Source organism: Sceloporus occidentalis, unplaced genomic scaffold, assembly GCF_023333645.1.
Source record: "Sceloporus occidentalis isolate IW3139 unplaced genomic scaffold, rSceOcc1.0.p SCAF_1, whole genome shotgun sequence".
NCBI lineage: Eukaryota > Metazoa > Chordata > Lepidosauria > Squamata > Phrynosomatidae > Sceloporus > Sceloporus occidentalis.
This window is the reverse complement of record NW_028316981.1, coordinates 187,872,251-187,935,158: the sequence shown is the minus strand read 5'-3', so window position 1 is coordinate 187,935,158 and position 62,908 is coordinate 187,872,251. Positions and strand designations below refer to the sequence as shown.

Below are 62,908 nucleotides of genomic sequence, written 5' to 3'. Positions count from 1 at the left end.
GTGACCACAAGGAGACCCTATCATGAGCTTTTCTTGGCAGGTTTTGTTTAGATGGGGTTTTGTCCTTGTCTTTCCCCATGGCTGAGAAAGTGTGACTTGCCCAAGGGCTTCCATGCCTGAGCTGGGAATCGAACCATGGTCTCCAGAGTCATAGGCCAACACTCAAACCACTATGCTGTTCTGGCTCTTAGGACTGCTTCCCCGGAAGAACAACCCTCCCCAAATGTCTCTATAGTAAAACTGCCCCACCGCATCCGCCAAAATAAAGTGGGGTTTTTTTCTTTTTCTTCTAAAATGTTTTCTGCATGACTGTAGCAATAAATGCCTTCCTGCAAGTCAAATGCAGGGTCACACAGGGTCAAATGCAGGGTCATGCCTGTTTTTGGTCATGTAAAAGAAAAAAAAGCCTCTGGCTGAACAACCTCCTGCGATGCAAAGGTATCTTGTAGCACCTTTGAGAAAGAAGTTGGCAGCATAAGCTTTTGTAGACGTCACCCTACTTCGTCAGACGCATGTGAAACGCGTGCTTCCAACTTCTTTCTTTCAGTTAGTCTCAAAGGTGCTTACAAGACACCTCTGCATACTGATTTTCCAGACTAAGACAGCTACACATTTGAATTCAACCTCTGGGGTTTGTCTACTGCTACTGTTCTTACTTGAGGGTAAGAACATCCATGATAGAGTCACCATAAGTTGGAAACTACTTGAAGGCATACAAGAATCACTACAACGTTCCATTGGTTATATTGTGTCTTACTTCCCAGTAGTCACGTGTGGGATGGTATAATTAATATCTTAGTTTAATCTTTTTGTTATTATTGTGTGCCTTCAAGTCGTTTCTGACTTATGGCGACCCTAAGGCAGCCTATCATGGGGTTATCTTGGCAAGTTTCTTCAGAGGGAGTTTGCTATTGTCATCCTCTGAGGTTGAGAGAGTGTGACTTGCCCAAGGTCGCTCAGTGAGTTTCCATTGCCTAGATGGGATTCAAACCCTGGTCTCCAGAGTCACAGTCCAATGCTCAAACCACTACCTCACACTACCTCCTAGCATGGCTCCCCCTCTGAAAAAACTTGCAAAGATAACCCCATGATAGGGTTGCCTTAAGGTTACAATGACAGTATTACAGAAGACTTCAGCTCTGGAAATGGGATGCAGTTTTTAAAAAGAAAGGGGGGGGGGAGAAGGAAAATGAGGGTCCTATGACATCTGAAAGCCCATTATAGTGCACAACATGTCAGAAATATAGTGGCACAACCCCTATATTCTTATCAGATACATAATCAGTGAAACTGATAAAAATATTACTGTCTTTTTAAAATAGCTGTTCTCCACTAACACAACCTGATCACAGGGGTTTCTTCTCAAGATTTGTTCAGAGGAGGTTTGCCATTGCCTTCCCCGAGACTGAGAGAGTGTGGTTTGCCCTAGATCACTCACTGGGTTTTAAGGCCCAGCAGGGAATCAAACCAAATAGCCCTCATCAGAGCTTAAGTAGGTAGGTTTTTCCTGGTGTCAGTTTTGTGCATGTCTTGACACACAGCCTTTTTGTTCACTTTTTAAAAGTGTCATTCTGCTGGATAAAACTCTAATACATGAATGTCAAAATCTTGGCTTCTTCTTATTTTCCATGAATTTATGAAACTCATTCTAGGAGTTTGACAGGTTCCTTCACAACCAGTGGGAATTTTAATATCACTCCTGACAAATCCCATCCCATCCCCGCCATCCATGTTTTAATATCTGTGACCTGTTAAAAATTAGATAACCTATATGGGAATAGTTGTTCTTCAATACAGAAGAAACTATCCCTTAGTTTCCTCTGGGCCCTTGTTATCCTCTGGGGTTTGGGTCCAGGAGCCCCCGTGGATACCAAAATTTGGGGATACACAAGCCTCATTTAATACAGTGGTGTGGTAAAATGGTGTCCCATATTATTATTATTATTATTATTATTATTATTATTATTATTGCTGTGGGCCCTTGATATCTGCTGGGGTTTGGTCCCAGGGCCTCCTGTGGATACCAAAATCCATGGATGCTCAAGACCCATTTAATACAGTGGTGTAGTGAAATGGTGTCCCTTATATAAAACGGCAAAACTAAGCTTTGCTTTTTGGAATAGATAGAGAGATAGAGAGATAGAGAGATGGTTGAATCCATGGATAAGGAATCGGTAGTTATGGAGGGCTGACTGTACAACAACACCTACGTTAAATAAATAAACAAGCTGCCTTATTTATGGCCTTATAGCTACCTTGCATCCCATTTGTGGAGAAGGGCAGGGTATACATCCATTAAATAATAAATAAGCCAGAGCTTCTGCTTTCCTATTCCCTGACACACACACCCCTTTAGGCACCCTGCTGTGTTCTCAGTCATATACATCAGAGGGAGGTTTGTATATTTCACCACCTCACATCATTTAGGATGGACAAAGCTGATCCTAATCTTGAGAAATCCACTCTGAAAGAAGGATTGAGGGGGGAAGAATCTGGTCAAATCTGGTGTAGAAATCTGAGAAGCTACCCTAAATAGTAGCTGCCCGCCTTTTTGTTTAAGCAGAAGGTTTTCCTATTGTAAAACAGGGTTGGAAGCTAATGGGTCAAAATATACCAAAATAATGTTAAGTTTCTTGAAGGGTATCAGGGCATGTCTGAATGGTGCACTGATGGTTGACCCACTCTGCCTTAAGAAAACAACCAGACCTAATCTTGAAATGTATATTTTCATGTTTTTACTCTTGACAATTGCTGAGGCCAAGATTTGTTCAAAAAAGGATTGCTCCAGTTAGGAGGACCTTGGTGGCATGAGGTGGCACAGAAGTGGTGTACCCCATGTCCAGGTATACACAGAATGCCAGCTAAGTTATATGGACACCTTAGAGAGGAAAAGGTTACAAAGCACTCTCCTCCAAGCCTGCTGTTAAATAACCTATAGTGTAGTGCTCTTTCATGAGTCACAACACCCAAAATCTGCTGCATGAGGGGACTGGCTCACATTGTCTAATGCAGCCTTGGTTTTTTGTGCCCTTAAAACCTGCCAAGAGAAAAAAGGGCACCCAGCATGGTTTAGTGGTTTCAGCGTTGGACTATGACTATGGAGACTAGGGTTCAAATCCCAGCTCGGTCATGGAAACCCACTGGGTGACCTTGGACAAGTCACATTTCTCTCTTAATCAGATGATGGCAATGGCAAACTCCCTCTGAAGAAACTTGCCAAGAAGACCCCATGATAGGCTCCCCTTAGGGTCACCATAAGTTGGAAAAGATTTGAAGGCACACAACACACACAAACACACATATATATCCTGCTGTGTATGGTCATGAAACCCACTGGGCGACTTTTGGCACGTCACATTCTCTCAGCCTCACAGGAAGGCCATGGCAAACCTCCTCTGAAGAAACTTGCCAAGAAAACTTTGTGATAGGTTTAGGGTCACCAGAAGTTGGAAACAACTTGAAGGCACTCCACAACAACAAATAGCCACTTTTGCAACGCCTTGTCCTCTTTAGTTGTGAGGTGGACCTCTGGTCCCCCTGTATGAAGTGAATTCCTATTTCTAGAGTGTTTTGTAGCTTTTATTTGGGAATTCCCTCCATTTTGCAACACCTTGTTCTCTTTAGTTGTGAGGTGGACCTCTGGCACCCTGCATGGAGTGAATTCCTATTTCTAGAGTGTTTTGTAGCTTTTATTTGGGAATGCCCTCCATTTTGCACCACCTTGTCCTCCTTAGTGGTGAGGTGGACCTCTAGTCACCCTGCATGAAGTGAATTCCTATTTTGCAACTTTTCTTGGGACATGTCCTCCCCTTTCCCCTGAAGGTCCTCCATTTTGCACCACCCGCCTCCTCCTTGCTTTGGAGGAGGAGAAAGCAGGAGCTTTGGCCCTCCTTTTCCCCAAGGGGCAGCCACTCCGCCCCAAAGGGAAGTTAGGGTCCTTCCTCCTCACAGGAGGGCTTTGGCTTCCTTTTTGGCCAACCTACTCTATAAGGGGTCGCCCACCATTTCCCACCTCTGTGGACTCAGGCTGGCAAAGCAGGCACAAAGGGGAGGTGCAGGCTGGGAGCCGCATCCACACTGCAGAAATTATTCAGTTTGCCACCAATTTATTTGCCAGGGTTCCATGCTATGGAATCCTGGGATTTGTAGTTTGTGGTGACTACTTTGTAAAACCAAAACACCTTCCTTCAATAAATAAGCCAGCTTATTTATCAGTTTGTTGTTGTTGTTGTTGTTGTGTGCCTTCAAATCATTTCTGACTTATGGTGACCCTAAGGGGAACCTATCATGGGGTCTTCTTGGCAAGTTTTGTTCAGAGGTTTGCCATGGCCATCCTCTGAGGCTGAGAGAGTGTGACTTCTTGCCCAGGGTCACCCAACAGGCTTCCATGACACAGTCAGGATTCGAACCCTGGTCTCCCACTGTCCTAGTAACTAATTAAACCTAGTATATTAGGACCTAGCCTTATAAGCTAGCTACTTTGAATCCCATTTGGGAGGGATATACTAGATATACTGTAAACCCAATAATACATAAATAAGTGACCCAGAATGTATCCTTCTCTCTGTCAAAGTTGTGAGAGTTGTAGTTTGTTGTGGCACCAGAGCTCCTCTGACAGAGAAGGATGAATCATGTCGCAAAACTACACTTCCCAGAACTCCATAGCACTGCATTCCTGGCAGTTAAAAGTGGTGTCAAACCGGATTATTTCTGCAGTGAGGATGCAGCCCCAGACAAAAGGAGGAAAGGAGGGAGTCCATATCAGTACAAAACACACACTGCAGAAATAATCCAGTTTGAGACCGCTTTGACCGCCCTGGCTCAGTGCTAGGGGATCTTGGGAAGTGTAGTTTTTTGTGGCACCAGAGCTCTCTGACAGAGAGGGCTAAAGGTCTCACAAAACTACAGGTCCCAAAGTTCCTTAGCATTGAGCCAAAATACATCTCCTGGGAGTGGAATCCGAGTAAACACAGCAAAGGATCGGCTTTGTAGACCGGTTGATCCCTACCAACAACAACCCCATTGAAGTTAATGGGACTCAGGGTGTATCCACACTGCAGAGCTAAAGTGGTTTGACACCACTTTAAGTGCCATGACTCCAACCTACAGAAGAATGACTCTAATCTACAGTATAGTTTTTAAAACACTTTTTGCCTGACAAAGAAGCCAGTGGAGCTTCGAAAGCTTGCGTCATATATTTTGTGCATTTTGGTTGGTCCCATAAAGGTATCACAGTTTGGTGGATTTTGGATGTTATTATACTTTGCTATCAGAGCTACCCCTGAATATGTTCTACCGAGTCCTGGGACTTGTAGTTGGCAGACCAGAATTCCTCACCAAACTACAAATCCCAGCCTAAAGTCATGAGAGTTAAAGTGGTGCCTTAATTCTGCAGTGTGGCTACACCCTCAAGTTTCAGATTAAAGCAAAACTCGCCCCACAATTCATAATTACTCCAAAGTAAATCTCACAGGATTATTTTTGTTGGGAACGTTTTTAAATGTTTCCAGATGATTTTAATGGAATTAAATTTTTATTTTTATTTTTAATCTGTGAGTCGTCTTGGGTCCCTTCAGGGAGAAAGGCGGCAGACAGATGAAATGAAATAAATAAAGTAGATGTATATATTTTATTTGTTTTTCACTTTGGTATGGTTTTTTTTTTAGTTTAATCAGTTTCATCGTTTCATGTTTTAATGTGATGCTTCTTTTTTAAATAAAAAAAATGTCGCTGTAAACATTTTCATTGGGTTGTGCAGGCCGCCTTGGGTCCCATCCCTGGGAGAAAGGCGGCATATAAATAAAGTAAGAGATGAAGTGAATAAAATGCATCCTTCATCTTGCTTCCACAGGTGAGGAAAATGAAGTCGCATGCTCCTGCCCTGCGTCGTTAAGATAGATCTTACCTATCACCTATATATACATATATATATATATATATATATATGTAAGATATACATAGGTAAGATAAGACAATATATATATAGGTAAGATATATATAGGTAAGATAAGACAATATATATAGGTAAGATATATATAGGTAAGATAAGACAATATATATATAGGTAAGATATATATAGGTAAGATAAGACAATATATATAGGTAAGATATATATAGGTAAGATAAGACAATATATATATAGGTAAGATATATATAGGTAAGATAAGACAATATATATAGGTAAGATATATATAGGTAAGATAAGACAATATATATATAGGTAAGATATATATAGGTAAGATAAGACAATATATATAGGTAAGATATATATAGGTAAGATAAGACAATATATATATAGGTAAGATATATATAGGTAAGATAAGACAATATATATAGGTAAGATATATATAGGTAAAATGACAATATATATATATGATATATATAGGTAAGATCTATCTATCTCTCTGTGTGTATTTACTTGTGTGTTTATGTTCATGTTTATGCCGCCTTTCTCAGAACCCAAGGTGGCTTGCCTATATATATATATATATATCTTACACACACATATATAAATCTTGTGAGCCGTCTTGGGTTCCTTCCAGGGAGAAAGGCGGCATAAAAATAGAAAATAAACACACAACAAGGAAATACACATCATCAAGTGTGTGCTGCTCCGGATTAAATCGTAATGATTTTGGATCTAGGGTGTGTGTGTGCGTGTGTGTGTGTGTGTGTGAGAGAGAGAGAGATCCTGATCCGGATCCTGACCCACTAGAGCCCCCCAATGAGGATAGAGAAGCTAACCTGGATTCTCTGATGGAGGCTGTTTCTGGACCGACGACCCTCGGTTTGCAAAGTAAAGCATTGTTGCTGCTGCTGCTGCTGCTGCAAGGCTCAGATTCCAGGCAAGGAGGACACAGCAACTCCTGGAGGACGGAGAAATCCGGGGTTTGCCCCTCCACGAAAAGCTCCCCCTCCGCCATACTGAGAGATCCAGAGAAGGAAAGTGAGGATAAAGAGGGTTCAGGCTTGGGAAGATCTCCCTTTTCCAGATCCCCCTGGCCAGGAGCAAGGGAGGATCCAACCTACAGCTAGCTAGCTAGCTAGCCAGCCCCATGGGCCAGCCAAGGGCTCCTTAAGTGGCTGCACCTGGGAGCCCAGGCCTAGCAGCCGGGGAGGGCTCACAGCCCCCCAGGAACCAGGAGGAAGAAGATACAGCATCACTTGGGAAGCCCAGGCCTACAGCTGTTGGGTACCTCCAACCCTCAGGGGAAGGAAGGGCATCAGGGTGCATTTGCACCCAAACTTTTGGCCTCCAGATTTTGGGGACTTCAGCTCCCAGAATTCCTGACTGTTGGCCAAGCTGGCTAGGGCTTCTGGGAATTGAAGTCTTAAAATAAAACCTAGAGGACCAAAGTTTGAGAATCCCATCCTACACTTAAAGGTCATACGGTTTGATAGCACCTGAAAGTGGTGAAGCTCCATCCCTGTGCAATCCCAGGATTTGTAATTTTTGTGGCATAGGGGTTGGAAGTAATAGTGCCACTCTACTTTGGTCAGGCCTCACCTGGAATACTGTGTCTAGTTTTGGGCACCACAATTCAAAAATGATGTTGAGAAGCTGGAGAGCGATTAAAATGGTGAAGGGTCTGGAAACCATGATTTAGGGAGCTGGGAATGTTTAGCCTAGGGAAGTGAAGGTTAAGAGGTGATATGATGATAGCCCAGTATAAGTGTTTGAAGTACCATGTTGAGGGTGGAGCAAGCTTGTTTTCTGCTGCTCCAGAGAATAGGACCCAGAGCAATAGATTCAAACTACAGGAAAAGAGATTCCACCTCAACATTAGGAGGAACTGCTGCATCCAGATCCCAAAAATTAATCAGCATGACCCTATTTTAACAGCCATGGCTCAGTGCAATGGAATTCTGGGAATGGTAGTTTCTGGAGACATTTAACCTTCTCTGTCAAAGGGCTCTGGTGTCACAACAAACTACAATCCACAGGATTCCATAGCATTGAGCCATGACAGTTAACGTGTTGTCAACCTGGATTATTTCTGCAGTCTGGTTGCAGCCTAGAACTCTGGTGACCAGTTTGATTCCCCATTCCTCCATGAAACTCACTGGGTGACTTTGGGCAAGTCACATGCACTCAGCCTCAGGGGAAGGCAATGGCAAACATAACCTGAACCAATCTTGCCAAAAAAGCATCATGATAGGGTTGCCTTAGGGTCAGTTGTTTTCTGCTGCTCCAGAGACCAGGACACGAACCAATGGGTTCCAAATACAAGAGAACAGATTCTAGCTAAACGTTAGAAGTAACTTTTGTAAATGTTAGAGCTTTTTGACAGTGGAATAGACTGTCAGAAGGTGGTGGACTCTCTGCCTTTGAAGGTCTTTAGATAAGAGGTTGAAAGGGTAATTTTTCAGGAGTATTTTAATTCTGTATTCCTGAATGGTAGGGGGTTGGAGTGGATGCTCCTTGAGACCCCCTCCAACTCTTCAGATTCTATGAAAGTTGTGAGGTAGATTATTCTGATAGTGACTGGTCCTAGTGTTTCAGAATAGGGTCTAAATGAGCCTTCTCTGCACATTCGCCTCCTCCAAAGAAACTTCAACAGTCTTAATAAAACTCCTAAGGGCTGTTCAACAGTGGAACACACTTCCTCAGAGAGCGGTGAAGTCTTCCTCCTTAGAGGTCTTTAAACAGAGGATGGATGGTCATCTGTCAGGGATGCTTTGATTGAGAGTTCCTGCATGGCAGAATGGGGTTGGACTGGATGGCCCTAGTGGTCTCTTCCAACTCAACGATTCTATGATCCTGTTCTTTCTTCCTTTATTTTTCTTGTGTTTCACCTTTCTTCCAGGAGGAATCTTCAGATCCTGCTCAATAGATATAGTTTGTTGCTTCAGAGGAAAAATGGGTTGCAGTTTGCCAGAGAATCAATTTGTCTTACTGTGGAGAGCAAAAGTTTGGAAACCTTTGGTCTACAAGGGGAGTTCCTTCATCAGCTTCAGCTCTTAAACAAGCCCTCCAGTACTGGTGAGAAGCAGATTATACACACAACATACTAAAGGCTACCTTTCCTTGAACCCTGGGTAGGGATGTGGAGAGAAATGTTGCCAGTCTTTTAGGTAGAAAACATCTTTGGTGTGAAAATGCATGCAGTATCAACTAAAAATGGCAAAAAATAGGGAAGGCATTGGTCTTTTTGTTCTCACAGAAGGACAAAATATCTCAAGGTGGCTGACTCTATGCCCATTATCACTGAATATTCTCTATACCCCATGGTCAGTTACCTGCGTGGCTGTCAGTCACACAGCTACTAGGGAAAAAAAACACATTTAAAGGCTCTCTCAGGTCTAAAACACACTGCAGAAATAGTCCAGTTTGAGACTGCTTTAACTGCCCTGGCTCAGTGTTAGGGAACTGAGCCAGGGCAGTTAAAGTGGTTTCAAACTGGATTAAAGCAGTCTCAGACTGGAATCCTGGAAACTGTAGTTTATTGTGGCAGTTTGACAGAAAAGGCTATGTGTCTCACAAAACTTCCCTAGCACTGAGCAGTTAAAGTGTTGTCAAACTGGATTATTTCTGCAGTGTGGTTTGGAGATCAGAACCAGGGATGGTCTTGTCGTGCATCTGGATGAAGCAGCCTGCTGTAGTAGGCATCAGGAAAGTCAGGAGAAACAGATGAAGCCATCACTGTCTGGTGCAGCTAAAGAAGTACTGGCCTCAGGAGTCACAAGATGTACCATCGGGACTCCTCATAAATTAATAACATGTCCAACACTGCTTAGAAAGGGATTATAACACCTGATAAAACCTTAATGATAGTAGACTAGAACTCTGAGAGCCAATGTGATGTAGTGACTTGAGCGTTGGACTATGATTCTGGAAACCAGGGTTCGAATCCCCAGTCAGACATGGAAACCCACTGAGTGAACGTGGGCAAGTCACTGTCGCTCTGACTCAGAGGCAAATGCAAACCTACTCTAAACAAAGAAAATCCCATCATAGGTTCACCTTAGGGTCTGCTATAAGTCAGAGATGACTTGAAGGCACACAAACTAGACCTCTACTTGTGGATCTCTCCCTCTGCCTTGCTAGCTCCCCTTGATGACACCCTTTGTTAAATTCGAATTGCTGAGATGACAGAAAAGGCACAGAGGCTGAAAATCCAGGCAGCTACTGTATGGGAAATGGCCAAAGTTTAACCAACACTTCTTTAATGGCTACAGGTGAAAGGGCAACATGGGATGGAGGACCTGATGTGCAGTGATCAGGCATGATGGAAAATATAGCCCCACAAACTCTGGCGGGCCACAGGCTCCTCGTTTCTAGTCTAGAGAAATCTGCCAACTCCAGCAAGTGTCAAAATGTTAGGTAAATGGCTTCTGTAGCTTATTTCTCAACAACTACTATTGTATTAACTGAACAGTGTTCAATCCTTTTCCCACCTTATATTGGGAGATCTACCTTGGGCTTTGGGGTAGACTATGTAACTTTAAATAAAAGGGATTTAACCCATCACCCCTTTTCTTTATCATAAGCATACATATGCAAAGGGATCTTGTAGCACCCTTGACACTAACTGAGTGAAATAATTTGTAGCATAAGCTTTCGTAGACTTGGTTTGCATCCTCAGATGCAAGACCAGATCCACAAAAGCTCATGGTACAACTACTTTCACACAGCCCCAAAGGTGCTACGTAATGCATGTCTTTGAATAGTAATACATATATACTCCTGGTCAGTACTAAGCTATAGATTCTCTTTGTGATATATTCTGCATACACCATACTGTTTATGAAGGCAAAGACAGCAACAGTTTTTGATATCTTTACTGATACAAGCCAGAAGGGAACTGAAGCACATATACTTCCTTCCCCTAATTATCTGGAGACTCAAATTAAATAACAGAAACATATACCCATTTTCCCACAATCAAATGATAGATGAGAGACAAGAAGGCCACTGTGTAGATTAAAGCATTGCTTGTACAACAGAAGAAAACAGAACAAGAAAGCTAAAGAGAATTCCAGCTGAAGTGCTTGTCAGAGTAAATCATGTTTTTCCCCCTGTATGCAGTCAAAACTCACTGCACAGATCCTGATATCTCTTTTCTGAAAGGCTGCAATTACTGTGTAGATATCTCTCCTCTCCCCATTAAATCTCTTCCATTGATGCCTGCACAGCTGGAGCAAGGTTCCAGCTCTCAGCAACCTTCAAGTACCATAAATGAGGCTTATTCTTAATCCAGCCATGGCTTTTGAAAGAAGGCATAGAGAGAAAGACATCCACAGGAAGCTTAACACTTAACTCATTATGAGTGGCTCCTACTTGGTGGATCCTTCCTCAGCACCATCCTCTTGCTCATGGAGCAAACTATTTTCTTATTCTTTAAAGAAAGAAAAATAATAATCCCGGCTGCTCTAACTCCTCCTCTCTATTGCTCTCTGAAGCCTGCTTCTTAAACTTGGGTCAGCCTCACTTTGGATACTGGTCCAGCCCCGGGATCTCAAGTAATGAGATCAGTGAGGTTTGGGGACATGCCCATCCACATAAAAGTTCCTGGTGATCTTGGGGAGAGTGAACTCGGTCCCCTCCAGTTCTTTGGTAAGGATGATCTGGCAGCCTAGGCGTGAGTTCTCCTGAAGAAGTGGTGCCATGTCCAACATATCCTCCTCCCTAGGGACAGAAGACAGGGGTCAGAAGTGCCAGGCATTGATTATTATGCTAATTTATATTGCTAATTGTCAAATTTATTTATTTATTTATTTATTTGTTTGTTTGATTTTATACCCTACATTTCTTTGGGACTCACTCATGGCATCTCAACACAAATAAAAACGTGATCAAGTTATAACACAAAGATAACAGCAACAATATTTTTAAATTGTAAGATTCCAACAGTAAAATTTAAATTCTAAGATGAAAAAGAAAAGCAATGGGGGACCACAATCTACAATAAGCAGCAAATAACAGCCATGTTAAAACATGGCAGGACAGGCTGTCACTTTAAAAAACAAATATAGCTAGAGGTTATTGTAGCACCTTTAAGACTAACTGAGAAAAAAGTTTGTAGTATAAACTTTCGTAGACTACAAATATAGTATACTACAATCTTGTAAATACTACAAACTTCTTTCTCTCCAGCTCAAAAGTGCTACGATATTACATACTGATCTAGAAAAAAACAAAACTATGCCTTTGGATTCAACAATGTGGTCCTTCCACATTCGCTGGGGTTACGGGTGAAGGATCCTTGGAAATGTGGAAAAAACATTTTAAAAACACTATTCTTTTTACCTGAAAGAACACTTCTCTAGGAATCTCAGGGTCCTCCAGTGCAGCCCTATGGTCAACATCTGCCTCATGCTGGAAGACTGACAAATGCCTAGAGAAGTGTTTTCTCTAGGAACTTCTCTAGGTGTTTTCTACAGCACAACTCTATGGTCACCCTCTGACAGAGTTGTGCTGGAGGACCTGGAGATTCCTAGAGAGAACATATTAATCAAAACTGCAAAGAATCAAATCCACAAAAGTCAAAGCCACAAATGTGGAGGGCCAACTGTATAGTCAGCTTGATATGTTAAAGATATAGTGAAAGAAGAAAAGTATTTGCTTGACATCTGCAGGACATCAGAGAAGGAGCTAAATAGTCCTTCCTAGCAAGGGAGTTTCCAAATTTCAGTATAATCACTGAGAAAAGGTGACTCACATACTTTCTGAGTCTTTAAACAATTATTCTGAGTGATCAACTAAAAACTGCAGCCCTTGTCAATTCCTAAGGGATAACATTTTTAGGAGAGCCAGTGTGGTGTAGTGGTTTGAGTGTTGGACTATGGAGACCAGGGTTTGAATCCTCTGTTCAGCCATGTAAACCCACTGGGTGACCTTGGTCACACTCTCTCAGCCTCAGAGGAAAGCAAAGGCAACCCCCCACCCCACCCCTGAACAAATCTTGCCAAGAAAACCCTAGGATAGGTTCACCTTTGGGTTGCCATCAGTTGGAGATGACTTGAAGGCACACAACATCAAAAAACACTTTTAGTCCTTTATTTTAACTGATTTTATATTTTCTTGGATAAAGGACTTTAAGGAACATATTGCAATGGTAATGTTAGAAAATTATTAGTATCTTGATATTCTACTGGTGCCTGATGCTGGGGTCTCTTGTTTAACAATAGTGTGGCTTATATAATGTCAAATATCTGTGTATTATCTTTAGACTTTCCACTAGTGAAGATATTCAAAACATGTCAGGCAATATTTGTTGCACTTGTTGTATCCCTTCTCTGTGTCATTCCCTCCCCGCACTCCAAAACACTATGTCCATAGGAAACTCTACTTACTCTACAATTCATGGACAACAAACATGCGTGAGAATGGTTGCAACTGAAGTTATTTCAGTGACTGGAACTCTCTGTGCTAGCAATTAAATCAGATTTGGTAAGGAAAATTAAGTGATGGATATGGAAGGTGAGCTGGTATATGATGGGGACAGGTGGCTTAGGAGAACTGGTTGGAAAATATTTAGTTGTAGAGAACAATTACATGTGATTTGCCTATGCTGCAATGAGATGCAAAAGGCCAGAACTAATTTAGGTTTCATGGGAAGAGGTAAGGCTTAGGAAAAAAATGGAAGCATCCTTTGCAACACTACATGGTCCCCTATGGCAGCAATGGGCTCTATGCAATTGTCTCACCACACTCTAATTTTTTTTTGGGGGGGGGGTGTCCCATGAAGTTTCTGTCATATCGCTGATATTGTGAGGAAAACGAAACGAATAGCTCAGTAATTTACCATTTGGTTCAAGATAAAAGCAGCATAGAACGAGACCCTCCAAAGCTGATCTGGGCATCCTCTCAGTATAGAAAGGAAGGGTGCCATAGAAGCCTTTTACACTGGATGTATACCTGCCTATTTCTTCACCTCTTGGGAGACAATCTCAGGAGGTGACCTGGCTCCCTCAGATGTCAGCCATAGAAAGAGAGCCAAGAAGGTTCCCTACCGTTCATCAGGGGATGGAAGCTTATCCACGAAATCATGGCTCACATAGACGTGACAGGTAGAGCAGGCTAGGGAAGCTTCACAGGCACCTGGGGAGACAAACAGGAGCTGTCAGAGGAGGCTGGCAGGAAATAACCATGAGCCCTTGCATACTGACACTGTTCAGCCTCTTTTGTTCCGGATGGTTCTTCTGTTAAACCATGTGGAGGCACCATGTGAAAGCAAAGGAGGCTCTGTGTACCCTTCCGATCATGTGGCTTATGAAAAAGTGTATGGACTAGAAGAGGGAAGGGGAGCCATGGTCCTCTCAATGTAGCAGCACTGCAATTATCATCATCCTTCACCATTAGCTATGCTGGCTATCACAATGCAGTCCAACAACACATGGAGCAATAGGCTGTGTCCATTCCTGCCACAGAGCTAGAAAAGGGCAAGCAAAATGAGGCAAAATGATGACTCTTTGCTACCAGGAAATACTAAAGCCCCTGGGACTCAGATATGCTTTCATATCTAAATGGGGAACATGACCAAGCATGGGTGGTTCACTCTGAGTTTTTCAGATTTTGTTGACTCCCAGATCTCCTCTTAGGTTTGCAAAGGGATTTTGTAGCACCTTTAAGACTAACTGAGTAAAAGAACTTGTAGCATTAACTTTTGTGAACTTGACCTACTTCCTTAGATATATGGAATTAACCAAGTGTAATAAAGCTTATGATACAATGCCTTTCTCTCAGTTAGTCTCAAAGGGGATACAAGGGCTCTTTGCATACTGATATTCCAGACTAACATGACATTGACTACTTTTGTTAGGGCTGCAGGGAACAGTAGTGCTCAGACACCTGCAAATCAGTAGGCTTCTCTTGCCCAGTTTTGCTCTCTGATATTACTGGCACTCAGGTTCACCTGATGAAGATGATGGAGATTCAGATCAGAGGAAAAGGAGTACAGCTTCACAGAACTTGTAAGTAACATCGATGAGCCACTGCCACAAGCTGTGCTGATGGCCACTAGCTTAGACCAGTCATGCATGTATTTGCTACTCATTCATGGGGTACCTCTTTGTCCAGAGGCAGTTTGTTTCAGAACACCACTTGCTGAGGGACAAAGGGTGAGGGGGAACTATAGCTCTCTTGTCCTGCCTGTGAGCTTCCCATAGGTATCTGGCAGGCCACAGTTGGAAACAGGATGCTGAACTAGAGAGTCCCTTATTCTGATCTGGGATGTTCTTATGACATACCTTCTAAGTCAATGCCATGTCTCTGGGCCAAGCGGAGCACATCCTCTCCAACTCTGCCTTGCACTGGGACCCTTTGTCCAGACCGGTCTATGAACACCACATTCACTCTGCAGCAGAATAAAACACATAGGAAAAAAAAATCTCAATTTATAGACTGCTCATGATGGTCAGATGCTGAAAAGCCACAAACAAGACTGCACAAAGGCCTGAATCGGCTTTTCTCAACCTTTTTACCCTGTTGAGACCCTTGAAATAATTTTCAGATCTCAAAGAACCTCTACATAAAAATTATATCTATAGCTCAAAAACATTGTTATTGATTTATTTTTCCAAACACAGTCTCTTACAGAATCCCTACTGATTTCTTGGAAGGAGGTGATTATGGCCCAGCCCCTCACTGTCAGCCTCAGTGGTGGTGGTGGTTGTAAAAAAAGAGTGGCGAGAAGGAAAGCTATGTCTGCCCTGAGTTAATTAGAGGAAATGAAATTAATTAATTGATTAATTAATAAATTTAAGAAGAAACAAACAGTACATGCTTCAGGCCCATATGGATTCTAAACTAGACAATTAACCTTCTGGGTTAGAAAATGTTCAAGTAACTAACTGGTTTCATTTATAAACTTTTATTTTAGAATAAATGTGCATCTACACCTATTGATTATAATAGAAATAGTTAAAGAATCCCCATACCTAGAATCAAACACTGACCAGAATGGTGACAGCAGTCAAGATATAAGAAGACTAGGAAAGGGAAGGGCAGCTATGAAGGAACTAGTCAAGATCCTAAAGACATACAACTGAGCATTTAAGTCAGAATCATTCAGGCCATTGTATTCCCCATTAACATGTACAGATGTGAGAGCTGGACAGTGAAGGAGACAAACAGAAAGAAAAATCAAACTCATTTAGAGATGTGATGCTGGAGAAGAGTACTTAGGGTACCATGGACAGCCAAGAAGACAAACAAATGGGTATTTGAACAGATCAGACCAGGGCTCTCCTTGGAAGCCAAGATGATCAAGTTGAGGCTATCATACTTTGCCCAGATAATGAGCAGGCATAGATCACTAGAAAAAACAATAATGCTAGGAAAGGTAGAGGGTAGAAGAAGGAGGGGAAGACGATAGACCAGATGAATGGACTCAATTGGGGGGGGGGGGGTTTATGGGCATGGGCTTGCAGGACCTGAGCAGAGCAGTGGAAGATAGGGAAACTTTGAGATGTCTCATCCACAGTGTTGTCATATGTCAGAATCGACTCAAGGGCAGCTAACAGCCACAACACTATTGGTTTTGAAGGGACATGGGTGAACCCAAGGTAAAATTTACATCAGTTATGTTATCAGCCAGTTAAATTGTGCTATAGCCTCTCCATGCAAGGTGACTCAGAGGTTATGCAACAATTTAACTGGCTGATACATCCCAGCTTGATCATGGAAATTCACTGGGTGACCTTGGGCAAGTTACATGCTCTCAGAGGAAGGCAAGAACAAATCTCCTCTGAACAAATCTTGCCAAGAAAACTCCAGGGTAAGGTTGCCTTAGGGTTGCCATAAGTCAGAAATGACTTGAAGGCACACAACAACAACAACAACAACAACAGCAACAACAACAACAACAACGTGTATGGCCTACACTGTCCACAAGAGGGGTACACAAATCCATCTGCCTGAGGTTATCTAAGTTTACTTTGATCCCAGAAAAATAAAGTTTCCTGATACTCACACTTCTGCAGCACAGCTCTCTTCTGCTTGAAAGGCCACTGGAGGGGAAAAAGCCACAGTGTTACCAACATTCATCTGCAACATGCATGGCCTTGTTTGTTCTAATAACCTTGAGGTACTCTACACTACTTCTCCAACTATACTACACTATGAGTTGCATTGCATAACTTGACATGTGAGGAGGGGTCCACCCAAAACGCAGTGTGCTTTTGTGGCCAATTTGTTGTTTTAAGTTACAAATGCTGGCTGGTCACATTTTCATTACAATTGTATTCCTCTTGTTATCTTGGCCAGAGACAGAGTAACATTCTTAATTGCATAAGAGCTTCTTTTGCATTCTTAATGGGGAAGAAAATCAGCATGTTTCAAACACAAGACACAAAATGTAAACCACAACATCTGGGCAAATACTATTGAAAGACTGAGCTATGCAGTCTCTGTTTCAGTTACTTCCTTTGCTAGATGACCTCAGACAAGGCACTGTTCTCTTCCCTAACTGGGGATGGGAAACAAATGGACACCTCGCAGGGTTGTTCTACACATTACTGAAACAAAAATATACATGAACAACTTATGCTGTTAAGTATTATGACAAATGGAGGAGGATGCAGAGAGCATATTCATGGACAAATGGAAATTAACAGGACCTGCATGTCCTTCTATAGGGCAGAAGGTGAAATTGCGTCCTCAGACCATATGCAGGGGGGGGGGGGGAAGGTGGTAGAAGACATGGTGGAAAAAAGAGATACAGGTTGAGTTTCCCTTCTCTAAAATGCTCCGGACAAACATTTTTTGAGTTGGGGGTGTGATTTTATTTTTTGGATTTTGGAATATTTGCATATACTTAATGAGAATTCTTGAGCGGCAGGATCCAAGCCTAAACATGAAAATCATTTATGTTTCATAGACACCTTATACACAAGGCCTGAAGGTAATTTCACACATGGTTTTTAAAATAATTTTGTGCATTAAATAAATGTTGTGTACACTTAACTATCAGAAAGCAAAGGTGTCACTATCTCAGCCACCTATGAAAAAAGCTTTGGATTTTGGAGGGTTTCGGATTTCATAATTCCAGATGACAGAGACTCAACTTGTATTTCCAAATTTTGTAAAAGGATCCTAAAAGTGCTACATTTAGAAAGAAGTTTGTCTGCCATTTTTAAAGGGTAAAGCTATCATTCCTGTCTACATTCTGAAGACACAAAAATAATGTTTACTCCTATTGTTAATCTGACTATTTTCTTACAAACTCCATGTTTAGAATTGTATACAATGGTAGATAAAAAATCAATGATTTAAAAATAAATAAATAGATCAGATTTTTAAAAATTGCAATCAGAATTTTTTAAAACTGAAATCAGATTTTTAAAATTAACGGCTTATAGATAAACAGTTCTCTAGACATTTGTAGGTCCTGCAGCATGACTCTATGATCAACTTCTGGCAGATGTTGACCATAATGTAGCACTGGAGGACCTGGAGAGAGATGTTCTTTTAGGTAACAACAACAACAATAACAACAACAATAATTTTTATTTATATGTCCCGCCTCTTCCAAGGATCAAAGCGAGATTACATCATTAAAATAATACAATGCAATTGAACAGTCAATAAAATACCAATTCCTTAAAATCTCCAAACATCAATTCATATACCATCATACTTAGAGAGGGGGGTCTTAATCATCATTACTATACCAAATCCGATGGGAAAGCCCGCCAGAAGAGATCGTCTTTAGTGCCTTCTTAAAGGCACTAAGTGATAAGACGGAGCTCCTCTGGCAGACTGTTCCATAATTTAGGGGCTGCAGCAGTGAATGCTCTATGGGAAGTTGCGGTTAATCGAGTATTCTTCCCTGATGTTCTGAGGTAAAAAGAATACAGTCGGCCCTTCTTATACAAGGATTTTTTTTATACACGGATTCAAGCATCCACGGTTTGAAATGTTCAAAAAAAGTATAAATTTCAAATATCAAACCTTGATTTTCAATTGTTTATAAGGGACACCATTTTGCTATATCATTACATTTAATGGGGCTTTAGCATCCATGGATTTTGTTATCCATGGGGGATCATGGAACCAAACCCCAGTGGATAACAAGGGCCCACTGTAGTGTTTTTATATTTGTGGTTTTTTCACATTCACAGGGGCTCTTAATCTCAAATCCCAGCAAATGTGGAGGGACCACTGTATTAAGCTTATAGCGAGGAAGAGTTCCTTTTTGGGAGGGAGAGGGAAATTATTAAATTGAGTCTTTCTGAGTAGTGGTTAAAATTGTGACTTATATCATGATTAAAATCAAACCCACCCTGGTTGCGCCAACAAGCTTGATGAAAGCCTCCAAACATAAGAGTCATATCTAAGCCAGAATGCTTTCTTGTGGGCATCTAATGCATAGTGGCAGATGTTTGTCCCATGGAATTTGTGGACAGACTCTGGGTCCAATCCACACTGCAGAAATAATCCAGTTTGAGACTGCTTTAACTGCCCTGGCTCAATGCTAGGGAATTCTGGGACCTGTAGTTTTGTGAGACGGTTAGCCTTCTCTGTCAGAGAGCTCTGGTGCCTCAATAAACTGCAATTCCCAGCATTCCCTAGCACTGAGCCAGGGCAGTTAAAGCGGTTTCAAACTGGATTATATCTGCAGTGTAGATTGTAGACTGAGAAAAAATTGTTTGTTACTTTGAAAACAAGCCTGACATATCAAACCACAGGCCTAACCTACTCCAGCTCCCATTGTAGAACCCCTTCAGTTTGGAATTCTTCTTTCCTGGGCAGCTGGAAGGAGCAGTGCTGTTTGGAGCAGGGCTGCCAAAGCAAACAACTTCGTAAAGGTTATTTTGGAGCTCTGAGGCCCAGACTGAAGGACATTTGTGGTGACAAAGCTCTTTAGAAAGGAGAAGAAACACCACCAGAACAGTCCTGAAACATTTTTGTGACTACTTCACCACTACAGTATATACATTTTATTTTACTTAAAGTATTTCTGTATGGTCTTCCAGCCCACAAGGGTAATGAACAAGGATAAAACCTTTTGTTCTTTGCCAAAGGGTTAGCATATGTGTTTGTTGTTGTTGTTGTTGTTTTCCTCCAAGTCATTTTTGACTCATGGGGTTTTCTTGGCAAGTCTTCTCAGAGGGGGCTTGCCATGGCCATCCTCTGAGGCTGGGAGAGTGTGCCTTCTTGCCCACGGTCACCCAGTGAGTTTTTTATGCTTGAGTGGGAATTGAACCCTGATCTCTGGAGTTGTAATCTAACACTGAAACCACTACACCAGTGTAGCCCTCCAGATATTGTTGGGATTGCAACACCCAACATATATCACTGGCTATGCTTGCTAGGGCTGATGGCAGTCCAACCTCTTTCTTTCTTGGCCACCACTGAGGCAGTTTTTTCCTAGTGGGTGGGCAATCTGGTGTGGAGGGAGAGGCAGGCGTTTGAACCCTCAAATCAGCCAGAAAGGGGTACTGAATGATGCCCTTGTGCCAATCAATGCCACTCTTTCTGCCTAACTTTCTCCCAAAGGACACTTTAAAGATTGGAACAGGGATAATGGAGATGTAGTGGCTGCTGTGTATAGCCATGTGAACCCCACTGGGGTGACTTTGGGCCAGTCCCACTCTCTCAGCCTCAGAAGATAGCAAGGGCAAACCTGAAGAAACCTTGCCAAGAAAACCCCATGAGAGTGGGAGACGACTGGAAGCCACACAACAACAACAACAACAACAACAACAACAAATGCGTATTGTAGGAAGCTGTACCAACTTCCGTTCCCAGAATTGCATGGCATGGAGCCGTGGCACTCCGTTCGAGGGAAAGGGGCAAAGGAGGAGGGGGAGAGGCAGGGCCGCCGGGGAACCCACCTGCCGTGCGGAACCTCCGCCTCAGGGCCCTGGCGGTGCTCCCCAGGAAGAGCCGGAGCGCCCGGGCCTGGCCCAAGCTCCCGCCGCCGCCGCCGCCGCCTCCCGCAGCCATGGAGGCCGCCATGACAGTCGCCACGTGACCCAGGCGGAGGGAGGCCTCTGGCGGGCGGCTGCGGGGTTGGCCTTGCCTCCTGCGTTCCAGCCCTCTCTGACGTGGGCGGCCGGCCCCTAGGGTCTCTCCATTGCTTCCCCTGAGGAGGCTGAGAGAGTGTGACTTCTTGCCCGAGGTCTCCTGTTGGATTTCCATGGCCACACACAGCAGGAAATTATATATATATATATATATACACACACAGAGAGAGAGAATGTGTACATACTGTGTATGTGTATTTAGATTGTGTATGTGTATGTATGTGTGTATAGATAGATATGTGTGTGTATTTAGATTGTGTATGTGTACATACTGTTTATGGTACGTATGTATTTGTGTATGTGTATATATATATAGTGTATGTATGTGTGTGTATTGTGTAGATGTACATACTGTGTATATGTATGCGTGTGTGTACATACAGTGTATGTGTATGTATGTATATATATATATTATGTGTACATGTGTGTGTGTATATATATATATATATATGTGTGTGTGTGTGTGGGGGGGGGTATCTACACATACATACATATACATACACAGTATATATACTGTGTGTGTGTGGGTGTGTGTATTGTGTGCCTTCAAGTCTTTTCTGACTTATGGCATGACGACCTTCTCATGGAGTTTTCTTGCCAAAGTTTCTTCAAACCTTGCTTTGCCAGTGCCTTTCCCTGAGGCTGAGAGAGTGTGACTTGTTGCCCAAGGTCACTCCAGTGGGTTCCATGGCCATACACATCAGGATGTGTGTGTGTGTGTGGTCTGCCTTTCAAACATGTCCTCCATTTCAGCCTTCTTCTGTCCAGGAAGAATTCCAAAACGCCCTCCCTTTTGAGCATCACTAAGAAGCATGATTTTCTATTGATATGAATGTTTTGAACCAAAATGTGAACCTTCAGAAGGCAAAACGTCGCTCTCACAGCCAGCCACGGGGACGGTTTTGGAAGTATTTCCAATTTCAGAATTGTGGATAAATGATACTTATGCCTTTTGAATAGCAGGTGCTGGAAACAACATTGGTCCATTGATCCAAAACACCAGTTTGAGACCGCTTTAACAGCCCTGGCTCAGGGCCTGGAAATCCTGGGAATTGCTGTTAATTGTGGCGCCAGAGCTCTCTGACAGAGAAGGCCAAATGTATCACAAATACTACAGTTCCCAGAATCCTCTAGGATTGAGCCAGGGCAGTTAAAGCGGTCTCAAACTGGATTATTTCTGCAGTGTTTTGGACTATTGTTGTTGTCTACACTGTTCAAATTGTGATTGCATCACAGCTTTCCCCAACAATCCTATGTAAGGAATTTGTTTTTTTCCACAGCTGTTTTTGGCCTATGGAGACTAAGGAAATGATTCCCACAGTGGGCAGTAGATCCCCCGGGGGGCAGTGGAAGGATCCAGAGGGCGCTGAGGGAAAAAGGGGTGAGGAACATCTGTACTTTCTTTGGGCCAGTGAATCTTAGAGCTAGTGTACAAAAGGAATGTTGGACTCCAACAATAATGTATGCAGCAACAAAGCTGGACCCAAAATGGCTAGACAAAGCTTCATGCATTCAGACAATTATTCCCAATAATATATATATTACTATAAGGTTGTGAAGACTGAAAAATAACAAGTCATTTTCTTTTTCTCAACTGTTTAGAAAGTAAATGTGTTCCTGATTAAAATCCATATTGCTGTTTCCTACTGGTTTATTTTCCTACTGCACAAGATGTGTCCAGCTGCACATTAGAATAATGACGAATGGCTCATAATCAAGTTTTGATTTCCAGCTAAACTGGTGGGACAGGAATGGGCAATCTGGGATCCTCCAGATGTTGGAGTGTAACGCCTATCATCCATCATGACTGGATGTCATAGCTAGGGTTCATGGGAGATGTAATATCAGAAGGGCCACATTTACCCACCTGATATAGTCAAATGGCTGCTTGATGCTAAAATTCAGGCATTGGATAAGAATCAAAGCAGCAGGAGACTGGTGGTGATATTTATTTTTATTCAAAAGTAATATAGGAATCTGCTATCTTATGCTTGAAAGTAGCTGGGCAAAACTTATTTTCTTCCAGTGGCCTATATCCCTAAATGGTTGTTCTTTCTACTTGCTCCATTAGGCAGTTATGCAAACATACCTACTGTGTTGTGTAGGAGAGCATCCTTTCCCGGTTTAGGGACACCACATGAAAAAGACAGTGGTAACTTTAAGTTTATTCAATCTCTCTATTCATACAGGGATTGTAGTTCTCAAAGAATAGAAGAGCAAATAAAATATGTATGAAGTGGAGTAACAGGGAGAAAAACCCAAGAGTTAAGAGACCACCTGTTCATCTTACCCATAGGAATGATGATGATGGTCGTGCACACACTGGTAACTTCAAGGCTGGACTTCAGCAATGCGCTGTACATTGGGGTACCTCTGTACTAAGTTCAGAAACTTTAGCTAGTTTAAAATATGGCAGACAGATGGGTTCCTGGTACAACTAGAAATGTCCATATTACAGTCCACTGTTGCTAATTATTTTTAGATTAAAATAAAAAGTGTTGGTTACAGTTGTCCCTTGGCATCCGCTTGGTTCCAAGATACCACCACCTCCAGGATACCAAAATCTGTGGATGCTTAAATCCCATATATACAATGGCACAGTAAAATGGTGTCCCTCATATTAAATGGCAAAATCAAGGTTTGCTTTTTGGAATTAAGCCATGGATGGTGGAATCTATGGATACAGAGGGTCAACTGATCTTCACGCCTGATTTAAAGTCAAACAGCACCTCAGGATGACTTATATTACCTATAAAGCTCTACATGGTTTGGATCAGGTCATCCTACAGGATTTCCATCTCCTATACAATTCTCCTAGTACACTTGGGTCCTCTGGGAGACATCTATCTCAGTCACCCAAAACTAGGCTGACTGCTACATGGAGAGCATTTTCTTCAGCTGCCCCACAGACTGTGGAATGACCTGCCAGAAGAGATCTGTCATTTTGAGATGCTGTCTGATTTTAAAGCAGGAATACAGACCAGTCTCTTCCAGCAGGCCTATCCAGATTATTTTTAATTTTGATTTATTGATAGATTTTAACATGCATTGGTGTTCTATGCTCTTTTAACTGATGTTATATGTTGTCCCCCACCTCAATCCACATGGTAAGAGATATCCCTGTAAATCCCCTCCAATAATTTTATTTTAATTCACCTTGGTAAGAGAGGAAGAAATATGCCTCCTGCAGTTTAATGTTAAAAGCCTGGCTATTAGTTGTATTAATTACTCCAGCATTAGCCCCTGTGTCAGTTAAGTTCTTAAGCTCCAAACAACCCTGACTAATGAATGTTTGAATGGAGGAAAAAAAACACTGCGAAGCACCTTTGGAGTGTTCTCGTTTTTCACTTAGCCCTTAGGAGAGATTAGATGAACTTATGGCTGGAGGAAAATGGCTGGCACATCCAGCTTCATTGTGTTTGTGCCTAAAATCTCCCTGATCAGCATCACCTATTATGAGGCAGAGAACATCAGGATTCTTATAGCTCTACTTACATAGCTGGTTTGCATGTGTTGAGTAGCATGCAACTTTAAAATATGCCACATGATAGAGTCCGGTCTTCGTGCCATGCATCTGCTTTCCCTGCTGATTAGCCTAAAACATCTAACTCCATTTTTATGGAAGAATGAAGCAGCAAGACAAACATTTGATATAAATATAGCTTTACTTTGGAAAATTGGTATCCAGTTGCCAAGAGATTTCAAATCTCATGGCAAATACAGCAAACCAGCCAGTATCTACAATAGAAACATTATAGCATGTTTATAAAACAGAAAAAAGTATAAGCAGAAATATAAATCCCCCAATGAGAAGGCCACAGACCCCAATTCTGTCTCAAATTAACCCCACACAAATCTTCACTGAGAATGGGCAATGTGGAAACACTGCCCGCCCTGAACCTAAGTAAGTTCAAGCAACTGGTCGAGCTATTCCTCTTTATAGCAGACTGAACCCGGGCCACTAAGTGGCTAAACCTGTATCTAGGTCAAGAGGTGCATGGGTGGGATAAAGTTGTGCTTTCCATTTCCCTCAGCCAGCATAAGAAAAAGAAACATTCCTAACATTGGAGGTGAAAAGTGCCAGTTCAATGGAACCAGCATTAACCTCTCAGCTTTGCTCAAGCTTCAATGCTGGGTGCTATCAAAAAGGTAAATGGGGGCTCCTGTTACTATCAAGAAAGATGCAGAATTGCTGCACAAAACTCTTAAGTCGCTCCAGAAACCAATGCCCAAAGATTGTCCCCAGCCAGGGAAGTTTGGCTTGAAAGCTATCAGACTACAGGATCAGCATTAAGACAACTGTCAAAAAAAGAGAAGAAAAATACACTCAAGAGAAAAAAAATCATTTGCACCCAGAGGAGGCAATGGTTTAGACCAAAATATGCACATCAAACCTAGGAAAGCAAGAGATTTAAACACACACACACACAATATCCAAGATCATATGGATGCATACCAAGATCTCATACTCCTGAACTAGTTAAAAAGGAAATAACTAAAAGCATGGAAAATTAAAAAAGGTACTTTACATGTTATAATTACCAAAATAAGTAAAAACAGACTTCATGTTTTTAAAACAAAAGGAGAAACAGACTGTAGGGAGGCAGAAACTTTAAACTCAGCCTGGGGGTTTCAGGAGCATGTTGGTGACAGGTTCTAGTCAACTGGGCCTGTTTCCCAGGGTGATACCTGGGTCCTTTAATGCCACCTCCTTCCTCTTAGCAATTCACTCCACCACACTGCAGCACATCCAGAGGCACCAACATAATTCAAATACATTCATTTGCTAGAAGCACTTTTAAGGCAGGGAGCTCATATCCTTGCAGGGAAAAATACGCTGCAATCAGGAAACAGTATAGGAAGGAGCTCAAGTGGAGAAAATGTATTCAGTTGATAGAGAGGCAGCAGGGGACTGTCTGCAGCTTGGCAATGCTTCTCATGATTTCCCAAATACCCTCCACTCGGAAAGAGGGGCATTTGCTCTGGAAAAGCACCAAAATGTCCAGGTTGTGCTTATATCTGACCCCAAGACAAGTCCTTTACACAACAAACTTGTAAAATAAAAACCCTAAAAACATAACATTAAAAACATTTTTACAAAAATTTACACATTCAGAAAAAGGGGAGGAACAGAAGAGTTGAAAGGGGGCTTCAATGGGGAATGGATTAAAATATCCTCTTTCGCTTCAGATAGGAGTCTGCATAGTGACCTCCCAGGCCCTGAGAATGCTGACCAACATAGCTGCCTTCTGGGCTGGGTTCTGGGGATGGGAGAAGGTGGGAAAATGCCCGCTTCTGACCACCAACTGGCGTCTGAAAAAGAAGTGGAAGGTGGGACAAGGGGAAGAGTGGCAGTGTTAGAAGAATGATGATGAGACTGTGGAAGAGGCAAAGATTTCAGACATCATTCTTGACTGCACCACCTTACCTTTGAGTAGGTCCCCTGCGAGTGACTGGCTGGTCCTAGTCCCAGGATGCTGTCTCCAGCACCCACAGGAGGCATCCCAACTACCTGGAAGATAAGGACAGAGCAGAACCAGCATTATAATAAATAGCTTTTTCATTATGTGGGGCAATTATGCCAGAGACTACTCTGAGGCAGGATCTCTATAGAATCGTTCATGGATGCAGTGGGGAATTTAGGCAACAAAATTGAAAACTACACAGATAGTTAACAGGGTGGTCTTAACAGGAGGTCATTAGGGACCTCATCCTAACATCATCAGTATGCTGATGACACTCGACTCTATTTCTCCTTGTTCTCAGAGTCAGCTGGGGCTGTGTAGGTGCTGGATGAGGGCCAACAAATTGAAATCGAGGAATGGTAGTTCTCAGGTCCAGGAACTGAGTAAACAGCTAGCCCTGGATGGGGTTGCAGTCCCTTGAATGAGACTGCACATGGGTTCTGAGCCTTGGAATGTTTTGACACCAGCTTTAACTGGTGTACCAACTACAGCTTTTTCCAGACCGAGATAACGCAGCTACAGTAGTTCATGCACTGGAAAGCTCTCAATCAGATTACTGTAACACCCTCTATGAAAGGCTACCCTTACAAAAGGCTAAGAAGTAGCCGCTAGTGTAAAATGCAGGAGCTCCACTAGAAAACCAAAGAGACAGCATATGATTCTTTTAAGACTGGCATTAAAGAATTGTGCTGGCTGCTAATATGCTTCCAGTCTGAATTTAAGGTGCTAGTGATGACATTTAGTGATGATGGCTTGGGATCTCAATCTTTGAGGGAGAAGTCCTCCTTGTGCCTGCCTGAGGGCTGAGGTCCCAAGCCATTTAGGCTTTAAATGCCATCTCAAGCACTTTGAATCCCACCAGTAAAGTCAATACCCGGTGTGGGGACATGACAGAGGACCTTCTCAGCCATGGCATTCCAATTATGGAATGCCCTCACCTCAAAGGCCCAATCAATGCCAGTACCAATTTCATTTAAGTGCCAAGTAAAAGCATAGCAATTCATCAAACCCTTTGGGACTCACTTATTTGCTAATTAGCTTACTTGCTGTTCAGTGCTATGATCTTTGGAATAGTGGTATATAAATAAAACATATTATTATTATTATTATTTCTCTCAAATGCTAATGCACATAGTCATTATGTTTAATATTTTTGTCTGCTCTTTACTGTTTTAAAAGTGTAAGCTGCCCTGAGATTTTTTTATTAGGACAGGGTATAGAAAGATAGACAGACAATGTGTATGAATTAGATTTGTTTGCTTAACCTATCTATAAGATTGGGGAGGAAGGAAAACTAGTATCTTTCCATGCATAGTTGGATTTCACTTCCATCAAATTTTGCTAGCACAGTCAAAAGCAATAGCAATAGCAGCTTCATTTATATACCATGTCATACCACATTGAGCAGTCTCTGAGCGGTTTACAACTGTAAGCTAATTGCCCCCATCAAGCTAGGTATTCATTTTAGTGACCTTGGAAGGATGCAAGCCTGAGTTGACCCTGAGCCCCTGGCTGGGATTGAACTCACAACCTTGTGGTTTGTGTATGAGTGGCTGCAGTACTGGCATTTAAACACTGTGCCATCAGGGCTCTGGATGATGGAAGCTGTTGTCCACACATTCTTCATCCCTATTGTTCCATAGATGCCCTGCTCTTTCTATTGAACTATTCCCTGTCACAGTACTTTTTCTTTTAAGTTCCTTAAAAACCGTTCCAAAATTTCATAGACAAAACATACACACAAAACAAACCACCATGCCAGTGGTACTCAAATTTTACTCTTGGGACTCCACTTTACATCTATATGCAGACACTGTAACCTCACCCCCCAATCGATGTAGTATATTAATAAAACTATTTTGTTTATTTAGTGAGCATATTTTCATTTGCATACACATGTAGATTTGAATTTTAACATTCTATAAGGCAGTAACATTGTTCAAATTTAAATAGTTTTATTTAACTCAACTCATGTGTAACTTTATTTACCTGAACTCATGTGTAAATTTCACACATAAAAAAGTTTGGGAGGAAGATTGATCAGAGCCTCCAAGTCCTGGGGCCCCATGAGCAGCTCTCGCACCCACCCTGGGAGTCCTACCCCCACCATTTGAGAACTAAAGCACTGTGCAAAGCAAGATCATAGTACTTAGGCCAACAGTGGATTAAATATGGTCCTTGAAATGTTAGACAGCAATATCTAGCAAGCTCTAGGCAAAGTGGAAAAATGCTGGGAACTGTAGTCCAACAACATCTGGACTTTACTCACCCCAGATTTAGGATTATCTTAAAATCTACAGATGGGTCTGCAGTTGCAGGTTTTGACATGGCTTAACAATAAGGATACAGCTCAACACCTTTTCTTATCTTACTTGCTGGGTTCCAATAGGCTATTAGCACTTCCCGTGGATTTATGCTCTTAAACCCATTCTCCCCTCCAGTGCCAAATCATACTGCTTTGGAAAAAAAATCACAGTTTCAAAAAGCATTTGTCACATTTCTGGCAACAGACACAAGGCCAAAGCATTCCATGGACACAGAGGCCTGGTTATAATGTATTTTGGTTCACAGCTGTGGTGTACTGCTTCAAGACAGTCTCCTAATGTTTTCTGCTTTATTCCTGCATCTCCATTATGTGTTCATTTTTCCTGTATAAAAAATACAATTCATGTATCTTGCTGGTAGTATCTGGAAGCACTTTTGCAAATCTCCCTTTACCATATTCTACTGGTGGCCTCTATCTCCTGCTTAGCACAAAGGCAAGCCAGCTGTTGTCAAAACAGAAAAGTGATAATCATAAAACTCAGATCTATGTCTGAGTTTTAGAGAAACAACTGAATTATGCCCCAGCAAGAAGCAATTCTATGTGACTGCAGATGATACAATGAAGCAAAGAAGAGGGAAATGGCAAGCGATTACAGTAAACATCCAAATGTGTCCTGTGGGGATTCCTGATATAATGAACAAGTCAGACTTGCAAAACCAGCAGGTGCTCTTACTTTGTTCAGGTGGCTCTGCCTGAGTCCAGCTTGAAGGCCACTAGTGAAATAGGAGGTTGGGGATCCTGAGTAGAATGGAGGCAGAGGGGACCCCAGGCTGTTTCGGTCAAACCCAGGCAACGGCACCTGAAAGAGAAGCAAAGAGTCACACCAGCTGCTTGTAAAACTAATTTCTTGTACCTCTGCAGATTAAGAGAGCAAGGGACAACTAAGAGGTAGATGGATAAAAACTGTTGTTTATTAAACAGATTTTATATTTAAATCAAGTTTTTAAAAAAAATCATAAAATAATTCTCTCAACACTCATTTAACAACTTTGCCAGTTTTGCACTCATTTGGGTTACCTGCAATCAAATTTTTAAAAGCAAGAAAACTTGCATTTATGTTTCAGCCTAGGAATAAAAATGACAGTAGGGGTATGAGAAATAGGATCTAGCTGAAGTTTTAAGAACAGCCTGCATTTATTTACTGTTTAGATTAAATAGAGAGACAACTGTTTTATTTTGGGGTTTGGGTTTTTTTTTTTTTTTTTTTTTTTTGGAGAGGTGGGATTACAGCAAGCAGAATGATGTGATGAGCAAGTAGTTGAAGCTTTGGCATTTGAATGTCCAGTTCAATACCAATTGCCATCAGCATCCACTTGATCCCCTAGCATTTTCCTTCTGTGTTGTTCTGTGCTCTCCTAACCAAGAATAGTGTCTACACATTGGACTATCCAAGTACAGTGTCTGTATAAGCACTCAGATAGACACCCATTGATGGGTAAGTAAACCCTACATAGATATGCTTCTGTGTTTTAAAGACAACCATTAGCCAACAATACTGGAACACTTATGAAACATTTGTGAAAGATTAGATTTCATTTAATAAACTATGGTCTAAATCCAACTGTTAGTCCCAACTCAAATGAATCAGATAAATCCATGGAATTTACATATATGTTCACTAACCAGGTTTGCTCTGATTCAGTGAGTCTATTGTGGTTGGAATATTTGGACTGAGACCTAAGTGTTGTTATGCTTCAGTAAGGTGAATTATCACTCCTGATATACTGACACAGCATCTACAAAAGGAGTGAACAACTCCACCAAGAGCATGGATCAATTTCCCCCTTGTACTCTTCCAGCAAGAACTTAGCTGGAACTGGAAGGGATGTGACATGAAAACTGGCCAATTCTTTTCCATTTTTAAGGGAAGAGGATCTCCCCAAACTCCACAACCATTTGGGGCTGATTTGTTGCCTAAACATTTGGGAGAGACTCTAGTGGGATTTCGAGGATCTAGTGCCACAAAGTTGCCCCCACAGGGCTGCAGTTCTCCGCTCCTAAGCTACAACTCAATATATATAATGAGGATATTATGTGCTACTATTTCCTGAATTAATAAAAAAATAAAGTTATCTTTAAAAGTTACAAAAACTACTTGTATAGACAGTATAAACTGCTCTACTGAGTTGTATGATTGTAATTTACTGTATTTTACAGATCAGAGTTGTATCACTGTCCAATGTGAATGAGTGGGTTGTTGGTGCCTGCCTTCAAGTTGTTTATGACTTATGGCGACCCTAAGACTGAGACTATCATGTGGTTCTCTTGGCAAGACCTGTTCACAGGTGATTTGTCATTGCCTTCTCCTGAGGCTGAGAGCATGACTTGCCCAAGCTCACCAGTGGGTTTCATGACTGAGGTGGGAATCAAACCCTGGCCTCTAGAGTCACAGTCCAACACTCAAACCACTACATCACTTTCTTTCATTGATTTAAATTGATTGAAATCAGTCCACCCAGAGTGTAAGTGATCAGCTGCTCTGACAAAGCACTGCTACCAAGCTGCATTTTTCTATTGCCTGACAGGAAGGAGGATAGTAATATGAGCCTGGCATCAATTCAGTACTGTGGAATGATTGAAGGGTTTCAAGATAGCTAAACGTTCAGTCTTTCAACAGAGACAAGATATATTATAACAGAACACATATGCTAGTTTCAGTATAGTTACTTTATGGAAGACGTGTTTCTAAATACCAGACTTGGGGCTGTCTATTAACTAAATCATCTTCTATGCACTTTGGAAGATGTTTTGATGTGTGTATATCACACCAGCCCAAATACATGCCACAATTAACTATGCACTTAATAACAGTAAGCCTGCTGCCTTTCAGTAGGCCAGGAACCAATTTTAGGATATTTTTATATTGTGATATTTTATATTATCCTATGCAATCAATATGTGACATTTGGGAAGATGAAGAAGAGGGACCTGCAATAAAATGCAGCAGTGTAGGATATTCCTATTCAGTGCCCTCCTCCAAGATATTATGTCCTCCCTTCCCACCCAGTTACCCCAATCCTACCACCTCCCCGTATGTGTGTGGATGGTACATGAGTAGTGCCACTCATTATATATATATATATATATAATATATATATAGAGAGAGTGAATTACACTGAACAGCAGGGATAGCGAACAGGTGCCTTATCAGATATTGATGGACTACAATTCTCATCACTACTAACCACTGACTGATGCGATGCTGGGAGTTATAATCTGAGGGGCTTGTCCTACTTGCCTACCCCTACTGTAAAAAGCAAGAAATGGCCAACTTTTCAGCAGCATCCTACAGTCCAGCTTGCCTTAGCTGGTGAAGACATTTAATAAAATGGGCATTTACCTTCTGCTTGCTGTGTGCAAATCCACCTAACTGGGACCCTGTCTCTCGAGCCTGGGGATACATTCGTGATCCCAAGTCCTTTGAGAGGAAAGAGAAAGACAGAATTTCTTTAAATTTAGGGCCAAACACAAATTTAAAAATAAATTCCCTCCTCCTCATTGTTCATATTATTTCAGCTTATATGGTCACCAATAATAACTACAAATTAGTAGGAATATGGACACTACTTTCCTCAAACAGTATGGTCTTACCAACCCCAGGAAAAATACAAGAAACACCACTGCTTTATTGTTTGTTTGTTATATTCAGAAATCTGCAATTGCAAAATATTACAGTACTCACTGGCTGGTACTCAAATACACAGTTGTCTCCTGTCAGCCCAGGTGAGGGCAGTGCAGGGTCAGATATGGAGGCCTGAGGAATTCTGGGATTGGAAACATTGCCAAGTACACTAGTCTTCAGGCTGAATGCTTTATTGGCCCCACCTGCAAAGGCAGATTTGATCATTAACATGCAAGAATGCAGTTAGAGGACAAAAGGCAGACTAGCTCCAGGACATAAATATATATATATAGCCTCTCCATTTGAAGTTACATACATTGGTACTACGACTAACTGAAAGAAAGAAGGTGGCAGAATGAGCTTTCGTAGACCTGAGCCTACTTTCTATGACATAAAACATGTATCTGAAGCAGTAGGCTCAGGTCTACAGAAACTCATGCTATCAACATCTTCCTCTCGATCTCAAAGATGCTACAAGATCCCTTTGCCTACTGATATTCCATACTAACACAGCTATGTCTTTGAATTATTTGTGATGAACTGACTCCAAAACCCACCAATCAGAAGGCAGCTGAGGACCAGCCAATAGAATGTGGGCTGGGACTTTTAAAAATTCCGGGCTGACAGCTGGGAGTCAGTTGGAACTGGGACAGTTTAGAACTTCGGTTAGGGTTTAAAATGTTGAGAGAGATGCAGTTGGAACGTTGGCAGTTGGGATTTGACAGTTGAGGGAACAGTTGAGTCCAAGAGAGGACTGGGGTCCATGAGTTCCTGAGGGAATAGTTAGTTGGGGCTTGGGTTCCAGGGATAGAGAAGGACGGTTATGGTAGAGTCTGAGTGAGAAAGGGCTCCCTACCGTTTCACTTCTAGGACTCTAGGAAAGGGAGTGGCTGGAGTGTGATATCCTGCGGGAGAGTGTTAGCTTTGGTGACTGTTAGGTCTAAGTTTAAGAAAGGAACTTAATAGAAAGAATGAGTGAATCTTAGGTATAAGGAACTGGTGATTTAGATAAAGATTTATAAACCCAATGGTAACTGTAACAGAATAGAAAATAACAATTACATAAGATATCATATTAAAACCAACACTGTTAAACCTTCTTGCAAATAAAGTTTTATTCGTTTGATTCAAGAAGGACACGCCTGGACTTGAGTTAATACCACGCTACTCACATTACAAAACACGGGTGGCAGCGGTGGGATAACAAAAGTCCCAAGTGCTTGCCACAATAAAAAGGTTATTCGTTACATAATTTGGTGGCAGTGGGATAAAAACTCCCAGTTGCCTGCCATCACAGAAAAGGATTATATCACATAATTTGGTGGCAGTGTTAGGGTGAAGGTTGACTAGATGGAGCCTTCACATAATTGGATGGCACAACTAGGAAAGGGTTTGTTACATTATTCATTGGTAATAGGCATGCATTTGTCCTTGTATTGCCACCCTAACTTTGTACCTGTATCCCTAATATCAGCACTGACAGAGACAATGTCACAGATCCTGTTCCACCAGAAAAAAGAAACAACGAAGCAAGAGAGTGAAGCAATGTAAAGAAAACCTAACTGGAATGTCAGGAATATATGAGCAACTGCAACCCACTGTGAAATACCACTTAAATTCCAATTCAAAAACGTATTTAGTATTACATCCTAATGAATTCAGCAAGATTTGCTTTGTAGTAACTACATTTAGGCTTGGAGTGTTAGAATTCTTAAGTTGTACTATTGCCAAGCTTTACAGAAAGATAAAAAACATGAATATGAGTGGAAAAACAAACCAGGTTTCATAGGTTTTGCACAACTTCTGCTTTAGACACATCAGCAACCAATTTACTATATGCATACATTTCTCCTTTTTAGTTCACACAAGAAATTTCCTACACAAAGCTATTGGGAAAGTTGCTTATGTAAATTTGTGGAGCTTGCTAGAAGCCATCTCCCCATGGGAAGAAAAAGTCACGGAAGGTTGCAATTCTATATGCATTTCCTGAAGAACTTGCTTGCAAACAGACACACATAGAATAAATTAAAGTGTCAGAGATTTCTTCTAATGAATAGCTCTTTTCACAGCCAGGTGTACCGCAATCAGAGCTTTGTCTGAGATCTATTTACATAAATAGTTAAAAATGAGTTATTGCTAAGTATTCAGTTGTAATTTATCTCACTAAAACAAGTGGGGAGGCGGCCCTGGAATGCAACCCTCCAAGGAAGCCATTTTCAGGGCGGAAGGGTTTCAGGGGAATGGAGAGCTCCCTTCGTCCACTCCCCTGCTCTGGAAATGACTTCTCCAAACCATTTCCAGGGAGGGGGTGGCTTGGGGCAGAGGGAAAGCCTGGGAGGGAGGGAGGAGCCGTGTTTAATATTAGCAAATACCCCAAACTGTGAAATCTCAAACTTGCAAAAGTCAAGGGCCCACTGTACCTCTCTCAAAAGCTCCAGCAATAACAATTTATATTTTAAATAGGTGGCATCTGGTTTTCAAAACCACAAATGGACTTATGTTGATAAGACACGTTGCATAACTCTCCACCCACAAACTGAAGCTTTCCATCAAGAGGGTAATCCTCAAAGTAACAAAGGCACAAGAATTGAGACAAAATTCAAAATGTTGTTGACCAGTGCTTACTATTCTGGAATCCAGATGATTAGGGAATCTAACCTGGTTGCTTATTATGTTCATTGATGAGAGCTTTTGCTTACAATACATCAGGGTAGAGATTATCTAACAAAGTACTGACCAATACAATTTACCCCACTTTTGCCTATCCCAGTGTCCTCACCTCCAAGTTTGCTTGTAGGGAGAAGACTGTGCAAATTTAAGTAGGGATTCAGTGGAATCTTGAAGTCTTTTGGTGGCTCTCCTAACAGAGAGACCTGAAAGAAAAGTGAGAGTGAGCAGAATTTTCTGTAGTGTCCATTTTCAATCAATGGACTGTACCCAAGGACCCTAAATACACTAAATGCACCAGATCCTGTCTGATCTTGCAAGCTCAGAAGGGTCAGCCTTGGTTAGTACTTGGATAGGAGATCACCAACAAATACCAGGTGCTGTAGACTATATTTCAGAGGAAGGAATTGGCAAACCAAAGTATTCCTTACCTAAGAAAACCTCATGAAACACATAGACTTGCCATAAGTCAAGAGTCAACTTGAAAGCACATACGATAAAAATGGAGGGATGGGGAGTGAGGAAGGGATTTTGTCAGTCATCTGAAATTGCACTTATCACACACAACAGTTTTTTTTAAAATCTCCATACTTGCTTTGTTCTTTAAAATATCTACATAAAGATATTTTTGTATTATCTTGCTCAATTTTGAATTTAGAGACTGGATTTGTCTATGATAAAGCATTACATCAAAGATTTTTACAGCAAAGTGAATGAGAGGAGGGGAAAAGGAAAAGGGGGACATGACTGGAGGCTGAACTTCATCCAGAACAGCACAGCTTTTTATTTCACATGTTTCTAAATGTAATACTATTGTACAGGTTGGATATCCCTTATCCGAAATTTTTGTGACCAGAAGTGTTTGGGATTTTGGAATTTTTATTTTATTTTGCAGTATTTGCATATACATAATAAAATATCTCTTGAGGATGGGACCCAATGCTAAACAACAAATTCATTTATGTTTCATATATACCTTATACACATACTCTGAAGTTAATTTTATACACACTATTTTTAATAATTTTGCTCATGAAACAAAGTTTGGATATACTGAACCATCAGAAAGCAAAGGTATCACTATCTGAGCCACTCAAGTGGACAATTTTAGATTTTGTAGTATTTTGGATTTTGGAATTCCAGAGAAGGGAGACTCAACCTGTAATAAAGACTAGAAATGTACTAAAAAGGAATATGACAAAGAATCTCATGGCAACTTTTTAAGATTAAAAAGTGTTAGCTGGCATAAACTTTCATGGACTACAGCCCACTTCATCACTTCCAAGAGTAACATGGCTACTTCTCTCACAGATATACCTTTGAAAATTATCAACATTCTGGGTTCTTTGCTATCATATTAACACATCTGGATACTTAATTTGACACTGACTGCAGTCATGTATCCATACTTACCCCAGATGAAGAAGGCCCATTTTCTGTCTGCTTTGGTTTCTGAAGCCCACTGATTACAGATCCCAGAATAGAGGTGGTGAGGCCTTGCAGGCCAGGTGGAGTCAGCTGGGATGTCTGTGTTCCTACTACAGAGTTCTCCCTCTCTATCCCCAAGGAGCCCAGATAGGATGGCAAAGGTAGGTTTCCAGAAGGCAAGATTGGAGATGTCACTGGTCCTGGGGCCATATCAGCAGTTATAGTGCCCCCTAGGGAGAAACACATATACAAGTAAGAACCACTTCCGAAATCTGCATGTGCCTTCTCCAGTTTTTGAACTGAAAAAGGCTTCTCACGTCCTCTCAAGTGTATGGAGGGAATTTTTGCTGTCTTCTAATGTATTCTTGCTTTGCAAAATAAAATAAAAATCTCACCATGCCAAATACATTTTTGGAGGGTGTAGAAAATATGAAAGTGCCTCCATGCCCCCAGAAGCCATCCAAGGCCTAAGAGAGGGCATGTGTGCCCCCTAGACCACTGGAGGCTGTCCATCCCTGTGCTAAAGTAATGTTTTTACAGAATCTAGGTAACGGCGTCAGGTTACAAGTCAAATGTCAAGTAATCAGTGCACTTATTTCATTTTAAAATCACAGTTCAGGAAAGCTATTTTTTGACCACAACTCCAAAACCTCCCAAGGAACATGTCAGCTCTCTTGTTTAGCTTGGGGAGCACCCTAACATCTACCCCACTACTATTCCACTCTATTAATTATTGCAGGGAAGAAGGGAGGGTAAAGCCCCAAGCTCTTGAATCCTCCAGACTACTCTAGAGAATGCTACTCTCTTTTCTGGAGGAAAAAAAACAACAGGTCTCTTGGTGGCCTCAAGTTATCCTGCAATAGTAATGCTAGCTCCACATTTTAACTCCTTCAAAGGCATTACTTCACCTTTTCTTTTTCATTCTGAACTGTTGGGGAAAAGGCAGGCTGTCCCTTCTTCGTTCCCCTCCCTATCTCACCACCACAGAAAAAAAGCAAAAACGCGTGCTCTTTAGTAAGAAGGACCAAAAATTGTCACTAGTATTCAAAATTACCGTCCTCTACATCCAGCATGGAAATCAAATGGCAGGTTCCATTAATCTGTAGTGAGTTCACTGTGTTTCTCTGTGGTTACAGGAGATGAAGGCTGTTTCTGTGCATGCAACACTGAAACCAAGTGATTGTCAGAGGCAGCATTCTGGGCCTCCTCTAACACCTTGCTACCTGTCTACCTAGCAAATTATTTTTACTAAACTTCTTTCACACATACAGATGGATAGAAAATGAAAAACAAAATAATCTGTCCCTGCTTATACCAGCATTTCCCATCTGCAGACAAGCACAGTTTTATGGAAGCTAGTAACTCTGGGGGCATCTAGTTATTTTAAACCAGAGAAAGCAACTACTGATAGTCCAGGGGCTACCTGGCCCCTTTCTCTCACTCTGGAGCTCAGTAGGCCACATCAGCCTTGAAAGGGTTATTTGACCCCAAAAGAAGCACTGCCACCCTCCCATAGATTTTAAGTGGCCAGCTGTTCCTCCTGAATAACAATAACATTTATAATTCCCTTTCAACCAAAGGATGGAACATCACATACAATCAGAGACAAAGACAATAAAACGTAACTATGAATATATATAAAGCCCCCAACATCTCACCAGCCACCCATCTGAGGCTTGTGGGGGTCTTTTTTTTAGTGTGGCTGTGAGGTTGATTGGAAGCCCTTGTGGGATGCACTTGGCCCATGGGTCACACACTTTCCAACACTGTTTTAAATTCTCCGATTGGAACCAGATCCTTCTGCATTCATGGTTCCTGTGACACCAGTCATTCTGTTAGAGACAGCAAGCCTCTAGCACTGTTGGTAGGCAGAATGGGGACATAAGTAATCACACCTCTTATCTGTAGGGCCAGATTAAGATATTGGTGTCACCTTGAAACCTTCTGTGCTTTCACTTTAAAATTAAAATAGCTGCCTCAGTTCTAACTGAAAAAAGTCATTTCCCCCCCTTGCTTTAGTCAGTACAAAACCTAGTACAAAGCTGCCCCTTCCTCTCCTCAGAATTAGTCAACTGACTGCAAGTGAGAACTCATTCTTCTACTAGGTCTTGACAACCACTAAAGTTCAAGATGGTGGGGCAGGAATCGACACACATAATCAGAAAATACCCCCCTTCCTACACAGAAGTATTAAAAAGCCTCCAGTGTTGACAGCCTAAGGTAAAGCTTCTTAATGAATTAAAAAATGACGCAAAGATCCATGGTATAAAAGTAAAGCTATTCAGTTTGACACCATTCTTTTTGAATCACCCTGTATTTCACAGATTTATTTCCTGTTATATCTTCCTGCACTTAACAGTTCCTGGCCCCCATTTTCCTACAAAAATCCACAGAGGGAAGCTTGCTGTCAAGTGGAGGTCTCTTCAGTTAGATCTGTTAGTCTACCACTGGTGTTTAAAGAGAAATCATTGTTCAAGAAATCCAAGACTTTCTTACAAAGCATCTGATGTGCAACATCCAATTTCAACTCTCTCTATGGCCTTGTTTTTGCACACAGAATGTACAAACCTGTAGCTACTGTACTTCTGTACTAATAGATGTGACAACAGAGGCAAGTAACAAAATACTACTCCATGGGACACTTTCAGTTGTCAAGAAGTGACACATTGGTGTTCGTCACCACTGCCTTGTGCTCTTACGTCCACTACCCTATATGTGTAAGCTGTGTTGGACAGGGATCTACACCTTTATGGGATATATACTGGCAGTCCACTCAACTCATTGGACTAAGAATGGTCTGGACATCATTTAAAAGTTCATTTTTTAAAAATTCCAGAAAAAAATATGCTTATGATTGAAGGATTCCCCCCAAAATTATTTCAAAGTGCAGCAGCAATTCCTCTGAGGTCTAAAAGAGAGAAAAAATATCCCTCACCTTAATCCCCAAATCTAATCAACCAGCTAAAAGAAAGTCTACCATACTTCTGCCCAAGTAAACATTCTCATCTCAACTATGAAAAAGCTCAGAAGTTAAACAGGCAGAGTAAAAGTCCTGAAAAGAAATTAGAAAAGGAATCTTTCTAATGAATGTTCAGTCTCAAATAAGCAGCAGGAGGAGTTCAGCTGGTCTCTCAACCCCCCAGTTTTATCTCACTTTGCTCCCCAACTGTTCACTTTCTAGAAGAGCAACTTCCAAACTAACAACAGATTTCACTGCTCATAGACTGGGCAGCCAATTAATAACCATATGTCATAAAGCACTTACCAGAAGACATTTCACCCATTAGTTGATTTCCTGTCTGAGAAGCTGGTGTGTTTGGCATCCCCAGAGGTCCATGCTGCAAGGAACCCAAGGGAGAGTCTCCCAAAATTCCTGGTTTCTGCAAAAAGTAAAATGTTTCAACAAATGAAAGGAGGCATGTCTGAGTGTGCTAAAAACAGAATTAAACAGAAGAAAGCCATGGTCCACTATAAGCAGCTAATCTCAAATCAGACAGTGCCAAAGGCACGTTGGCTGGAAAGTGATTGCCATAAAACACTAAGCAGAAGCCATCAACTACTGCCACACTAGAGAGGTGATCAAAGTTGCTTTAAAAACAACTGGGATCTCCTAACAAGCCACATTTAGACAGAGTATCTAAAGCTGGGTGTATCTCTAGAGGAGGGCAGGAAAAGAGGGAGAAATACAATGGCATTTTTCAGATCTGCACGGAGGATTGGACTAAAAGCTTTCTAGGGGAAAGTCCAAGAGAAAACTCAGCCCTCATAAGTGGCCCAAATACAGCACAACATAAACAGGATACCACGACACAAATGGTTAGTTGGAGCATCAGGATACTTCCTGCCTTTCTTCAATTCTGTGATGAACTGCAGCTGCCATCATTTCTTCTGCAGATGTGTTGCATTTCAAAGTTAGCCCTGAATGCATCCAGCAAGGAGAGTCAATGCTGCCAGTACTTCGTTTGCAGCACTGTTGTGAGAAAATAAGTTACTCCTTTTTGAGACTCTGACTGAGCCTATTATGTTTTGACTATATTCCGCATAGCCAAAGTTTGGCTATTCAGATGCAACACTGACAACATTTAAAGCAGGGAAAACAGCAACAGTGAAGGCTAGTTAATTTCCATGCAACTCCACTGCAATTCTTGTATGCTGTGCAACCATGTGCCCCAGAGTCTTCCATTCACAGCTGGTGGCAGTGAAGCAGAATAAGAGCCTAGAGAGCAAATACCCTAAAACGCAGGGTATTTGGAACACAAGAGTGAAGTCATACACAGAGTGGTTTCCAAGAAAGCCTGCATACAGTTCACCAAGGAAGGAAGAATAGACTTGTTATAGATGGGCCACAAGGAAGGCATCAAAAGATCATCTGTCCTGCCTAAATTAGGGTGGACCCAGATCTATCTTGTTAGGTACAGTACATCCAAAAGTGTTTTGTAAAACGCTCCCTCTCTTATTTATTTATTTGTTTGTTTGTTGATAGCAAAACAACCCTTACTACTACGTCTTCTCCCCCAATTGCTCCTGGCCAAACAGTGGTAATTGTTTTGCAAACCCTTAGCCAACAATGTCTAGAATAAAGGCTCAAAATACTTTTACTACGCACAATTTATTTTTATGTACAACAAGAAACACCCTCAATATAGGCCTGTTGATAGTACAAGCACACAGCGTGGTCCTGAACACTGAAATAAGAGCTTTTTGACTGCACCAAGCTACATGAAGTTTTTTTTAAAAAAGCTTTTTAATTTTTTTTTAAAAAGCCCTGTATCTACCCTCTTGATTAAGACTACTGTACAATATGGTTAATGGCCACGTTGGTGCACTTTTCACAGAGTGAACACACAATATGCACCCACACACAAACAGCATGATTTACACACACAGGCCAGGTCTAGCACTCACATGGAATATGGCCTGGTTTTCCTTGTTCTGCAGAAGTTGTGTCCAGACCTGGTTTTGGACTAAGAGCAAGTTTCCAAGAAATGCCTTCTGGAGCAGAAAGCAAAAAAAGACCAGAAACAGGGTCACTAAAGCCAAGCAGGTGAAAAAGGAGATGGCTGTTGGGGGGGCAAGTGACTATGTCAAACTCTTGCTTTATAAGGAACAGTTCAGTAGTCTCCTAAAGCAGGCTGAACCATTGCAGTGCAGGAAGGAAATTATCAACTATAGTTGCTAAATTCACCTAGCCATTTGGTACAGCTTTTCAATTATATACAGAGCAGCTCCAGCAAAGAGTCAAAGAACACATATAAGGCTATCAATAAACACCCTTAACGGCAACTGCACCCCTGAAATGCCAAACATGTATTTGTACGAAATATGCAGAGCTGCACACAGAAGGAATGCCCTGCTTATCAAATATTGGGAACGGATGAAGTGGTAGATAACGAAAGAAGATTAAAAGCAGTTTATGATAAAGCAAATACCACCACACCTCACTAACTGCAACTCTACAGGACAATTACCTGTTGTGCTTGTGTTTGATTCTGGAGAGCTAGCTGAAGTAAAGCAGTAGACAGGGCTGGATTTGTTAAGAGAGGCACTGATGGTGGGGCTCCCAGGATTCCTGAAAAGAAACCAGAACAGAAAGCACGTTTTAACTCTTCCTGTCTAAACGCGGAGGTGGCAGGGATCCAAGGCACTCTCTCAAATACAGCAGCATCGTAAGCAGAACCAAAAGGAACTTCACAGATTGTGAAACTCTTCATCTTTTACAAGTATCAGAATTTTCCAGTTTAACTTTTTATGACCAAGATTAGATTAATTTTTAATTTTACCTTATACTGTAACATTTGACTTTTAGGCATAATTGGGAGGACTTACAGTGGAAATTAGCATTATTTCAGTTTGCTTGATAAAGAGGTCTGAGACAGGTATACTACTTCACACAAAGTGTCATGTTACTATTCTGTATCCAACACAAACACTGGAGAAAAAATTGAGTGCTTCATGACTGGAGGAAACTTCCACCACAAGTAAATGTACTTCATAATTTTACTGAATTGAGCTTCGTGTGTCAGAAGGCTAGTCATCCATAATTGAGCTCCTGCAGATCACCCCAGACACTACAGGTTGGATGCCCTAGCTAGGCTTCCAGTGCCTGAGAACAGAAACCAACATGTCTAGCTCACAAAACTGAACCATCTCTGCTATACTGCATCTCTAGCCATCAGTACTAGACTATGTAGCTCTTTGAAGACGTCTCCAAGCCAAAGAAAATTCAATATACTCAATAGCCTGAAGAAGGAAAGGCACAGCTCAAGTCATTCAAGTCCAACAGAGCCTTCATACATTCATACCTTGTTTACCTCCAATGGCTCCATGAAGAAGGGGGTTAAGTAAAAGCTGGATTGATGTAGGATTCCCTAAACTGTTCAAAATCTGAAGAAAATTGGGCTCAGGTAGAAGCCCTTTCCCACGGTTAAGTGCCTGTAAATGTAGGAAGAGCAGAATCAAAGGTTATCTGGGTCCTGTAATAGAGAAGTAACCATATCACAACCAGGGCTCATAACAGTCTGAAATGGAACATCTTTGAAACAAACACTTCTGTGTGTAACTGAAGCTTCACTATTCATACCAGTTGGTGCATAAGTGCTTGTAAAAGTAGGAAGAACACTGCAGAAATACACAGCAAAAGACAGACTTTCTTTCACTATGGATCACTGCACAGAGTAACTTTCCACTTCTGTGAACTATTTTGTTTTCATTCAAGTGCTATAGGTGGATTGCTAGAGATTAGGACATGGAGCAATGAATTCAGGCTATAGGAAAAGAGAGTCCACCAAAACATTACAAAGAATTTCCTTACAGTAAGAACTGTTCAACAGGGGAACACAATGCCTTGGAGAGTGGTGGAGTCTTCTTCTTTAGAGTGTTTTAAACAGAGATTGGATGGCTGTCTGTCAGGATGGCTTTGTTGTGTATTCCTGCATGACAGGCAGTTAGACTTGATGGTCCTTGAGGTCTCTTCCAGTTCTACAATTCTATGCTTCATTGGGCACCATAAGTCAATGGATGACTTGAAGGCATTACACAGCCTACATTTGAAGATGGGTTGGATTGGATAGCCCTTGTAGTCTCTTTCAACTTTATGATTCTATAAGTGTGCTTTTGTGATGAGTGATAAACTGAATTAAGCTGCAGTTCCCCACACTTAAAGCAGATTCCCAAAATGAACAAATAATGGCTACAAACAAAGCCCTGCTAATGAGTGGACCTGTATTTAGTCCAACATTTCCCCCCCAAAGGAAAGGAAAGAGAAAAAAGAGGACATTGTGTTAGTCTGTAATATAAAATAAAGCTCTTTGAAAGATGCAGGCATAGGGAACAAGCGAGACAAATGAACAAGAGAAAGGGTTGGTGAAAGAGTCATTGGAAGCTACATACAATCATGAGACATTAATACAAGTTATGTCTTACTGTTGCCTGAGCAGCTATCAGAGCAGCTAACATGCTTCGCCCAGGAGGGCCTGGGGCACAGAAGGAGACTCTGATGTGGTTCCCTGCAAGCAGAAAGCCATTGGTAGCCTGTTGGACCATCTCTGCTATCTCTGTTGTCTCGTACTCCAAGACTGCAAAACCCTTCAACTGTCCATCCTGCCCACATGCCAACTATGCAAAAGAAAGAAAGAGAAAAGGATGCAAAAATATGACTTTTCACAAACATAAAAGGGGAGCCAGCTCTTTGTATGGAACCAACCAACACTGACTGACCAAGAGGTTTTTGCAAGATTCAGCATCATAAATCTTACTAAGCTTCCTGGAATATATAGTTGAGTAAATATGTATGGGTCAGTTCCTCTATCAGGATTCAAATTTGTTTAGTTAACTAAACTGCAATGGATGGAAGGGGTAGGGCAGTCTCAAAGGTCTCCCTTATTTTCCTTTAAAATAACTTACATGGTTTCAAGCATTTAAGTTATGATTCTAACTGGGGGAAAAACTCTAAATTTCTAAGACCCAGCAAGGAGAAGTACTAAACTTCTCAACCTCCCCCCTCCTTGAATGAGAGATGCTGGTGTACTAGTTATAGGAGCAAATGGTATTTTTCTTACAAGTCAAGAAAGGATGGTAGCCCAGCTGCTTTGCTCTTTCAGTGAGCTTTGACACTGGAGGCAATGAGTTGAACATGAGTCAACAGTGTGACGCAGCAACTAAAAAGGCCAATGCAATTTTAGGCTGCATCAATAAAAGTATAGTGTCTAGATCAAGGGAAGTAATAGTGCCACTATATTCTGCTTTGGTCAGACTCCACCTGGAATATTGTGTCCAGTTCTGGGCATCACAATTTAAAAAGGATGTGGAGAAACTGAAGCATGTCCAAAGGAGAGCGACTAAAATGGTGAAGGGTCTGGAAACCATGCCCTACGAGGAACAACTTAGGGAGCTGGGGATATTTAGCCTGGGGAAGAAAAGGTTAAGAGGTGATATGATAGCCCTGTTTAAATATTTGAAGGGATGTCATATTGAGGAGGGAGCAAGCTTGTTTTCTGCTGCTCCAGAGACTAGGACCCGGAACAATGGATGCAAGCTACAGCAAAAGAGATTCCATCTCAACATTAGGAAGAACTTCCTGACAGTAAGGGCTGTTCGACAGTGGAACACACTCCCTCGGAGTGTAGTGGAATCTCCCTCCTTTGAGGTCTTTAAACAGAGGCTGGATGGCCATCTGTCGAATATGCTTTGATTGGGATTTCCTGCATGGCAGGGGGTTGGACTGGATGGCCCTTGAGGTCTCTTCCAGCTCTATGATTCTAGGACAGTACTGAACTAAGCACATATAAGCAGTCCATTCCCCATTTACCTGTAAGTACTTACTTGACAGAATGTTGGAGGGCAGATGGCAGAGAAGGTTTGCCTCAGTTCTTCTACATCATTGTAATTGTGGGGCAGTTTATCAACACATAAGCACTTTGAGTGAATAAGGTCTAGGGTCAGTTGGTTGACATCTGTCCAGTGAACATAGAGAGTCCGTGTTCCCAGTTGTTTGCCCAGCAGGTCAGATTTTGCCCTGGCTGCTGAATCCTTCTTCATATATTCCACAAAGCCGTAGCCTTTGGAGTGTCCTGTTTTCTCACTGTACACCAAGAAGCAGCGCTCAAGATTCCCAAAGGGTCGAACTAGGTCTTCGAATTGCTGCTGTGTGTACAGTTGAGGGAGGTTAGCAATACACAAAAGGGCATCCGTGGGCTGCAGCTGTACAGTGATTTCCTTATCTCGGAGCTTGCTCAGGTGGAATTTCTTAATAGCTGATTCAGCTTGTTCCCCATTCAAAAAGGTGACAAAAGCTGCAAGATACAGAGGGATATAAAGGCTATCAACAAAAAATGCCACAGCAAGCACCCAGGCCAACTGTGAGAATTGAGAACCTCAGGCTAATGATCCACAACCAACTTAATGTAAAACAAGAAAGTTTATTGTAAGATGCACAGCAGAAGTAACCACAAGCACGTCTTTGCAGAATCTGAAGGCACAAGGAAAAGTTCCCACTTTAAAACCCCACCCAGGACTCAATCCCCAAGGCAACCAGCCCCCTTAGAGTTGAAGAACCGTTACCTTCTATCCCACATTCCAAACCCCTTAGCAGGGCCCCATCCACAAGCCAAACCACACCCTTCATATTCCACCTTATTTTCCCAACCCCCAACACTATGCAATATCTCAACACAGAGAACTATCTAGATCAATATATTAAACATACAACAGTGATCATATATGAGCTGAATACATGAAGTGAATATTAAATAACTGGATATGTCTAATATTCTACTTGATCCTAATTGGTTCTGACACCAACACTTGTAGGCCTCTGAGAAGTTCATTACATATAAGCATGTTTCTGGACTCATGAACTGAAATGTCTTTCATGTTAAGATGTTCCAACTGTTTGTTTGATTTTACGCTGATGATACCCAAATAATCTTCTCTATGTCTCCGACTGATGCAGTGACTGGGGATGGCGTCTCTTCTCTCGTGGCCTGTCTAGAGTCAGTAATGGGCTGGATGAGGGAAAACCGACTCAAGCTGAATCCAGAGAAAACGGAGGTACTTGTGGTAGGTTCTTCTGGTCCGGGAATGGTGGTGGTTCCACCTGTCCTGAACGGGGTCACGCTCCCTGTGAAGGACTCCGTGCGCAGTCTGGGGGTGCTCCTTGATTCGTCGCTTCACCTGACTGCTCAGGTGAATGCGACGGTCAGGAGCACCTGTTATCAGCTTCGGCTGATTCGCCAGCTGCGCCCATACCTGGCCCAGAGGGACCTAGAAACTGTTGTACACGCTCTGGTAACTTCGAGATTGGATTTCTGCAACGTACTCTACATGGGGCAACCCTTATACCAAACTCGGAAACTGCAGATGGTGCAGAACATGGCTGCTCGGCTGGTCACTGGCGCTTCCAGGACCAGCCATATAACACCGGTCTTAAAGGACCTCCATTGGCTGCCCATCCGTTTCCGAGCTCAATATAAGGCGTTGGTAATTACCTATAAAGCCCTAAATGGCTTGGGCCCAGGATACCTAAAGGACCGCCTCTCCCCGTATATTCCGCCTCGCACCCTCAGATCGACTGGGCAGCAGCTACTGAAGGTGCCTGGGGCTAGGTTAGCCTCCACTTCGCGGAGGACGTTTTCCACAGCTGCCCCAGCCCTTTGGAATGAGCTGCCCATAGAGCTCCGCTCGTCTACCACCCTGGCCCAATTCAGGAAGGACTTAAAAACCTTCCTGTTTCAACAGGCATTCCCCGAATAGTTATCCTGCGGGCCTCCCTCCTCTTTTCGTGGCCATGAGGTTGGGTCATGGGGTTTTCTTTTGATTTTTTTTTTCTATCTGTTGGATTTAAGCTGTTTATGGGGTATTGGATGTTTTTATTGTATTTTTATGGTAATTTTTATCGATCTGTATTTTAAAATTGTCTGTTTTTACTGTTGTGAGCCGCCCTGATCGAAGGAAGGGCGGCATACAAATAAAATTTATTATTATTATTATTATTATTATTATTATTATTATTATTTATATATATAATATAATATAATATATTCAATCTTAGTTTTGGGTTTTCCAGCTGATATTTATATATGGAAAGTTTTCCAAACCACTTTAAAAATGTGTTTGGCTCAGTGGTTTGCCTGCCTCTCAATAGTTTGAATTCTATCCTACGTAAAGGTACACATCATCCCAAGGCGGAGAGTATCCCCAAACCAGATAGCACCCACCAATCCTTTCTCATAGATTTCTGAGTGACTAGGCCCTTTCTTAAGAGCCAGCAAGGTATAGTGGTTTGAGCATTGTACTACAACTATGGAGTTATGGATTCAATTCCACACCCAGCTAAGGAAACCCACTGGGTGACCTTGGACAAGCTGCACTCTCTCAGCCTCAGATGAAGGGAAAGGCCTTAAGGTATGGCCACATTAAGTTAAGAATGACTTGAAAGCATTCAACCACAAAGCCTTTTCTTCATACTCACATCAATATTCTCACAGCTATGCCTTGTGGCAAATTTTCACTTCTATAGCCGTGGTTAGCTCCTAACATTTTAGCCAGCCATTTTGCTGCAATTCTTATTTATTTTTGGGGGAGGGGGAATCATAAAATAACTTCAAAATCACCCACTGGGATACAAGAAACAGGACTTGCAGGAACACCATCTCCCTACAGAGAATTAAATTCTGGAACTGCATCCCAACTGGCTGAACAGTTAGTAGCAGCCATATGACATCTCCAAACAGTATGTACATCAGTTCTGTTTTCTCTTGATCAACAGGGAGTTCATCTACTAGATCCCAACAAAGAATTGTTCACACAGTTGGGAACTGCATGCACTCATGCTTTTTTAGGATGAACTGACTGATGCATTCATGTGTTAGAATAACACGGCCATAAATTTAGACAACAGGAATGCACAATACTTTCCAAATTCAGTGATATGGTACCATGCAGAGTGTAGAATACTTTAGCCTCTGCTATGTCCTCCACATCTGGTGAGAGGAATAGTAGAGGGTAATTTATGGCAGAGTCCTTACTCCAATGAAAAATAATTGCACTTGAAGACCCATTATTTCCTAAAAAGGCTGTTGAATCTATGGATGATTTTCTCAAAATAACAGGGACATTTATTAAGGATGCTACAGGATATTCTGCCTTAGCATAATGGGTAAAGACTAAGTTATCCACAGTACAACAATTTCCTAATTCTGTGTTAGGATTGATGGAATGAGTAGCCCAGTGTTAGAGCAACCAACTACATGCATGCCAGAAGCTTTTCCTGTTCATCAGAGTACAAGGATACACAAAAATACTGGATGATATAAATGATGTAGCAGATACAATGTGCACACTTGACCAATCTATAAAGAGGGGTTAGGGGTATTCAGCAGTGAACAGGAATGGCCAATGGCTTTGTTTCCAGCACAAAGACAGACACTTCCATGCTGCACATGCAAGACCTCACAGGGCTTTACATCCCTTGGCTCCTAATTTTCTGACCGAAGTCATTAGCCATAGCCACTTCAAACAGGGTCCAATGTGTGCAACTGAAGAAAGATCACACACAGAGGACAGTAAGACCAAGACACTCCATGGAAAACAAAATGATCACACCAGCATAAGCAAGCAGAAAGAATGGAACATTAAGGGGGGGGGGTACCACTACCAACTACCATGGGCATCACTTCACCTTAGCATTAAAAGGCTATTCAGTTATATGCAGTGCTTGAAAGAAAGAAAGGAATGTTCACTCATTTCTATTCATCAAGAGTTAAAACAAAGCCCACACGTTACACCACGGCAAAGTACCTTTAATATATACTTTACTTACCAGTCCCCTTGTACTTGTCCACAAAACAGTATTTGAGTTCATAGTCACTCAGCAGATCATGTACTTCCTGCATAAATTCAACAGACAAAAGCAAGGTGAGGCAGTGATGAAATATTATCTCTTTCAAACAAAGGACTCCCAACTACTTCTCATTGTTCACAACCTGCCTGGAGGGCAAAAGTCCTGCACCGCTGCTACTTCTCATTCCAAGGACTGGTTAAACTTGGTTGCTAAATCTTACAGTGTGGAACGAATGCCACACAGGTTTTGGAATTTCTATCTATAAACTTATCTTATAGTTTTGAACAAAGAAAGACTAAACATGTCACACAGTATGTCATATTGTCATAGAACTGGCTTACCTCTGAATAGAGGGGGTTTGCCATTGCTCAAGGTCAACCAGTCATCCAATTTATTTTTATTGTATTTTATTTATGATGGCTGCCTCCATCATGGGCAGTGCAGAGCCTTTTTATATTCAACAGTCCTGCATTTTGGAGAGTGTCCTTAACTCCAATGAATTCTGTTGAAGGCCTTTTCTCACTGAGCTCAAAACCTGGGCTTTTCTAAACAAATAAACAGTCGACCATCTCAGAGCATGTGGAGCGTGTCTGTTTAATTACTGTTTAATGCAGAGCTATGCCAGAGTCACCAGAGAACAGAGGGTATGGGGAGGCAGAGTGCTATTGGGACAGTCTGGTGAGGACCTGTTCACAGGGATCCTCTTTCTTTTTTGGAGTGGACTGGACACTCTGTTTCGCAGACCTAGGAACTGACCTCAAGGCTCAGGCCTTGGACAGCAGAATGGCTACAGGGTGATTTTGAATGCGTGCAAAATGCTTCTGGTGTCCCCTGCCTCCGGCCTACCATCTCCACAGTTTCCTTTGCAGAGAGTCACTGCTGGAGCCTATGCAGTGCCTTTCACCCTCCAAGGATGAGCCCTGTACCAATGACAGTCAGCTCCCCCCACCTCCGACAAAAGGCTCAATGGTGGCAAAACCCAGCTGCCAGTTCTTTGTGCTCCCCTCCCACTGCTGCCTTAGGGGGTATGTAAGCTTCTGAGTTGTGGCATTTCTGCTAGTTCCTTTACAAGACAGGAGGTGGTTTTGGATCCTTTCCCATGAAGGTGAGTGGCAGGCAGGCAAAGGGGTGAGCCAGCCAGAATCACAAGAAGGGAGTGAGAGGTCAGGAGGAGACCTTTTTTAATTCAATGCTGAAAGAGCTGCTCACGCTACGTTTCCCACTGCTGCTGCTTCCATAGCCCGCCACTGCCTCAGCCCAGCTCCAGAGAAGCGCTGTACAGGCTCCAGGAACTTACTGCAAAGGCAAACATTGGCAGGCTGGGAAGAGAGAGAGGAGGGGAAACCAGGGGGCAATCTGCAAATGTTCAAAGGCAACCTCTAGTTAGTCTACTGTCCAAGGCCTGAGTCTCAGGGACAAGGCTGGTTCCTAGGTCAGTGAAATGGGGGGAGGCATATCTGTATTCAGTCCATGCCCCAAAAGTGCAAGGTTCCCAGTGAGGAGGATATCGGGTACTCACAAGGCTGATTCAACCACCATCCACCTCCCCCTACCCAACTTTTCCCATGGACTGAACCACGGATAGGTTCACTCAGTTTTTTTTTTTGGGGGGGGGGTGATTTTTTTGACTAAAATTTATCAACATATACAAGAATACATAAAGTAAATTGATTTTTTTAAAAAAAAGTATTAGTTACACTGAGAATTTATTTTGTTTTTGTTGATGCCAGATTTTATAGGTTGAGTCTCTGTTTTCAAAAATACTTGGCACCAGAAGTGTTTTTTGATTTTGGAGTTTCCCCATTTTGGAATATTTACCTATACAGTCTTCTTCCCTTCCCTTACCATCAGAAAGCAAAGGTGTCACTATCTCAGACCCATGTGAACAAGTTCTGATTTTGGAATATTTCAGATTTCAGAATTCCGGATAAGGGAGATGAAACCTGTAATTGCATGTTTTCATTTCCCAGGGCTGAGAAACAGTTAGATTAGAATAAAAGTGAATTATAATAACAACAATCCTCCCCTGAAATTAGCCCAGTCACTACATTTGTATTCTTTAAAAGTACAAATCTTGAATGTTGTCGTGAATGAGATCACACCATCAATTTTTAATCTGATAGGAGCTGCATGACTGGAAGTGAAAATATAATAAAAAAAGTAAATGATGGACACTATCTTTTCATGCTATCCAAAATCTGCTTGCTGATGCATCTAGCTCATTCTGTCTAATGGCAGGGCTGGTCCAGACTGTGCTTGAGTCTGATTTACCCAAAGATACATGATTTAGGTGAGGTTAACAGCATTCCCCTGCCCCACCTACTCCTATAACTAGAACACCTAGTTTTTTTCCCTGGTGGAGAGTAAGTTCTTATCTCACTAGTGAGCAAATGTTATAGAAATGATGCCATGACCCAAGAAGAAAAAATAACCCTCTATTGCTTCCGGCCATAAGATATTAGAGTCTAGTATGAAAAATGGTTCTTATGAAGAAAACTGGAGCTTTCAATTGACAAAAATTTTTCCTTTAGACAAAAAGCAACAAAATGAAATAATCTTGCATTCAAAGAGAGTACTGCTGCAGAATTCATACTGAATAGATTGCAGAATGGTAATCAACAAGGACCAATTCCTTCCTAAAGCCACACAGTCTGACCTTCCAGCCACAGTCCAGTTACTATGCATGTGTTTTGCTACTGCCAGAAGCAACACTTTTGCTTATTACCCAACACACCTTTCATTTCCAGCAAGGAAGTAATTTATGAACATTGAAGCAGTGCAATGCACTTCCTCCAAATGAGGTCATGTTCTTTTCAGACACAAGAGTCAAACTTCTTCAAGGTCACACCTCAGCAAGCCAGCTGGCCCCGGTCCACCTTCTGGCCATGAGACCAAATGCTTTTAAAGGAAGCCTTGTTCATAGCCGTGCAAGCACAATCTTCTTTTGAAATGCACCTCCCAGAAGCCGCCTGAAACACTCTACACCACACTACAGTACTCTGGTATAAGCGTAGCCAAACCCTAGGAAGGGAACTATTTATGTACTTGAAAAGGCAGATACACCAATTAAAGGCAATTCTAGAAGCTTGCCTGTGATTCTTTAGCAGCAATCAATAGAGACTGGAAATCAAGTGATCCCACCCAAACAATGAAGGCAGGTCACAGGGTCAAACTTTACTTGGTAAACCGTTGAGCCATTTCCATGCAATAATATTAAACATACTCAGTAAAGATGTCCTCTGATGTTTCAAACTTTTTACTGATCAGACATTCTGCATCATGACAGAACACTGGTGTAAATGCAATCTTAACAGAAGAGATATTTTTAAAGAAATGGTGTTTATCTCCTTCTGCGTTTCTTTCCAGCTAAAATGCACAATTACGACACCAAATGAAACAATATTAGATCCCACCAGCCACGTTTATCTTAGTTTTTACATGTTTCAAATTAATTTGAGGTGTAGACTCAGACTTTACATTTGTTTAGCTCAACTCTGAGTTCCCTTTTGGGTTCAAAGCAGTGACTGAAATTGTTCAAGTACGGTTCTGATTCAGACCATTAAGAGTCTAGCACACATAAACACTGACTAACTAGACCACACAGGGAAAGCAGTCACATTGCAACAAAGAGCAGTACAAGTGATTAATACAGTGCCCATTTCTTAATGATAGGGGTGTGTGTGTGTGTGTAATATGCTCTTCTTTGTGCTGCGTTTATATATATATACACACACAGGGTTGGAATATATAGGAAAAACAAAGACAATTGTAATGTTGGAACATTGAGAAAGACAAAGAAACAGCAAAATGAGGCATGTTCTAGGTATCCTTTGTGGAAAGATGTGAAGGCAGCACCTGCAAAAAGTCCTGAATACACAGAAGAGGAGGTTGCTATACCCTGCATGGCTTTTCACATCCCCTCCTTAATCACAGTTCTCTGCCACTTATTAAACCTTGCTTTTTACCCATGCAAATATACCTCTGAATAAAACTGGATGTGCAAAACAGGACCATCTGTATTTGTTTCATTTACTAAATAATAATAATAGTAATAATAATAATAATAATAATAATAATAATAATGTTTATTTATATACCGCTTTTCCAAATTAGATCAAAGCGGTGTACAACAGGAAGTACAATACAAAGTAAACAAACAAACAAACAAACAAACAAACATAACAGGCCTCTCTCCCCCTCAAGATGGTGGTCGGAAGAGGGCTCTTAGTCTAAATGACTTGATATATTGTACCTTTCACATTTAAAGTGGACACTGTGCCAACATAAACCATAATCTGTGCCAAAAGAAGGAAACTTCAATAACCTGTACAACGTATGCCAATCACACTCTCATTCCTGCACATTTGAATCACAGAATCATAGAGTTGGAAGAGACCTCAAGGCCCATCCAGTTGAACCCCTTCTGCCATGCAGGAACTCACTATCAAAGCACCCTCAACAGATGGCCATCCAAGCCTCTGTTTAAAAATCTCCAAAGAAGGAGACTCCATCACTCTCTAAGGGAGTGTCTTCCACTTTGAATCACTCTTATTGTCAGGAGGTTCCTCCTAATGTTGAGGTGGAATCTCTTTCCTTGGAGTTTGCATCCACTGCTATTCCCTGGAGCAGCTGAAAACATGCTGGTTTCATCCTCAACATGACACCCTTTCAAATATTTAAACAGGGCTATCATATCACCTTTTAACCTTCTCTTCTCCAGGCTAAACATACCCAGCTCTCTTAATCTCTCCTCATAGGGCTTTATGGTTTCCAGACTCTTCATCATTTTGTTGCCCTTCCCTGGACATGCTCCAGCTTCTCAACATCCTTTTTGAATTGTGGTGTCCAGAACTGGACATAGCATTCAAGGTGAGGCCTGACCAAAGCAGAAGGGAGTGGTGTTATTACTGCCCTCAATCTAGACCCATGGTGGCAAACCTATGGTACATGGAGACAGTTGAAACCATGAGAGGGCAGGGGAAGAGGGGGTATGTGCCTGTTCCTCCTCTTCTCCTGCCCTCTCATGACTTCAACTGTCTCTGGGGAAGTCTCAGTGCAGGAACGCCACTGAGTTGGGCACTAAGTCTCTAAAAGGTTCGCCATCACTGACACTATACGCCTATTGATGTGCCACAGGTCACATTGAAATTTAGCTGCCACATCACTGTTGACTCATGTTCAACTTGTTGTGTATTAGGACTTCTAGATCCCTTTCACATGCTTATTTAAATACAATGTATTTCATTCACTATTATCTATACAATTTTAAATATAATTTCATTTTCCACATAAATATAAAGCTGAGATATACAAGATGCCAGTTCTGCACTCCATATATAAAATTCACAAATTACATATGCCAATAACTATAATCACTCCCAAAATGAATGGAGCGGCATGCTCTTGCCCTTTCAGCTTTATCCCTACATGACACCACCAAGAAGTTCAAATAATTACCATGATGCTAAGCAAGCACTGATATAAAGAGACATCTTCCCCATTTTTACTCACTGCATCTCCTTTGTATCAGAATTTGGACCAAGAGAATTCATTATTAACTGGTTTGCAGAATTAACTAACTTTAAGCCCAACAAAGGCTAAGCTCAGTATAGTCAGTATCAAACTTAGTTCAGACTAAAAATATCATATGCAAATTCACTGCTTTAATGGACAACAGATGTCTGTACAGAGTCTGTTCACACTTATTTGCTTCTGCTGGAAGGTAGGTAGTAGTAGTAAGGACTCAATTGATCAGATTACACTTTGCTGGGTATTTCCCCTCTTACCTATGCCTAAACCTTGTAGGAGAAATTTATGGAAAGAGGGAGACTAACAGAAGATCAGCATGAGGGACAGGAAAGTAACTTAGCTCTCCAGGACTCTTTGGACAATGCATTAGTCTCTTTTAAAGGCCCACCAGGGCAGATTAAGTAAAACCAGTTTTAGGAGGTAGATGGATACGATTGCAGTTTAGTTTTGACCCTTTGCTCTTGTTGCTATTATGTACCTTCAAGTCATTTCCAATTTATGGCAACCCAACACAGGGTTTTCTTGGCAAGATTTGTTCAGAGAGGGTTTGTCTTTGTTTTCCTCTGAGGCTGAGAGAGTGTGACTTGCCCAAAGTCACCCAGTGGCTTTCTAGTCCAATGCTCAATTCATTACACATGCTCGATCCCTCACCCCAAGTAAGAGCCTTTTAAAAATGTATTAGCAAGGCTCTTTCCATTCTATTTTGGCTCAACTCTGTTATTTTAGAGTTCCATTTTACCTCTGGCTGACACTTTTTCTTGTCATGATCAGCAAGTTGGTTTCTATTTTCTTATGTCTGGTATATCAAAACTTATCATAGAATCACAGAATCGTAGAGTTGGAAGACACCGCAAGGGCCATCCAGTCCAACCCCCTGCCATGCAGGAAATCTCAATCAAAGCATCCCTGACAAATGACCACCCAGCCTCTGCTTAAACACCTCCAAAGAAGGAGATTCCACTACACTCTGAGGGAGTTTGTTCCACTGTTGAACAGCCCTTACTGTCAGGAAGTTCCTCCTAATGTTAAGTTGGAATCTCTTTTCCTGGAGCTTGCATCCATTGTTCTGGGTCCTAGTCTCTTATATAAAAATAGGTACAGCACTGGAAAAACAAGAATGAACCTATAACACTTCCTTCAAATAATTACAACTATTAATTACATCCCCCCCCCTTTTTTTTAAAAAAGTGTTGAGATTGGTAGATGCCCCTTCATCACCAACTCATAGGCCAGATAAAGTAGTCCAAGCTCAGTTTCAAACTCCCAGCCTTGTTTATCCAAGGCGAGGACAATGCATTCTTCTACTGTTGTGCTCCATAAACTCTCCCAGTCACACTGCAAGGTAGTCAGAAGAAGTCCAGTTCATTCATGCAGAAGAATCAAGCCATTTATGCTTTTCCTGGGATGACACCAGGCCAAACTGGCATGTTTTATTGCTCCTACGGAAAATAAAACTTCACTGCATGTAGCAACCGAACAGAGCAGATAATAATTCAGTACTGCACTAGATTAGCAATCTCTCATTTAGGTAAAAGGTGAAATCTTTTTTCTAGGCCCAACTACAGTACACCTACTGAATTAATAGAACATACATTAGTACTTGCTAACCAGGTCCCATTCATTTCAGTGCATCTACTGTGGTTGGGAATACTAATTGGCTTTAGCCCTTAATTCCTCAATCTTCTCTAATCCAGATAAACAATACATATTGTTTGAAGGGTGAAAGAATAGCATACATGTTGGCAGAGGTAGTGTGTGATGAAGGAAAGAAGAGAGATGCAGTGATAACACCTGACTGATAGCATCTTAGAAAGCATACTTCCCCAACCTAACATTTTCCAGATTTACTATATTAGATTACAAAGCCCATCATTGCACCAACAACTGAATGGTGGAGTTTGTAGTCCAAGACATCTGGAAACTGCCAGCTTTAGGAAAACAAATTAAAGTACAAAAAGAGTTCAATTTAAACAAATGGTGCATCCAAGGGGCAAATGTCAACTACAGTAACATATGCCATCTTCTTCTATGATTTCTTTTATCTTGCAATTTAGCTTTAATGTATTAGAAAATTTCCCCCACTAATGGCACTGTAAACCCAGGTTTGGTGGTCCCCCCAAACTAAAGTCTTAACCAACTGGGTTTTTTGCACCAGTGCCCCAAGTTCTGCTTCCTACTTTGTTAGGAAATAAATCTTTCGGTTCAACACTTTTCCTGATATGACATTTAGACTGTCTGGGTAATGCTTGTTTATTTTTATCTCAGTAAATACAGTATTTCACACTGGATGAAGATTGCAAAGGAAATATATTTTTGTGTTGCAAATGGATGTTAATTTTCCTGGATTTTGAGAATCTCCCAGTTGCAGTAAAAATTTTATTACTACTACTACTACCCAGTTGCCACACGGTCAGAAGGAGGAGGTGCCAGCCTGCAAATAATACCCATCCATGCTATCTGAACTGAGAGCAAAAACAACAAAACGCAGGCCTATGACTAACATCTTCCATTTTTCCATCTCCTGTATGGTTTTTAACACCTTGCCTGGTGAAGAAGCCAGTGGATCTTCAAAAGCTTGCAACATATATATTGTCCATTTTGGTTGTCCCAAGAAAGGTATCACTGTCTGGTGGATTTTTTATGTTATTGGATTTACTGAAGTCTCTAGTTATATTTCACAACAGGGATAGCTAGATAATTCACATACATACTTGTGATGCTACGTAGTTACGATGCTACAAGAAACAGTAGCATGAGTGGACTTAGTAAGGAAGTTATAGATTAGTCTGCTGCCATGCTGAGTACTTGGCTCAATGTAGTTACAAATGTTCTCCATCGATAAACAGTAGACCTAAGTAAGGCAGAGTGAACACATCCAATACGGTATAAACCAACAGTCTCTGAATCACTGCATATTGACAAGACTTGGAATTAACCAAGTTTTTGTTTTAAAATGGAGAGCAGATAAGGAGACCCCCTTCCCTCTTAAGCCCTGCTTGGCCTGCACAACTGAAATGAAAAGATGAATCCAGGCATCTCACAACATCTTTTATCTAAGGATCATACTAAGTCTGCTTCCATTTGCCTTTGTCCCCTTCCCCACACCTTCCCAGGACTGCTGTGAAAGCCAATCTTGCTCCTGAAAGAACAGATAGTGGCTTTAGAAATAGTACCTCTGCATAGATGCTAACTAGTGTATCAGTACACCAGCTCCAAAAAAGTCCATCCTGGCTGCAGTCATGATCATCCTATTGACATGAATACTCTGGCAAAACCACTTCTGAGTATTCCTTGACTAAGAAAAACCTTGGAAATTCATACAGTTGGCATAAATTGACACACACACACACACGCCTTTGAAAAAGGTTCAGAATTTTCAGATGGCCCAAAATGCATCATATGGAGTTTTAATTACAGCAAGCTCTTTGGTTCTTGAGATTTCACTGCTTATTCAGCTCCAATGGCTCCTGATGCATTCCAATTTCCAAGGAAAATCTAAAAATGTTAATTATTACTATTGAAAATAAAAATGGCTTGGAATCATATTACTTGAAAGATCTAATAGACGTATAGTGTCTAGATCGAGGGAAGTAACAGCACCACTCCCTTCTGCTTTGGTCTGGCCTCACCAGGAATACTGTCCCCAGTTTTGGGCACCACAATTCAAAAAGTATGTTGACAGGTTGGAGTGAGTCCAGAGGGCAAACAAAATGGTGAAAGGTCTGGAAACCACGCCCTCTGAGGAGATGCTTAAGAGAGCTAGGTATTTTAGCCTGAAGAAAAGATAGTTAAGAGATAATATGATAGCCCTGTTTAAGTATTTGAAGTGTTGTCATATTAAGCATGGAGCAAGCTTGTTTTCTGCTGCTCCAGAGAGTAGGGCCCAGAGCAATGGAAGCAAGCTACAGGGAAAGAGATTCCACCTCAACATTAGGAGGAACGTACTGGCAGTAAGAGCTATTTGACAGTGGAACATGTTTCCTTGAACAGTGGTGGAGTCTCCTTCTTTAAACAGAAACTGGATGGCCATCTGGCGGGGGATGCTATGTGTTTTCTTACATGGCCAAATGGGGTTGCACTGGATGGCTCTTGTGGTCTCTTCCATCTCTATGATTCTATGACTATCTTCTTTGACATGATTCTATCCTTCTACTCAGGTCACCAAGATAGCACTCTACATTCTGCTCCCAGTGGATTTAGGGGTGGCTTCAACTCAGGAGGAACCTTCCCTGCCATAGAACTTGTAGCTCCAGAGATCCAGAGATTAATTGCTATGCAAACATAGTTTTATTATAGACTTTGCAACAAAATCAACATCTCTAGTAGCAGTTGACTGTTTTCTCCTGTACTTGTTTTCTTTCTCAAGTATTACTGACCTGTTGTTTTAAGTTTTCAAGTAGAAATGCTTTTAAAATCTTATCAGAGTATCTTACTATAAGATGGAAAAGAAGGGTAACAATACTTCAAGCAGAAATCCCAACTGGTCTCATTTTTTATGTTCCTCTTCACAAGCAACCAGCAATAGATTTAAGGCTTCTATAAATTAGTGATGCACTGTGTGAACTAGCATTTCTTTTTGTATGTTCTGAACCTACTGCCTATCACCTTCATTGAGAGACCCAGCACCTCCTCTCATGGATATTATAACGAAGAGTGGAATTCTTTGAGTTCCCGACATACAATATAGAGTGGTTGACATGTAGTGTAACTGTCTCCGTTTTGGAAATTAACCTCTATTTTGTACTTTTGGACAAAAACTGGACATTTTAAAGAAATGAAATGTTTTTGCTAAATAGATTGTGCAACCCCTCCATCTCTATAAAATACATCTGTGGTTCTGTGCATAGTTGTATCATTCCTTCTGTTTTGTCCAGAAATCAAAGATGGATTCTCATCTAAGAACTGACCAAACACAGACCTGTTTAGCTTCAGTAAAGTTGCTGTATCATCTGCCTGTGTCAATGCTCTACAGTACATCTGTGCATGCTGCTCTGGGTCCCACTTTGGGAGAAAGGCGGGATATAAATCATTAAATGAATAAATAAATAAAAACACATAGGCAAAATACCCAAGCACTGCTTCCAGTCCATTCTCCTATATTGCAGCACTGAGAAAGTCACAGAGGCTAGAAACCTTGATGGAAAGAATAATGCTATATACATACAAAAGCATTACATCCTAGTGGGTGTGTTAACTTGTTGCAGGCCAACAGATTTATCACTGTTGCAAAAACCTCAGAATACTGTACTCAACTAGCAGATTGCAAATAGAGATGAAAGTGTAAACAGCAGGACCAAAATCATATCGAGAAGGATGAAGACTCACAACATCTTAAAGATTTGCTGTTGAATAACATTTTGAGGACTAGAGCCTGCTTCATCAGAAGTGGCTTTAGGTGTTTTGAGTTGTTTGTTGTAAAGCAACATTTTCATTATAGATGAAAGAACAGCAAAAAACAAACACATACACATACACACAACCCTCACCATGCAAAGCAAGAAGAATTGAGAGTTTTAAAAATCTGGTGAGGGGTAATGTTGTGAAGAATTTTGTTGTTGTCTGCCTCCGGGTCATTTTTTACTTAGGGTGACCCAAAGGCGAACCTATCATATGGTTTTCTGGCACGTTTCTTCAGAAAGGGTTTGGTGCTGCCATCCTCTGAGGCCGAGAGAGCGTGACTTGCCCAAGGTCACCCAGTGGGTTTCATGGCCCAGCTGGGAACTGAAAGCTGGTCTCCAGAGTCATAGTCCTAGAGCCTGGTTTATCAGCATTCTTCTCCAAGTGAGAGAGAGAAATGCATGGAAAGTGGAGAGGTAAAAGAGTCCTCCCTCACACTAAGACAGGCCAACTTTGAACTAGCTATGCTGTCAGGTACCTCAAAAATAGAAATGTCCATTTCACCCCCACCACCAACCCCCCCCCCCCACACATTCTGCTTGCTTGTTGTTAGCTGCCCTGTAGCCAGCTCCGACTCACACCAATCCTGTGGATGAGACATCTCCAAGACCCCATATCCCCCACTGCTCTGCTCAAGTTCTGCAAATTCAAGCCCATGAGCTCCTTAATAGAGTCTATCCATCTAGCATGCGGTCTTCCTCTCTTTCTACATCCCTACAACTTCCCAGGCATTAGTGTCTTTTCCAGGGGATCATGCCTTCTTATGACATGGCCAAACTACTATAGCCTCAGTTTTCTCATCTTGACTTCCAGAAAGATTTCAGGTTTGATTTGTTCTAGGAACTAATTTGTGTTTTTGGCCATCCATAGCATCCTCAACCCTCTTCTTGAGATGCGTTGGTTTTCCTCTCATCTGCCCTCCTCTTTGCTCTCTCATCCATGCATGGCCAGGGTGACCAGAGGCCCTCCTTTTCCAGGACACAGCCTACGCTTCAATTCCAAAATGCCCTCCATTTTGAACATGACCAAGAAGCATGCACTTGCATTTTTATTACTGTGTTTAGCTTTCATTTGGTTAGGTCCTTCCTTTTTCATCAGTGTCCAACATTTTGCGGTGCCTTGTCCTCCTTTGCTGATCACCCTGGAGATGCTGATGGGGGGATACTATGGCTGGGGCAATTCTAACTGTAGTGCTCTCTTGTGTGTCTTTACTCTTTAGGTCCTTGTCTGATTCTTCCATAGCTGCTCTTCCCATTGCTGTTAAGTACCCTCTTTATGTTGGACATTAAGCCTGGCTGCAGCCCCCATTATTCCTATCACTGCTGAGCTTTTGTGCTCAGTTGCATCTCTTTGCATCTGAGGATCTTTTCTACTTCTTCCATAGCTGCCCCTCCTATCCTTAATCTCCTTCTGATCTTCCTGGCTGCAGCCACCCTTCCTATGCATGCTGGACTTTGGTGTTGAGTTGTGTATCTCTGCATTTTAGGACCTTTCCTAATTCTTAATCCATTCTTAATCCAATCCTTCTGGCTTCCCTATCCATGCTTGGTCCCAGGCATGGGGACTCCTTCGCTGTTTCTCTTTCCTCATTGTCTGGGTATAAGTCCTATCAGTGTTTTCTACCGCCATCAGGCTCCCTTGCAGCCCAGGGAAGAGGGGCCTCCCTCTCTCTCGCAGACAGCCCTCTTCCCTCCTCCTCCTCCTTTACCTGGCTGGCGACGTCGGCGGGGAGCCCCCGGATGAGGACCTTGCGCCGGTTGCGGAACTGCCGGGCGCTCCTCTCCAGGCGGCTCCCCACCTCGCCCGGCTCCAGGGGAGGCAGCTCCTCCTCGGGGGCGTTGGCTGAACCCGGGTCCGGGCTGCCGGGGGCCGCGGAAGAGCCCGCCTTCGCCCCCACAGAGAAGCCAGGCGCAGCAGCAGCAGCCGCTCCTGCAGCCGCCATCTTAGGAGCCCGAGGCCCTCTATTTCTCTCCTCCTTCCTCCTCCTCTTCTTCAGCCGAGACCAGCGAGAGGAGGGGAAAGAGCGGCCGCGGCGCCACGCCGCCAGCCCATTGGTGCACAGAAGCCCCGCCCACAGCCCTGGATGGCCGTTAGTGCACAGAGACTCCGCCCACAGTCCTTGCATGGCCGTTAGCCCCCGTCGACCAATCAGCGGGCAGTATGCAAATTAGGCCTTTCACGAGGCGGCGGCTGCTCTCTCCTCTCCTGTGGGAAACCGCGTTAATAATAACAATACAGTAATCCGCTTTAGCACCGCTTTAACTGCCACGGCTCTTCATCACTCGATTTGTAATTTTGTGGTGGCGCCAAGACACTTTCTCTCTCTCTCTCTCTGACAGAGAAGGCTAAACGCCTCAAGTCACACACAAAAGTTGAAAATAAGTAAATAAATAAAACACACTGCAAAAATGATAATAATAATACTTTATTAAATCAATAAATAAAAGGCACAGCAGAAATAATTCACTTTGAGGCAGCTTTAACTGCCCTGATTCAATGCTAGGGAATGCTGGGAATTGCAGTTTATTGTGGCACCAGAGCTCTGACAGAGAAGGCTAAATACCTCACACAAAGGTCCTAAATAAAATCAATAAAACACTGCAGAAATAATAATAATAATAATAATAATAATAATAATAATATATCATTATTATTAAATACAG

At 41.9% G+C, this 62,908-nt stretch overlaps 2 protein-coding genes across 4 annotated transcripts; both read right to left on the bottom strand.

Moving 5' to 3' along the window:
• Positions 1–10,749: 10,749 nt before the first annotated feature.
• On the bottom strand, positions 10,750–20,909 carry FDX2 (ferredoxin 2). The gene is made up of 5 exons (XM_089487207.1): positions 20,782–20,909; positions 16,917–16,953; positions 15,193–15,299; positions 13,957–14,044; positions 10,750–11,629 (listed from the first exon to the last, which is right to left on the bottom strand). Exons 1-5 carry the CDS (start codon positions 20,903–20,905, stop codon positions 11,473–11,475), a joined length of 513 nt encoding a protein of 170 aa, XP_089343333.1. The 5' UTR covers positions 20,906–20,909; the 3' UTR covers positions 10,750–11,472.
• A 3,710-nt stretch (positions 20,910–24,619) lies between these two features.
• RAVER1 (ribonucleoprotein, PTB binding 1) lies at positions 24,620–62,291 on the bottom strand. 3 transcript variants are annotated; one of them, XM_089487177.1, is made up of 15 exons: positions 61,954–62,291; positions 49,299–49,365; positions 45,302–45,771; positions 43,904–44,095; positions 42,784–42,913; positions 41,950–42,050; positions 41,387–41,473; positions 39,747–39,861; positions 36,467–36,711; positions 35,166–35,259; positions 32,447–32,589; positions 32,105–32,182; positions 29,438–29,563; positions 26,402–26,485; positions 24,620–26,286 (listed from the first exon to the last, which is right to left on the bottom strand). In XM_089487177.1, exons 1-15 carry the CDS (start codon positions 62,185–62,187, stop codon positions 26,140–26,142), a joined length of 2,313 nt encoding a protein of 770 aa, XP_089343303.1. In that variant the 5' UTR covers positions 62,188–62,291; the 3' UTR covers positions 24,620–26,139. The 3 variants fall into 3 exon arrangements, with proteins under 3 accessions (XP_089343303.1, XP_089343313.1, XP_089343322.1); XM_089487187.1 differs by having other exon boundaries at positions 42,793–42,913; XM_089487196.1 differs by lacking the exon at positions 41,387–41,473 and having other exon boundaries at positions 61,954–62,289.
• Between the last annotated feature and the right edge of the window lie 617 nt (positions 62,292–62,908).

Bases quoted from the DNA above. Each gene is read 5' to 3' on its own strand.
- RAVER1 (XM_089487177.1), bottom strand. From the start codon at position 62,187: ATGGCGGCTGCAGGAGCGGCTGCTGCTGCTGCGCCTGGCTTCTCTGTG. The intron at 35,260-36,466 runs GTAAGTATGGAT...CTTTTCTTTCAG, and splicing joins ATGGGCCTTCTTCATCTGGG to GTCTCTCTGTTAGGAGAGCC. The intron at 26,486-29,437 runs GTAAGAGCACCT...CTTATCTTCCAG, and splicing joins GGCAGAGCCACCTGAACAAA to GTAGTTGGGATGCCTCCTGT.
- FDX2 (XM_089487207.1), bottom strand. From the start codon at position 20,905: ATGGCGGCCTCCATGGCTGCGGGAGGCGGCGGCGGCGGCGGCGGGAGC. The intron at 16,954-20,781 runs GTGGGTTCCCCG...TTTCCCCTCCAG, and splicing joins GCGGAGGTTCCGCACGGCAG to TGGCCTTTCAAGCAGAAGAG. The intron at 15,300-16,916 runs GTGAGTATCAGG...ATTCTGCTGCAG, and splicing joins GAGAGCTGTGCTGCAGAAGT to AGTGAATGTGGTGTTCATAG.